The following is a 56,999-nucleotide window of genomic DNA, read 5'->3' as shown; positions in this document are numbered from 1 at the left end:
AAATAAATGTCCTATGAGGATTTGAACCCAGGACCTCCTACTTCATAGCACATAGCAGAGCAGGGTCACTGTCACTACTGACTAGCTAGGAGGCCGTAGAAATAATATACAATTTATATATATTTAAATTAAGTACAGTCAGCGTCATATAGTAGGTCGCATCCAAAGTATTCAAATAGTTCAGTACGCCATACAAATAATATGGTGTACCGAACTATTTGAATACTTTGGATGCTACCTACTATATGACGCTGACTGTACTTATATAACAATTAACAAATCAGACTGGTAGCCACAGTTTAATGGCTAATCTAGGATTAAAACTTTTTAGTGGCTTGCCATTATGTTCAAAACATTTAGCTTCATACCACATCAAATATTTAAGTTTACCGCCATTGCCCGCCAGCATTGAACAAATTGGTTGTTAGTGGGTAGACAAAATAAAGTCACTATCATGTTAAACATTGAATTTATTAATTGTATTTTATTATTTTTAAGAGAATCTTCATAGCATGTGTCTGTCCGTTGAAACAGGAATCAATCTCAACCATCTTCCACTCAAAATATTTTACTTGTGGTACAGTCGCCATCAGATATATCGGAGCGGCCAAGGCGCTCACAAATATCTGAACACGCCTCTATTGTCAGGGCGTTAGAGTGCGTGTTCAGATATTGTGAACACCTTGGCCGTTCCGATATATCTGATGGCGACTGTACAGAGATGCATTGACTATTTCATCTTCACTCTCTTGTTGCATACATTGTAACTTCTAGTGGCTAGAGGCTGGGTCCTGAAATCAGAAACATATTTTTTATATATAAAATGTAATAATATCACAATAAAGTTTAATACACATTACCTTCACATTGGAGTCTGTTTGCAAACACTAACCATTGTATAGATTTAGACCAAGAAAAGTATGCAGCGATATTGATCGCCTGCGCAGTACATGTGTTATTTTAAATGTCAAACATCTTTGAAATTATGACGTACCTTTCTTCTTTCTTGCTCTAACTCTAAATACTTTGGAATCTTTTGCTTGCTCGGGTATCAATATTAGCATGGGGGGTTAAAATAAAACTTGACAATAGTTATTAGTGGGCAAGGGGGCAAAGCAGTTGTTTAACCGCTCATGCTAATGTTGATTCCAGGGCAAGCAGAAGATTTGAACTATGAGCGTAGCGAGTGGTTCGAGAAGTGGAATCTTGAGCGTTGTGAGAATTCAAGGCACGAGGGTTAAACAAACATTGCCACCTAATGAAACACAGAATTTATCACCATGCCAATGCAGGGAAAATACCAACTATAAAATACCAAAAAAATCAAATCCACATGAACATTATAAAGAATTTATAATTCAAAATCATCATTTAAAAGTAAATTCTACCAGCTAACATAAGGAAACTCAAAATTTAGATCTGATTACTTTGCCCCACATGTGGGATAAATGCAATTTTCTCATTAGTATTTGAACAATCAAGGGGGCCTTTACCAGTTGGTGTGGTGATAAATTATTTAATTAACCTTTGTATTCAAAACAAACTTACCTGAAGTGTTAATTTTTTATCAATTTTATCATTTATTGGCAAACAGTAGACACTGTCAGATTAATATGTAGGTTTTACCATTAGTAGTGTTCCGTTACTACATCGGTAATTCACGTCATCATCACAGGTCTTTTCGTCTATTGCAGACGATTTATGCATTGCTGTTTAGACAACGGGTTTGGTGATTGTGGAGGCCGATGCGTGAGCGGCACGACCTCCCACATTTTGGGCACATGTCACGCTTAGCACAGTCTTTAAAGCGCCACATCGGTCTTCCAACTTTCCTTTTAGCATACCTACGCAACTGCACCAAGCAAGACACGTCTAGGTATTCTATTCACGTACTATCGTACTTGTACTATAGTTCAAATGAAGCTATAATATGAAATTAATAAGGCAACAAACGCGGTGCCGCTTTGTGGCGACTTGACTATTTGACAGTTTATTTTTAGTGTTGCCGTTGAAAGTTCTTTCTTGTCCCTAAATAGAGCTTTTATGATTTATTATTATACAATATTATTAGTTCAAATAAAATATGATATTCCAAAAGACTACAAATAATATTATATAGTACTTAAATTCCAAAATAATGATAATTATGCCTCAGTGTCCATTTCTGAGGGCCTACCGCGAACCACGTTCGACGTGTTGCCTCTCTGTCGCACTTGTAAATTCGTACGTAAGTGTGACAGGGAGGCAACACGTCGAACGTGGTTCGCGGTAGGCCCTCAGCTTTTTTAAGGAACAGGCGTATAACATTACCCTGAAGTAGGGGACTAATTTTAAAATAGCAATAATCATTACTTGATGCCGTTTTTGACGTTTCTGTGCACGCTGTTGTCTGTCTATACTTATAGGTCACATAATTAGTGATACAAACACCTGCCTGGTCAATATACGCAAAATTAGATATATTTATTCTAATTATAACAGAAAAAGTTTATTAAAACAAACATTAAATGCTTTTGTATAATAATTTCAGGTTTGATAGGTACGGGTTTTGCCATGGGAGAAGTTGAAAAGGAACGTTATGAAAACATATCTTTGTATGTATAGGTACTAAGATGGTACAAATCATGTACAAATCTGTTGCTTAAAAATAAAAGCACGACGCGACGTTGCCAAACTGCTATGAGTTACTGCGAAGCGAGTCCAGTGGGCTTAGCACGGTAGCAGTTATCACGCAATATGGTATAAAATATGTGAATAAAACGTTAGTTACCGACGATTTTATCATGCATACTATGGTAGCAGACGATATATGGAGTTATCCACATTTGACAGCGGTAGATGACAGAAGACAATTTGCATAACATGGGGGTTGGATAATTTGACATATTATCCCATTTTGACAGTTCAACTTAGTTAATTTTATCTAAGTGCTTCTTAGGTGACGATAAGCCTTGTCGTGAAAGCAAAACTAGTGAATAAACCTATTACAAATACAAATTACAGGTAAATATCCGTTTTTCTATGATTATATTGAGAGTTATTAGTTACAATGTTCCGCTTTATATAATATAGTCAATATTTTATTTGCAGGGAAGTCAAATTTTATTATTCCTACTCGCGGCTGCTGTTGAAGAAACAAAGCGTCGAAAAATCTCGTGCATAGCTTTAAGAAACGCTTGCAACCCGTTTGATATGCCAGACGAAGAGTTTCGGCATATTTACAGAGTGTAAGGAGTGTGCAGTGCATTTATGTGCCGAACTTAACGCAGAGTCTCAAAACGGTGATGGATTACCAAAACATCTTAAAGGTAAAGCTTAATAAAATTGTAGTGTTTCTTTAAAGTTAATATGTATTCCATGTAAGACAGGCGTCTCAATGACAATGCTACTAAACTCTTAAATACTATCTCATATTATAATTGTAAAAATTAGTATGTTAAGATATTCTGTTGCACAATCTTATACTTATGCTACTAACTTACTAACAGAGGTTACTTATTTAAGCCACTTTTTACCTCAACATTCATATCCTAACCTAAAGGGGAAAGTCTACTTACCTAGGTACTTGAAAATATTACATCTATGTTCTTATTTGTTTTAGGTTTTAACAGTATTAGCTGTAATACTGGTAGCTGATGGCAACTACCAACGCGGGACTAGTCAAGATGATGGCTTGTCCATAGGCCAGACTACTGTAAGTCAATACCTTTCTCGAGCAACTTGCACACAGAAGGTACTTAAGTTCTTTTGAGCACTGAATTAAGTACTTACTAGACATAAAAAACTGTGACGTTCCACTAGGCGTGTCTTAGTAACTTTTTTGAATAAGTATGAGTGTGGCTGTATTGTGCAATGAGATAGGTAACTATTGTTTGATAGTTATGTTAAGTAGTTACTGGGTCTAGGATACATACTGTTATTCTTCATATTCAATTATTCATTATGTGAAAAAAACTGACAATCACAATATAAATTCCTGAAAATCTACCATGTGTAATTTTAAGTGAAATTGTATATTGTGAGATAAATAAATCATATCATATCATAATCTGGGAATGCATTTAAGGTTTAACTAAGGCATCCAGTTCTAGTTCTAATGTGCTGCATTGTTGACAAACATACTTAGTCATATTTTTATTCAAAAAAAAAAATACAGGCCTATTGCTTGATGACTAGCGGAATGCGCAGCAAGCAGCAACCTCGAGTCTAGGACAAATCTTAACTTTCATATTTTTGGTGTGCATCAGTAAGCGTTCATATTGCTCTTCACGAGACTCCAATGGATAATACATATATATAAAAACTAGCGGATAATATATATAAAAACCAATGGATATTATTCCCCGAAATGGTCGTTCCCGTCGATTAGTTACTAGTAGCTATATTTTGGGTGCAAATAGCCTGCACTCATGTGAAAATATTTCATTCATAGCTGCCACATGAACCTGCTGTTACTTATTTCCTTATTTTTCTTCCAGAAAACTTCTCGTGGATACAGGGGGAAATTAAGGAAGGCGCTCCCCGAGGACTTCCTAAGCATCATGCACAAAACCGGCTGTTGTTAAGAGCCCATCAACCTGCACACTAGCGCCACTGCTAAGTAATCGTGATTATTTCAATTTAACGAAATATATTTAAAAAAGGGGGCCGCTACGCATTGTATCTTGTATTAAAGTACCTTTTGCATACTCGTACATCAAACTAGTTTCTATGTTGCTGGATTCGTCAATCTATGCGTCCAAGTTAAAACGGCCGTTTTTGTTTTAAGTTTATAGATTGACGAATTCAGCAACATAGAAACTAGTTTGATATATTCACAAGGTACTTTAATACAAGATACAGTACGTAGCGGCCCCCTTTTTTTAAATATCTTTCGTTAAATTGAAATAATCATGATTATTTAGCAGTGGCGCTAGTGTGCACGTTGATGGGCTCTTGAGAATGTGCGCGTGCGAGCCAGCTTAATAAATACTTATTTCGCCTATAACCAACTATGTTTTACTATCACACAAATACCTACCTAATCTATTTACCTATTTTTCTATGGTCAATCTTCATACAAAACAGCATTCCCCGCATGTAGGTGTCGCTTATTCTTATTTTTCATTTTAGCGTACAAAATCTGTCACTGTTACTACTTATAGCTTCTAAACGTATTTAATCCGACTTTCATATATATACACTATAGTATAATTAAAGCATTTTAAGCACGTTCTTATTTAAAGACGCATCTAGTTAGTCTGTGGCGGTCAAAAGGTTAAATAAGAATATTCCTAAATGCTCTATTATGCTATAAGTCTACCTACTTTAGTAACTATAACTACGGTCAGACAGAGTTTAATACTCTAATAATTAATGTTAAATTTTAAAAAACTATGTTAAATTCAATAACAACAATGTCAATATTCTCGCGGCGTTGGCACTGTTGTCAGTCTTCTATGTTTACTAGGTAAGTTAAGAGCCCGTCAACGTGCACACTAGCGCCACTGCTAAATAATCGTGATAATTTAAATTTAACGAAAGATTTTTTTAAAGGGGGCCGCTACGTATTGTATCTACATAGTATTAAAGTAACTTTTGAATACATCAAACTAGTTTTATGTTGCTGGATTCGCCGATCTATGAACTTAAAACAAAAACGGCCGTTTTAACTTTGGACGCATAGATTGAAGAATCCAGCAACTAGTTTGATGTATTCAAGAGGTACTTAAATGTGACGGAATCTATGAAAAGGGACCTTATTGTCGATGGCGCTTACGTCATTATTAAAGATGCTCCGATATAAATATAATGCCGCGCGATGTAAGCGCCATCGACAATAAGGTCCCTTTTCATAGATAATGCCCCAAATACAAAATACAGTACGTAGCGGCCCCCTTTTTTAAATACCTGACGTTAAATTTAAATAATCACGATTATTTAGCAGTGGCGCTAGTGTGCACGTTGATGGGCTCTTAACAATATCGGCTCTGTGCTGCTGGAGAGAATATTATAAATGGGTAAATAACACAACTATTGCCAAAAAGATAAACCAAGTTTATTTTCACATTAAATTATGGTATACAAACAAATCATTAATTGTCGTCCCCGGTGCGAAAGTGCCCATGATGCTAGCAACTTTTCAACGCTGGATTACTATGGGCAGCTTTTGCACCAGGAACGGCTCGGAGCGAGGGCTGTAATGTATAGGTATACATAGTAATGACCTGAAAAGGGAAAAAGTGTTTTGGTCTCAGACACACTCAGAGTACTCAGACAACGATATAACCGGAGAGTTAGCCACGGAAATAGGTACTTATGCAATTTATAGAGCAACGTAATCCCTCTAGTTAGTGTGCCATACTATCATTATTAATTAATCCGGTCGCCTGGCAGCAGTTCAGCGGTGGGTGTGAGAGTGGTTGGGCAACAACGGAGTTGTAAAATCAATTGAAGGTGTGCAATTTATAGAGCTCTGTGTTTGGTGTGATATTATAGCTAATTATGTATTTAATTCAAATATAACAATGCCAGGCGTTTTTGCTTTACGTATATAATCCACTCGTACTTTTCGCAATCGTACTTTTTGTACTCTGTCACAGAATAAATAATAGTACTACTCTGTTCGATTACGCCTAGGTATGTGTTAAGAAAAAGTAGAAGACATATACAACTATGCGTGAAGCAATTGTGAGTCAGGTGCAATTTGCTCATGGTCTTCCTGCAGGCGCTCAAGTGGTTTGTGTACTTTCATCACCTGACACTACTATTCCCCCAAATAAAACGCCTGGCATTGTTATATTTGAATTAAATATATAATTAGCTATGATATCATTTTACAACCCCTTTGTTGCCCATCCACTCACACACCCACCGCTGAACTGCTGCCATGCTGGATTAATTAATAATGATAGTATGGCCCACTAACTAGAGGGATTTCGTTGCTCTATAAATTGCATAAGTACCTATTTCCGTGGCTAGCTCTTAGACTAATATATATAATATACAAATACTTAAATACATAGAAAACATCCATGACTCGGGAACAAATATCTGTGCTCATCACACAAATTAATGCCCTTACCGGGATTCGAACCAGGACCGCGGCTTCACAGGCAGGGTGACTACCCATTAGACCAGACCGGTCGTCAAAACATATATATGTACTTACATAAGAGAATTTGGGACGTTAGCCGCGTACCCTGCCTCGTTTCCAGCCTTGGCCACCGGTGGACTTGATCACTTTATCTTTAGTGTATGACATCTATTTCAATTTATAAGAACTGAAACAAACTACTAATGATGTCGCGGGGTAAACTATAAAAATACTAACGCGTTGGCCACATTGCGCGACTGGCTCCGGCTAAGGCAGGGAAGGCTAGATGGGAACGAAAGGTCCGATCGCTGTGTCTCGCTACAACCTATGGTTGTCGCCTTAGCCGAAGCCAGTCGAGCAATGTCATGGCCAAGCCGTAAGGCTAAAGGCTTCGTCACACAGGCGCGTTTTCCGGGCGGTGCGTTAGCGGGGCGCGCCGCTTTTACATATAAAACGCTCACGCCCCGCCCGGGAAACGCGCCTGTGTGACGGAAACTTAAGCGTATGCTGAGACGCAGGCGACGTAGGTCACGCAGCGCAGCACAGAGCGATTTTTGTAAAGTATAGAACGTCCTTTAGGTACACACACTCCAGAGTAAGGACGTTCCATACTTTACAAAATCTGCTCTGTGCTGCGCTGCATGAACTGCGTCGCCTGCGTCTCATAATACGCTTAGCCTAGTGGCATTATTCATAAAAGTGTTACTGCCCTGAATTAGCTATGAATCGTTTGTCTTTATCTGTCATTTTGACTTAGATAAAGATAAGATAAAAGATAGTTTATTCAAGTAGGCATAATTACAATGCGCTTATGAACGTCAAATAAAGCTAGGTAGACCGGCTCCCTTATGTATTTGAAAGAAAGGGATAAAAAATTATTTAACTAAATCAGGTCCGTAAAGTTTTATGAATAAGGTGGTAAGTACATATCTTGTCAAATAAAAATGATATTTTTGATAAAAGTTTTTATTGCCGACTATAAAGGCCCCTGTACACAATGGGCCATCGCCGGCCAAACCAAGGGACGCAGCCATGCGGTAGAATGAGATAGCAATATCACTTGCTCCCTCTAACGCATAAATGCGTCCCCCAGAATGGCGCATTGTGTACTGGGGCCTTAACAGGCAATTAATACCTACTCATAAAAACAATTTCTAATAAACCCAAACACAAATTAGGTTGCTTTATATATATCAAAGAGTTTCTTTGACCACATCCTGCGTCCATCATCAGATATTCGGTGGTACCATAATATTGCGTTATCAGTTATCACCCAACTTAAATAATGTATATTAAGTTTTAGCTCAATCGAATAAAGAGACGTGGGGTCTAATTTATCTTGTAATATGTACTTGATACATTGCAACTTAAAGGTTTGTTAGAAAAAACCTTTTAAATACCACTGTAATAGTTTCACCTACATATGCTTAACAAATAAACACTTTTACTATTGACTTCGAAATGCATGGACGTGCCTGCTGAGAAGTGTGTTCCAGGCAGAAAGTCAGAACTTTTTTTTGCCGCACTCTCTCGTTCTATAGCTAAATATTATGACTATCCCTTTTCTAAATAAGTCATTAAATAATTGAGGCTGCAGATTTTAGTTAATTTCTATCGTGTCCTCGATAACTTGAGTGTCCTCCAATATGTTATGACTGAAACAGAAACAAATAGATTAGATGAGGTCATGATTCTATAGTGGCGCAGGCTAGTACAGAGGTTCATTTGCAAATTATAAGAAATTAAAGTCATTTTTAGAAAGCTGTCGTTTTTAAGTCAGGGGGATTTTATAGTTTCATTGGTCCGATTTCGTTTCGACTGAAAATAAATTAAATTTTGTTCCAGTAACTATTAATCCGTTATTTAAAGCATTTTTGTTATTATTATTTTATTAAAGAGTACCTATTATGTATTAAAGTGTAGTCTATGCCACCTGCGGCATAAAAACATACCAATGAACATCTTATTCAACAATATTTGTCTCAGTAGTTAAGCTTTTATGCTAGGGTAATACACGACACAAACATACCCACACACATACATACATACCTACATACATAGGCTGCTAAAATCATAATTCTTCCCATTGTCACGTATACAATCAAACCACTTAGGGTATTGCAAATGAAAACATTTAAAATAAGAGTACCTACTTAAATCTTTCAATTAAACTGCTGGCAATACACACTAGTCTATGCCTGCGCAGTTTAGCATGTACACTGTACAGTTCAACTGCACAGGTAAAGCCGGTTTGGAAACTGCAGTCGAATGCCTTTTTACCTGTGCAGTTAGACTGTACATAAAAATTAAATATTAATAATATTTTATCCTTATGTCTTAGATTCATGGCACAAAGTGTGGTGGTGTTTTTCTTTTGTCAATACACTTGAATTCTTACATACAAAACCAGCTTCTACAATATTCAGACAGGGTAAAAAAAAACAATTTTGAAAGTGAGGTCTACGGGTTCCAAAGTTTTTAATTGTTGTTACAATCATTATGACCTTTTTCTGCAGTGTGAAAAAAATGTCAATTGGTAGTTTAGTAGTGTATCTTTCAATGTTGTTAACTCTAGTTTACCAAAAACAAGTATAACAAACTAGAACTTTCTAGTTAGGTAATTAATCTACAGTTGGATCAACTTTTACAACATCCATTGTTGCCATGACAACTTCATGCAATTATAGTAGTCATAGAACAGTTTTTAACAAACTTTTGTCACTTAGTAAAACATAGTCATAGTAGAAGATCAGTGTCAATAGTTTTAAATGGCACAATAAACTCTTCATGATTTTAGTTTAAGAAAGGTGTACTTACATCTCCAATCCTTGATTCTTCTGGATCCATTTTAGACAAGCCAGTTCTCCCGGTAATTGGTTGAGTTACCGCTCACTGCTAGCGGAGCCTGGGTTGCTGCCACATTGATTTTTCTAACTTTGCAGCTCAATTAACGACAAGTCTGACAATAAAAATAGAATTTATAGATAATTGACACATTTAACAGCTAAATTGTATTCAGTGATGACTTGATGACCCTACCTGCAACGGTAGTTAGAAACTGGATTTGGGCTAATATCAACAAGATAAACAACAAACATTAACACATTAACTGCCAGCGACTCACTAGGGGAGTTCACTGTTCGTAGGCGCTTTTTGCTACATACGGTTTTTCCCGTGTTATCGGCTACACTCGTAGCGCGTAGCTCGCGCTGGCACTGAATGTTTTAAGTAATGCTAAGTTATGGATGTTTCTTGTGTCCATACTACAAACTTTGCTTAGTTTGAGATGAGGTTGATCTGTATTAATTATTAGCATAGTACTTACCGACTTCCATGCCTGCTGCCACTGATCTGTACGGATCGTGCTCTCATAGAACTTGTATGCAGCACTGCACTTATCTCTGGCTTCCGAGAGGCTCATGGTCCTCCCTGTACTCCCTGTAGGCGAACAGGGGATGCTGAGTTATATATTTTGCTAGCATTTTCTTCTGCGTTAATGCATCGACTGAAAAACATATTCATGACAAAATCAGTTATGATCAAACGAATTATAACTTTTTCTGTAAATAAATTATTGGTTTTTAGAGAAACTTACATTATGCGTGGCATTTTCTTTAGATTTCACAGCAAATCAGTATTTTTCTTCAACTTGGTTTGTATTCTGATATTTTCACTGATCACGCGCGTACGCGATGCTTGTCAATGTCAAATTATTGTCAATTGACTCAATTGTCAAACACGATTATCCGTGCATGTTATAATGTAGGTCAATTTGTATAAAGCTGTCACTCATTTAAACACTTTTCAATTTGGAAGTGTAGTAATAAAATTGACTATTCATGTTCAAACTATGTCCGACACACGTCCGACATATGAATAAGGGCAGCCATTGAATAGATTTTTCATAAGCTCTACGCATAGACAGTCGTGGTCACTATCGTATGATAGTCGATAACTTTATTCAATATCGACGTGGTAGGCTTATCGTAGCTCGGGGCCATGCTCAGCGATATGACAAATTTACCAATAACGTTAGAAGACAACGTATCATACCACGTGCAATATGATACGCCCGTGCTAAGCCCGCAGTTTAACTCGACAACGTCGCATCGTATTGTTACAATAGGGTATTTTCGTACTAGTCAAATCAGTTACTTTTTTATAGTTATTGCAATGCAACTTGTATCGTAAATTTTTAGAAGGCACGATAAGAGTGAATTGAGCATGAATTGAGGTATTTTATCTCATTAGGATCGAAAGAGCTCGTGAATTTGAGTACAAATAACACAAAAGTGGCAAAAAAGATCACAATATAAAAAATGGCAAAAAATAGTAGTTTTCGATATAAGTGCGAGAAGTATGTCATTTTGCACGAGTACCGAGCTTTCGATTTTTCCGGAAATATAGGGGGGCTACCGCCAAAACCGAAATTCGCAAATTGCGGGGATCTTTCTCTTTTACTCCAATGCAGGCGTAATTAGAGTGACAGAGAAAAATGCCCGCAATTTGCAAAATTCGATTTTCGCGGTTATAGCCCTGTCACTTACAACGGATGCCTTTGCTTTGATATCTGGTGGCGTTAAATTAACTCCAAAATCGTCTGAATCACTCATTTTTATTTAATAACTTATGCTTTCTTGGCAATTACTTACAAACATAAATCACTTTAAATGTTGAATAAAAAAGGCGGGAAGGGAATAAAAAAAGTTTTACTTTTAATTGCCATTTTTTTCAATGTGGATTCTGTTGTCACTGTTGTCAGCATTATGCCAATTGAAGAGAAATTGTATTATTCAAATTAATAAAATTAATTTTCAGAACATATAATTATACATGGTCAACCAGATCTTGACAGTAGAAAAAGGCGGCAAATTTGAAAAATGTAGGCGCGAAAGGATATCGTCCCATAGAAAATTTGAATTTCGCGCCTTTATTTTACTGACAAGATTTGGTTGACCAGCTATATGTAAAAAAACATGAATCTTTTGTTATTTCATTATATTGATATATATCTAATTAATTACATTTATATTAAGTGTATAAAGTGTATTGTACGAACGTCAGCTTCATTCTGTCGCGCGTTGTTCAAGTAATACTATTGGGTCTCGAATAATACTCCTTTATGCCCAATCGCGCGTTGTTCAGGTGGGTCATTTATAAGCGGGTCTCGCATAATACTCATTTATTTAAAATGTATCAATCAGATTACTTTTTAGCACTAGTGTAAAAAAATCAAACTTTACGCACGATTTGCAGCTACAAAAACTAAACTTTTTGAGCAATTGGATTAAAAAAATATAAAGAAACGCTCAAGTACCAGTGGCATGGTGGCATATAGACGGACTTACGCCAGTAGTAATGTCTAATCCTTTTGCCATGCACCAATGGTAGCATGCGCAAAATTATTATGACAGGTATTTATTTTCAGCCGGTTTAAATAGTTTCGGCAAGACTTATGTAGCATTCTTATAATATATAAATATTATCATCACCACAGTATCGTTTTCCGAAATTACTTTATGGTTATACCGTTTGGCTACGCTATTTCTCTGTACCCTGCCTCTCCCTTCCCTCCCTGTACTCCTTAAGTGCCCGAACTCTCTTTACTCATACTGAAAGATACATAAGACTATCCTGTTCGGTCATTTCCTTCCACCCCTCATGCTTGATCCAGTTTTAAACTAGATTCATGATTTATTCAATACGCTATAAAGCGACATCTGTTGATTACTTCTAATCGTTGGCAACGACATATGTCTACTAACTTTCAATGAAGACGTATAGATGTCGTTAGGAATTCTATGATTTGGATGTGACACAGCGCCATCTTGTATCCATGATAGGCAACAGTGCTTTTTCAGTGACGCCATCTGGTAATGGTGCGCTTTTAGGCGGTCACATTTGAATGTATGGGATAGCAGCGTCTGTATATATGTAGTCTGTGGTTTGAATTACACTTTTCATCAGCAAGAGTTTGTGTTTTGCCTTATATTTTCTGTTCCAATAGTTTCTAACCATTTTTTTCTCGTACATTCAGTTCAGATTTCGGTAACCTGAAAAAACAAAAATATTATATAATATATGATTACTTACTTTCCCTCAGTACAACCGCTTTCAGGATACAGGTTTTAATTATATACATATATACTTGGTCAACCAGATCTTTTCAGTAGAAAAAGGCGGCAAATTTGAAAAAAGTAGGCGCGAAGGGATACCGTCCGTCGTAAAATGAGATTGGTCCAATTTTTGCTAATTAATTGAAAATATAAATTTACATACAAAATCTTTCAAATACATGTTAAGATTCTTCCCCAAACTTTTCTTAAATTCGATATAAAAGCACATCACTAACTGTCAAATGTACTAATTTCTATAGTACGAAAATATCGAAAATAAATCCTTAATTTATTCCAATATATCGCAAATAATATTTATTGGCTAGTTATTAACTAAATACACACCATAACAAGGCAGTCATCTATGAAATAACAAATATTTCAGTTAAAATGTAAACATACCGGTGCAACGACAAACTTTTCCGGTTTTCCTTTTTTCTTGAGCCACATCCAACAAAACTGCACTTAGGGATTATGTCCTTTCTTGTCTTTCGCCACTACACCACATTATTAAACAGAAATATTCGCAAAATTTCCGAATATCCAATATTTTATTTTAATAACAGAACACTTTGACGCTTCATGTACCTTGGAAAACGTGAACTGAATATGGCGGACCGGCCACAGTAGGTATGTCACGTGACCATCAAATGAAAAATGTTGCCATACCAGAACGCACTGAAGTATTGTTATCCTTTTCCACATAAGGGAAAATTTATTGGTTAGAAAGTGACAACATAATTTTTACTTATTCTGCATCGAAATGCTTGGTATTTGTATAACTGATTGCATGTATAGAACAATATGCCGAGTCCACTCTTTTATACGTCATTGGTTCGGAGACAAGCCCGCGACGCAACTGTCTCCTTCCCTATTGGTTTAAATGCTAGTGCGCGCACGGGCGACAAATAAGTCGCCGGCCGGCCAGATCTACATATTAATAATCTGTGGGCCAGATGCCACTCGACCGCCGCGGCGAGAGCTTGTATGTGTACGTGTATGGATACGCGCCCGCATTCAATACTAAGTAAAATGCCGGTCGTAGAAGATGATAATCGACAATAGTAGGCTAATTGAAGAAGTGGAATGGAGACATCTATATATTTTGTAATAATTATTTATTAAGTAGAATCCTTTATTTAACTTAAACAACATAGTCATAATGGATGCACCCAATATTGATTTTTTCGACGTTTTCATCGGTTTTTTTTAATACGAGTGCAACAACCACAGCCGTCTCTTCGAAATCCATGTTGATGACTGCGTAGAAAAAAGTCGTGTTGCTGTGTGTTGTCGTAAGAGACATAAGTCGCCTGGCGACTAAGTTGCCCGTGCGCGCATACCCTAAAGCAAAGAGTAGTATAATATATATATATATATGTCACCGTAAAATTGTAAACACTCGTCAGATTATAATCTCGCTAGTTACATTATAAACTGACTGTAGGGAGATTATAATCTAACCTAACCTACGTTAGATTATAAACTAACGGGTTCACAATCTTACGGTGACATATATAAAGCCTGAAAACTGTCGCGTCAATCATGTGCTTGATGTGCTAGCCCGGCGGAGTTCATTAGGAGTAAGGCTGAGTAGTCTGACGTGCACTTGAAAATAAAATGGAATCGCATGTAGGATTCTAAAGTAGGCTGCTAAGTAAACTATTGCCCATTTCTAAATAAAGTTACTTATATTCAGGATACTAAATTTAGGAAAAAGTAACACTTCCTTTTGATTACTCCCACGGCCGAGATATTGCGTCCGAAATAACAGCTAAATTCCATTCTAAATGGAACACCTCAAGTATATTTTAGAATCTAAAGTAAAACAAAATAAGATCATTATTAAAATGGTTTTATTTTATCTATTTTTAACGCAAGATTTATTAACAAGGTTGTAAAAATAGATCTTGGGCCCCCTAACTTGTCAAATGAGATTTAGAATACTCGTTGAACTCCATATTTAGCATTAAAATAATGCTGTCGAGTTTGACAGAAATTAATATTCTGATTAGTGTCATATAATACAAGCATGTGTACAGTCAGCAGCAGTAGTTGCTAAGCAGCAGAGGTGTTCAAAATTACCTTTACACGTTCTTATCTTATAACAATCGCGTCAAGATCATTTTGAACACCTGGCCCGCTTGGCAACTTCTGCTGCTGACTGTATCAACATGGTCAGAGTGAAGGCTGTAAATTATTTTTTCTATTGACACATACAGTATCCCATACTAGTTTAAGTTTGTGTATTGTACTGGGGTAACATCTATCACTCTCACAATGATTGCCGTGAACGATTTACTATACAAGTTATTACATCGTAAGTATGATATTTTTATAGTTAGAGGACCACTAATAATTAGTTACATGAACGTTTAGGCTTTACAAGCTCAAGAATATTATTACTATTATATTATGTAAGAGATCTTAGAGGTAATAACAATCATATTCTTAAACTAGCAACCTAAGGTTGAACACAAAATACAATTAATTTCGAGATATTTTTTGTAGCAAATTTTAAACGATAATAATCGCCGTTATTGTTAGAATTTAGTTTTCCTATTGCGTTTTATTAAGGAATTTAAATTTATTTCCATAAAAAAACATGTCATAGATATTAAAAGCATTAGGCACATGCATGCGGTGGTCGCGGGAAGTTCCTGTTGTGTTTATGTACAAAACAACCATTTTTTTGGTCATACAGGCTATAAAGGTATTCACAATCTTCTATAAAAAAAACTCAAAACACAATTCTAGATTTTAGTTGAGCTAAATTATGAATAAATGCCAAATATATAATTCATACTTATCAAAATAACGTTTAGATTTATTTATTTTTCAATATAAATCTATAAAAAGTACACAATGTACACATAAATTAGTTATGGCATATAATTATTTCTTAACAATAAACAAATCTCGAATTTAACCTAAATAAGTACAAAGATCACTGCTCTAAAACAATAAAGTAACAGATTTATCCCAAGATGTTTCGTTTTTGAAAGAAACTGATGCGTACTCGCCAATATATGTTTCAAATTAATAATAAGAAGCACGCATCGGTTTTTGTTAAATTGATTGCATTTTGTATATGTCTAAATGTGACGTTTTTTACAAAGTTGGAGGCAAGCCGCTCGCTATGGCTAGGCGGTCACTGGATGTACAAAACCTGCAGATCTATACTGTGGTCATAGAACTCGTTTTTAAAATGTTTTGTACACTTCTATTTCATTACAGTTTGTGCTATGTAAAACTATGGGTTTATATTGAAAAAATAGTGTATCTTTTTAAAGGTTAAAATGCCAAATTTATTATACACTTTTTTAGGTTAGAGCCTATAAATTATATTAATTTCAAATCGGAATGTTTTCCTCTTGATAATTGATTCCTACATTTCACTGACACTTATTATTAAACAATTTCGATATGCCACTATAAAATGTTATACTTGTTTTATTAATACTGAAACATTCCTAATGTTGCTCCGATAGCTTACACGTCTATGAGTTAATAAGGCATAAGGTCATTCACTCTTCATTTATTTTTGCAATTAAATAACGATTTAAAACAGTAACGGAATATTTCTGTGGGGTTCCGAGGGCCCTAACTTACTAACAGTAGTGGATAATTTCATTATATTTCGCCCTCTATGTGTCAATTCCGTATACCCAAATTATCACACATTTTGTCGGTTGATTTTACATATTTCTGTTTTAGTCAAATCGGTTTCAGTACCAGAAGTTACTAATTTGTTGTAAGTTTTGATTGAAATATACACTATACACGCATTACATGCACGCGACCAGAACAGTAATTTCTTGCACTAAAACATGTACAATAAAATTTGGTGATTAAAATACTCAGAACTGACTACAAATGGAACTGTCGACGCATGGTGCCCATATGATTCAAACTAGCTGTTTTTGCGACACTGATACAAATATCAAGCTCTAAAAAAATATCATGATAAATCTAATTTTCAGATTTTTTATGTGTTGTCCTAAATTTATTTATTCAATTTTCGAGATGGTATACATGGCAGCGTGATAATTACAGGTCGATTATTGAAAGATGGCACGAACGGAATGAATGAGTGAATGGAAATATGTATGTGTGTATCAGATTAAACCTTTGGTTTCCTCCGAAAGCGGTGCCGTCATATAGCGGCCGTCTCCATACAAATACTACGACATCCATATCTAGCCGTATTATTTAGTATGGAGACGGCCGCTATATGACGGCACCGCTATCCTAGGAAAACCGATCTTAACCAATAAAATTGTGACACTGGCTGTATATCGACACGTGTGTCAGTCACACAATGACAGATATATAATTAGGTTCGTTCATTCCATTCGTGCCAGCTTTCGTGAATAGACCTGTACAGTATGTCTCTGTATCTTTCAATGGTGTTAAAAAGTGAAGATTATTTTATCGCGTGGATAATGCCAGTCATCATATGCCTGCAGCTGTCGAACTTTTTTAGAGTTTAGAACTTTTGCATTTTTACACACTTTTCCAGCTTCACTACATAAATACACACCTATGTTTGTACATATTTGAACCACTTCGCGGTATCTGATTCAGTTTAAATTTAGAATACTATCGTAAATCCGATGACATTGCAATAATATGTAAATGAGAAGCACAGTCACCAATAAGTGTCAATTTTTTTTGCGATTTAGTATCTAGTTTTATCAGTGTCGCAACAGCAACCCCACACGCTCACATACGAGCAACGTCCGTGTTCAGACCAACGATCAAGAGGAGCCGAACTCGGCCATCCACGACAAGTACTTCTGTATGTCCCCCTTGGAGACGGACTTGTTGCACTTGCGCAGCGCGTCCACGAAGTCCGCCTTGGTGACGGGCAGGTCGAGCTCCTCCTTGGCGAGCTGCTTGATCTGCTCCGGCTTCAGCCCGGCGATCTTGCGCCGCATCGACATCATAGACGCGTCTCTGTAATTAAAACACACTCGGTTTATGTTGTTTTTAACAAAAAGGACCGTCTTCACAGACAGTCTAACATGACATCATTGAATAGTTTTCATTAGTATTTTGACTTTATCAGATAGTGTTTTTCGAGAATGCACAAGTTAGTATAAAAATCCGTCTGTATTAATTAGATTAAAGAGAGAACTGTATTAAAAAGCTTATCTCGCGCACGAGATGATGTTGCATTGCATCGCTCCAGAAGATAAGGTAAGCTCACCGTGCCTTCATTTGAAGAGTTCTCTCAGAATATCATCATGAAATTGAATTGTGATCAGAATGGCACCAAATGTTACGGTCAAATTGAGAAGAATGGTATTGTGTCCAGTATGTGACCATTTTATACAACTTATTCGACAACTAAATAACTAGCTAGCTACAGACCTGCACACATTAGTGATGTCCGCCCCGGAGTACCCCTCCAGCTTCTTGGCGATGCCGGCGAGGTCTACGCCGGGGTCGAGCTTGACCTCCTTGAGGTTGATGGCGAGCAGCGCCTCGCGGCCTTCCTGCGTGGGCAGCGGGATGTAGATGCGCTTCTCGAGCCGCCGCCGCAGCGCCTCGTCGATGTCCCAGGGGAAATTGGTGGCTGCCAGGACCATCACCACCTGGAAAAGGTGAAAATATTTCAAGTGAGGTTTTTGATTTGACCCCTGTTTTCAAATTTTGCGTCCCCGACGCATCTCGATATTTCATGCTCGCCGCCCGAGCCTTTAAATGAGAATAGTTAGTGAAACTTTTCTAAGAGAATCTCATTCTGATGTTTATGTTCAAGTCTGTCCGTCTGAAAAGTGGTTTACCTTATCCGTGTCGGAACCCAGCCAATCCTGTCCATCTGCACTCCGACTTAACGCGTCACGATGCTTGTTGATGTTCATTTTCCGAGCATTATAGCGAGCATTGTGGATCGAACTCTTTTGTTCTAATGTTTATACCTATTCAGTTATTGGCAAGGTGCGCAGTCGGTGGAGGGGGAAGTGGCGCTGATCGTCACAAACACAGGTAATCTTATGGAATGTCTGACATTAGTACTAGCGGCAGCCGCTTGAACTAATTTTACTCCATAAGATTTAACGTAGAAAGTCTGCCAAAATGAGGGCAGCACCAGTCGTGCACCTAGCGAATACTCGGTAGTTTACCTTCTGAGTCACCAGCAACTCTGACTCTGACGCGACGCCTCGTGCTCGCTGTCGGAAACTCACCACGAGCATAGTGAGCCTCTCACCATTCGACCCTTGGTTTACCTTGTGTGGTTCGTCCGTGGCGGAGCCGAGCCCGTCCATCTGCACGAGTAGCTCCGACTTGACGCGACGCGACGCCTCGTGCTCGCTGTCCGAAACTCCCCACGAGCATACTGAGCCTTAACTAGAAGATCTCACCATTCGACCGTTGGTTTACCATGCGGGGTTCATTCAGAGCCAGCTGAACCAGTAACTCTGATTTCACGCGATGCTTCTACCTCGCATACTGAGTCCAATTCATCTATTAAGATTGAACCATTCGACTGTTGCTCTGTTAGTTTACCTTGTGTGGTTCGTCCGTGGCGGAGCCGAGCCCGTCCATCTGCACGAGCAGCTCCGACTTGACGCGACGCGACGCCTCGTGCTCGCTGTCGGAAACTCACCACGAGCATAGTGAGCCTCTCACCATTCGACCGTTGGTTTACCTTGTGTGGTTCGTCCGTGGCGGAGCCGAGCCCGTCCATCTGCACGAGCAGCTCCGACTTGACGCGACGCGACGCCTCGTGCTCGCTGTCGGAAACTCACCACGAGCATAGTGAGCCTCTCACCATTCGACCGTTGGTTTACCTTGTGTGGTTCGTCCGTGGCGGAGCCGAGCCCGTCCATCTGCACGAGCAGCTCCGACTTGACGCGACGCGACGCCTCGTGCTCGCTGTCGGAAACTCACCACGAGCATAGTGAGCCTCTCACCATTCGACCGTTGGTTTACCTTGTGTGGTTCGTCCGTGGCGGAGCCGAGCCCGTCCATCTGCACGAGCAGCTCCGACTTGACGCGACGCGACGCCTCGTGCTCGCTGTCGGAAACTCACCACGAGCATAGTGAGCCTCTCACCATTCGACCGTTGGTTTACCTTGTGTGGTTCGTCCGTGGCGGAGCCGAGCCCGTCCATCTGCACGAGCAGCTCCGACTTGACGCGACGCGACGCCTCGTGCTCGCTGTCGGAAACTCACCACGAGCATAGTGAGCCTCTCACCATTCGACCGTTGGTTTACCTTGTGTGGTTCGTCCGTGGCGGAGCCGAGCCCGTCCATCTGCACGAGCAGCTCCGACTTGACGCGACGCGACGCCTCGTGCTCGCTGTCGGAAACTCACCACGAGCATAGTGAGCCTCTCACCATTCGACCGTTGGTTTACCTTGTGTGGTTCGTCCGTGGCGGAGCCGAGCCCGTCCATCTGCACGAGCAGCTCCGACTTGACGCGACGCGACGCCTCGTGCTCGCTGTCGGAGCCGCGCCGCGAGCAGAGGGAGTCGATCTCGTCTATGAAGATAGTGCTCGGCGCGTAGAACCGCGCCTACAATATAATAGGTAAGGTCAACCGAGAGGTAAATGCGTCTCTTGTGGTAAATGCGTCATTTGAAGATGGGCTTTTTCTAAAATAAATATCGAAAACCCGATTCTTTCAAATCAGAATCGTTAAAAAAAGATGTCCCAAAATGTCCATTCCATTACGTCACGTTTTTAGTATGAGAAAAATTTTCACTTGTATGTGTAACGTGACGTAGTGGAATGTACAATTTTCATATAAAATTTTGGGACATCTTTTTTTAATGGTAGGATGGAGAGTGCTGTCGATTCTGAGTAGAATGAGCCCAAGAACGTCCAGATTTGAAAGAATCGGGTTTTCGATATTTATTTTAGAAAAAGCCCAGATATCTTCGAAACGCAACATATTATAACTATTATAGCTGTCTGCATTAACAGTTCAGTGACCACACTTTAAACAGAGAGGGTTGCAATAGTTCTAAAATGTTCCCTTTAGAATAAATCTTTAAATGACGCATTTACCTCGGTTGACCTTAGTTAACAATTTGTTTATAATAAGACTTTGATAATAATGTTGCGTTAAGAATTATTAAGTAAATTTCTTGTGGTGGAACTACTATGTCCATTCGAAGACAGGAAGGACATAGGACATCTAAACCCTAGTATGAAACGAAAAACACACTAACTGACATTAGTTGTGTGAGTGGTTCTGGTTTTTAACGTAAGCTACGTTGCAACGCACGCAACAGCACAAGTAATCAATGTGAGCTCCAAACTGAATGGTTTTATTGAAGAAATCGAAAAGAAAGATGAAGTAATTACCGAGAGAGTGTTTAACTCGTTACTAGTACACACAAACAAGACATCTTCTAGACTGAGCATAGTACCGCTACCCCCTCTGCCACTATATACGGTAGTTATACTCCATCTTCGAGTCAATCCCGTGCCGTGCTTGGTCCGTGTCTTTGAACTGACCAATCACGGCACGGGATTCGCTCACCTCGTCCCCCCGCACCCCCGTATTTTTGGCAGCATCGGTTTCATGAAATAATTGCTCTAAACTCCGTCTAGAGGATTCCTAGTCTATGCTAGTACATACACATGGTAAACTATTTTCTAAGATGTCACTGTGGACGAGGACACGTTGAAGAACGTTCTCCAGCACTCCGTGACCGCGTTGGCCAGCATGGTCTTGTCTCTTTCCTTCGTGCACAAGTCATAAGCGTGTCCCTTACGGTTACATATAGTTACCATTTCAAAGAGCAGCCGCACGAGCTTCTCGGACTCGCCGCGGTACTTGGAGGTGAGCGTGGAGGATGAAACGTCTCTTTCCTTCGTGCATGGGAGCCATAAGCGTGTCTCTCACGGTCTGTTACAAGTAGTTACCATTTCAAAGAGCAGCCGCACGAGCTTCTCGGACTCGCCGCGGTACTTGGAGGTGAGCGTGGAGGATGAAACGTCTCTTTCCTTCGTGCATGGGAGCCATAAGCGTGTCTCTCACGGTCTGTTATAAGTAGTTACCATTTCAAAGAGCAGCCGCACGAGCTTCTCGGACTCGCCGCGGTACTTGGAGGTGAGCGTGGAGGATGAAACGTCTCTTTCCTTCGTGCATGGGAGCCATAAGCGTGTCTCTCACGGTCTGTTACAAGTAGTTACCATTTCAAAGAGCAGCCGCACAAGCTTCTCGGACTCGCCGCGGTACTTGGAGGTGAGCGTGGAGGATGAAACGTTGAAGAATGTGGTCCCGCACTCGGTGGCCACGGCCTTAGCGAGCATGGTCTTGCCCGTGCCCGGCGGACCCACCATCAGCACGCCTTTCCAAGGCCGTCGGATGCCCTGGAAACAGTTATGTTTAACACTAGGACCGGGACCGGGACCTGGGATTGGGCGATTGTTGTCTTTGCTTACTCAAGCTGTTGATCCCTAAAAGAGTTTAGGTACAAGATTTTTTAAGGCGCTTCTTGTAACAAACATTCTAGAAGAAACCGGTAAAAGTCAACAGAACTGGGTGCCAATGAGAAAATGGCTTTTGTTTGTTTAATGTGTAAATTGATCCCGGGCCAGGTATAGTTAAATAAAAGTTGTATCTCTAAGCCCCATGAACGTCAGATGCCGGTACCATTGGTGGATTAAGGAGCAGTAACGTAGAAAAAAATGGTCTGCTCTTTAATCCACCGACGGAGGCACCGTTTACGATTTTGAGACTCCATAAAAGACTGAAGCACTTTACGAGTTATCATAGCCTAAGAAAAACTTGATATTAAACACTTCATTAACACATAATAAATAACTTCAGACGACACTTTTAAACGTACCTTGAAGAAGTCGGGCATCCACATTGGCAAGACTACGGCCTCCTCCAACAACCGCTTGGCCTCTGATAAATCCGCGATGTCGTCCCACCGGATGTTGGGGTTCTTTTGTACTATATCCCGCTCTGGAAATTACAACGACTGTGTTAGACACAAAGATGACTTAGATAAAGCTTTGTACGGTCACGGTTTATAATTGTTAAACCACTTAGGGTTCAAGCTGATTTGGCTCTACGCTAGAAAATAAAAACCTACACATCCACATTTAAAATCCGTGATTGACAACAGTGAAAACAATACTGTTTTGGATGTTTTCCCAGATTTGCATACTGACTTGGCAAAGGATTGTAACAATTGGCGCCTAGTCTAATGAAAAAGGCCAATCTTTTAACTACCGACGATGAACATGTTCTGGGTCTTGGTCTTGAAGAATATCTTGAAAATTTACACACAGAATTCAGTCACGCAATTTAATACACAAAAAACATCTAAAAGGCCTCAGTTCCTGGAACCGCCTTGTGTGGTCCAATGTTAACTGCTTCCAGATGCAATCGTGAGAGGACTCAAAGGCTTAGTCTAAGCCCACTTGAACCAGCGCACTTGAATATACGTTATTCAAGAGGTATTAAGTACATGTGGAGGGTCTGCGTTATTTATATCGGAGCAAAAACCAGTTAACACAAAGTTCGATCGTAGACTGTATTGCAAAGAAATAGTGTATAACAAATGCCAATTGAGTAAGTATATTTTTGATTGAAAATTATCAGAATAAATGAGTAGGTGGAATGCCGTATTCTTCGCTGTATTTTTATTCCGATTGTCCTCGATATTTTCCATTTGATTAGTGTCAGGATTTCAAACAGACTTCATCCAGAAATTTGGTTTTTAAATAAGTGCCCCCATAGGAGATCTGTAAGTCTAGTTTAGTTGGTAATGTAAAGCCAGGAATGTTGTTACGGATAAATAGGCACGACATAAACTCTTGAAGACTGACTGCCTCTTGTTCCAGCAAAGTGTCCTGTTAACTAGTGATAATCAGTGATATGCCATATATTGGTGGACCTAATCTCGTCGCAATAAGGTTTAGGATTGGCCGATTAAGAGGTAAGTATATCTGCTCACCCAGCATGTCCACGAGGTCGCCGTCGCAGGCCGCGGCCGGCTCGAACCGCCGCTCGTCCTCCTTGTTGTGTTTCTCGTCGTCTGTGTCGCCGTTGTTGTTGTCGCGGTCCTGCTTGTGTGTGTGTGTGTGTGTGTGTGTGTGTGTGTGTGTGTGTGTGTGTGTTGTATATGGAGACTCACCGAGCATGTCCACGAGGTCCCCGTCGCAGGCCGCGGCCGGCTCGAACCGCCGCTCGTCCTCCTTGTTGTGTTTCTCGTCGTCTGTGTCGCCGTTGTTGTTGTCGCGGTCCTGCTTGTGTGTGTGTGTGTGTGTGTGTGTGTGTGTGTGTGTGTGTTGTATATGGAGACTCACCGAGCATGTCCACGAGGTCGCCGTCGCAGGCCGCGGCCGGCTCGAACCGCCGCTCGTCCTCCTTGTTGTGTTTCTCGTCGTCTGTGTCGCCGTTGTTGTTGTCGCGGTCCTGCTTGTGTGTGTGTGTGTGTGTGTGTGTGTGTGTGTTGTATATGGAGACTCACCGAGCATGTCCACGAGGTCCCCGTCGCAGGCCGCGGCCGGCTCGAACCGCCGCTCGTCCTCCTTGTTGTGTTTCTCGTCGTCTGTGTCGCCGTTGTTGTTGTCGCGGTCCTGCTTGTGTGTGTGTGTGTGTGTGTGTGTGTGTGTGTGTGTGTGTTGTATATGGAGACTCACCGAGCATGTCCACGAGGTCCCCGTCGCAGGCCGCGGCCGGCTCGAACCGCCGCTCGTCCTCCTTGTTGTGTTTCTCGTCGTCTGTGTCGCCGTTGTTGTTGTCGCGGTCCTGCTTGTGTGTGTGTGTGTGTGTGTGTGTGTGTGTGTGTGTTGTATATGGAGACTCACCGAGCATGTCCACGAGGTCGCCGTCGCAGGCCGCGGCCGGCTCGAACCGCCGCTCGTCCTCCTTGTTGTGTTTCTCGTCGTCTGTGTCGCCGTTGTTGTTGTCGCGGTCCTGCTTGTGTGTGTGTGTGTGTGTGTGTGTGTGTGTGTGTTGTATATGGAGACTCACCGAGCATGTCCACGAGGTCCCCGTCGCAGGCCGCGGCCGGCTCGAACCGCCGCTCGTCCTCCTTGTTGTGTTTCTCGTCGTCTGTGTCGCCGTTGTTGTTGTCGCGGTCCTGCTTGTGTGTGTGTGTGTGTGTGTGTGTGTGTGTGTGTGTTGTATATGGAGACTCACCGAGCATGTCCACGAGGTCCCCGTCGCAGGCCGCGGCCGGCTCGAACCGCCGCTCGTCCTCCTTGTTGTGTTTCTCGTCGTCTGTGTCGCCGTTGTTGTTGTCGCGGTCCTGCTTGTGTGTGTGTGTGTGTGTGTGTGTGTGTGTGTGTGTTGTATATGGAGACTCACCGAGCATGTCCACGAGGTCCCCGTCGCAGGCCGCGGCCGGCTCGAACCGCCGCTCGTCCTCCTTGTTGTGTTTCTCGTCGTCTGTGTCGCCGTTGTTGTTGTCGCGGTCCTGCTTGTGTGTGTGTGTGTGTGTGTGTGTGTGTGTGTGTGTGTTGTATATGGAGACTCACCGAGCATGTCCACGAGGTCCCCGTCGCAGGCCGCGGCCGGCTCGAACCGCCGCTCGTCCTCCTTGTTGTGTTTCTCGTCGTCTGTGTCGCCGTTGTTGTTGTCGCGGTCCTGCTTGTCTTTGCCGCCCGCGGCCTCTTTGCTATTCGACTCTTTTGATCTTGCTGTGTATAGAAGATATTTTGTATCGTTAACTGTAGTTTAAATTAAAGTTTGAATAGTCCAACATTATGTTGTAACACTTGTAACAATAGACGATCAATAAAGCTGTTATGGATTTTTTACGTCATCGCGGTGCAACAATAGGCAACCGTGTGTATAAGTAAAGTTTCTACCTATTTATATGACCTTTAAAAACTGACAGTGCTACTGGAGTACTGGAATCAATGATTCCTCTTCTGCTATGGAGAGTAATCATTGACTCCTATCAGCGGCGGTCCATCGTATCAATCTTTGTATGGTTTAGTTTAGAAGGACCATGTTTAAACAAAGTAGCAGTTTATTGATCTTAGACTGCAATGCTAGCTAAACGCCGACTTCTGGAGTGTAATGCAACATTACATAAAGTATATCATTTTAGAAACGGTCAGCAACTCAGCAATTTGAGTGCTGTTTGCGGTATTGTAATATTTCAAGAATTTTATTGGCCGCGAGCTTAGGGTTCAGCACGACTGAGGTCTTGCGTGGTGACGTGGTGGCCTCCAACTAATGGTATCTTGGCTTGTATAAAGGGATTAAAGAGACATCAGCATAACTGTCATGACTTACCACTGTGACTGTGATTCTTGTTGGCCGCTAGCTTAGGATTCCGTACATCTGAAGTTTTGCGTTGCGACGTGGTTGCTTGCTTGCCGGTTGTTTTCTTGGTGGGAGCGGTGCGGGGGTTGTTTCGCGCCGAGCGCAGGGGGGGAGGACCTCTGGAACAGACGAGCTTTGAAGTTAGTACAGTCACCACACGGGATCGTTACGCCATTTAGGGTCCTGGCTAAATTGGTTGTTCCATACTTATGCTATGGAATGTCCAATTCAGCTAGAACCTTAAATGGCGTAACAATCACGGAGCGTGACTGTACATAGATAATTTATGGTGATGAGGTCGAAATGAGAAGAAGTTTAACTTGTCAAACATATTGATTATGGCAAAAATAATCGCATTACTTGGTTTTATTATAAGATTTTGATATCGCCACACTTGAACGTCCTATTATAACAAAGCGTATCCAAAAAGGGCGAATAAGTGACCGAAGCATCAAGCCCAAGAGGTAGATGAAAACTTTGGTAGTTTTTATGGTAGTCATGAACACGCCAAAATCCCTAGAAAATCTGCAAGTTGGGAATAATTTCGTTTAGGAGATAGGAGTCATGATTTATGAACTCCTCTCGATATCTCGATAATTATTAGGGTGTACAGATACTGACTTGTGTTCGACGCTGGTGGGCGGGGGCCAGGCGTTGGGGTCCCGGTCCGGCGGCGGCGGCCATATGTCAGGGTCGAGCTCGTGCGGCGCCGGGCCCCACATCTGGTCCCGCGTCGGGAAGTCATCGTAATCTGCGACAATGGCAAACGTGAGGGTCTGGGTAACTTATAAGTGGAGACTTATCGCCTGTAGAAACGCCTTGACAATCAATATAAAATAGCTTTCAAACCGCCTTTGTTACATATTTTTTAAGCACCTCTTATTTCGAACGATTCTGGATGTTACACAGGACTTCACTTGTTACAATGATTTCAGTTTTTACTTCAAACACTACATGTTAAATTTCACTTCATGCAGAATGCAGATAGATAAAAATAAGAAGTACATATTCGCGTGAATCCCTATCTCTACCATAGTTATACTTTTCCCAAAAAATATACGCATATTGATGTACCAAACAACAACAGAACTACTAGAAATAAGACATGTGGCCTGACATTTTATTTATTCATCATTTATGTATAAGAAATAGATCGTTCAACTTTAGCATTTATTATGTGTCCATGTAAAATCCATTAGATATATTTGTTTATGTATTATTTCATAACACAGCTTCTGTTATGCTGTAATCAGGTGCTCTGATGCGTAATGCGTAGGCGTCGCGTCGTTATCAGTAACGTAATTAAGTTATCATTTATCGATGCGCTACAACAAGGGCCCTATATTTCATGTGAACATCGTGGTTTGTGCTAGAACAATCACTATATCTGTTTCATCATTATCTTATCGTAATTTGAGATAGTTTACGTCCGTATAGATGAGCTAGCAACAGTAAGGTAGAATTACATGTCGATATTGATACGGGCGGAGTAATAAACTAACACAGAAAATGACACACAACTTTGAGTTGGAAAGAAAATCCGCTTTTGAACTCTACTTAATCCAGGTAATTAACTATCTGTGTGCATATTTTCCTTCTAACATCAAAAGCAAATAAATCTTCATGTTTATTGCATTTTGTTCTTATGCTCATGTTTATTGCATTCATTGCTAAGCTAAGAAGTTAAGCACTAAAGATAGAGACAAAACCCTGGAAGGACAAGGATTTATTATATTCAAATCAAAAATCAATAAAGTAAATTGTTTTTTAATCTATAGCTAAGCTGTTAGAACCAGATCGATCCCGGCACAAGTACAGTTAAACGGCCCCCCGCGGACCGATTCGTTCTGCGTCGAACTTACGGTAAACACTAATAGCCAAAACAAAAGAACTATGCCGGTACAGTTCTTCTCGATCTAATAACTGTGCACGAATTCGGATACATACCTACACGACCTTGTGTTTAGGGGTATTACCGGCCGTTTGGATTCTAATGGAGCTTTTCTCGTAATGTTTCACGGGTGACTTGTAGATTTTTGGATGTTACGCTTAATTAGAATTCATTGTTGTAGTTTTTGCAAGTCATGTTGCAGGTAGCCCAAAATTAGGTAGTTAATTAATTAAAATATTAATATGTTTTAATTTTGGAAGTGGGAATTTCCGCTGTTCCGTTGGTGAGAGTTACAAGGGTTTCTCAGAATTTTGTGAGTCACGAAACTCACGAAGATACAGGAACTTTCGCGGTTTATTCCACGTCGAAGCGTAAATTAGCTACTTTTTATTTATAACATGTTTTTATTAAGAATGAATTTAATTATTATACTCTATACACTTACATTTACGATTATAATAGTCTACAAGGTACCTAGATATTCTGCGGGTTGGACGATATTGTTAAAATTTCCCAATTAGTTTAAAGATATATTGGTATATTTCATCAGTTGAGGTTTAGAACATCAGCCCGCCATCGCCAGTCCGTCCAATTTAAACGTATTTATTGTCAAAACACTTTCTTGACCGTGTTCCAAATCAAGTAAATGTCATTTCCCCGTAATGACGCTGACCTGACATTTCCTCCCGCCACTCACGCACAAACATCGAAGCTAATAACCGCTACGGAGACAAGCGTGAGACAGTTCCAATTCCAAATTATTTGCTTAAACTTTTTCTCACAATATGACAAAAGGACCGCGAAGTTTGTATGGATGATATTAATGCACCGTGATTTTTGGTGTTTAGAAAAAATGACACGGTATTATTTGTGTAAGTATATCAAGTGCTCTACCGTTCGCCGACCTCTCGCCATTTGACTATCTATCTTCTTCTTCTTTAGTAAATTGGCACTTGTGTTATTATATCTATCATTAGACCGTAATATTTCATATTGAAGTCTGTAATTTGATTGATTTCTTAATTGTGATTGTCGAAACTACGAAGTGAAAGTACGAAATTATTGGTTTGTAAATAATTTTCATCAAGACCGAGTGAAGTTATGTTGTATCTCAGTAAAAAAGCGTAGGTTCACCTTTTCCGTGCTCTTGCGTGTGTCTACGGCAAACACGTGTACACTCAAGTGTGAAAACGTGTAGTTAACCTTCTCCAAAACACGTAAATACACAAACCATTCATCAAAATTACGTGGGCGGGTACGTTTCCCGAGTCTTCGTATCTAGGCTAGTGAAAGGCAGCCTGGCTAAAAGCTGTGACAAATATGCCTTTAATAACTGATCCGATTGTTCTGATAATGCAGTTCGACTGGAGAAGGGTTGCTAGTTGCTACATTCTAAATTCTGTCCCTTTCACTCTGCTGTTGTTAAGCGATGTATAGAAAGAGATGATTGTGAGTTTGCGGAGAGCAAGCCCGGGCGCAAGATATGTAACACCGAGCGTATTGCATTGTTCAGGTTGCGGCGAAGCAATTGTGCTTCCATTAAAGGAAATGTTTTGTTTATGTTGAAATTGCAAGTCTGAATGCAGGCTAAGGCCAAAAGTTGGTTATCCATACATCCATGTGGCATAAAGGCAATTTTTAAAGGTCATGTCACGGTGTTGTTCACATTTGTTTTACAAGAGTTAGCACCGAATGTATACAAAAATATCGACAGCTAAGTACAGAATGTCGTTAATAAACCTGTGCTTCTGTAACTACGCTCTTCTGTTAAATAGTATAACACCAAATTTCTAGTAAAGCTTCAAAATGGGAATGTGGTCAAGCGAAGAGCCGCTATCGTTCTCCAATAGCAGTATTGAACGTACAACATGGATCATTTAATAACGATTATAATGCAAATGGGAAAGTCGATTTCATCTGTCCGTCACGGCCGATTACCCCGCCTCGTTTGAGAGCCTGTGCCAACAAAATTGAAAGTGACATAAAACTATTGCATAACTGTTTTTATTAACATCAGGTTTTTGGCTTCATAAGCGTTTTAATTATGAAGTCAACGTCTTGGTCCCTTTACCTCGATTTTTATCTTAACCAGTCTTCGGGCTTATTAACTTTGACGTAGCATACAATGACAGTTTTTAGGGTTCCGTACTCAAAGGGTAAAAACGGGACCCTATTACTAAGACTTCGCTCTTCGTCTGTCTGCCACCAGGCTGTATCTCATGAACCCTAATAGCTAGGCAGTTGAAATTTTCACAGATGATGTATTTCTGTTGTGAAAACAGAATAAAATAAATATTTAAGTGCGGCTCCCATACAACAAACGTGATTTTTTGGCGTTTTTTGCGTAATGGTACCCTTCGTGCGCGAGTCCGACTCGCACTTGGCCGGTTTTTGTAGTTCCGATTGTGTTTGGAACTTTGTAGTTAAGCTTAAATTACACGTTGACATAACTTCTTTCATACATTACCTGCTTCTAAGGCAGGAATTGCAAATTATACAAATTTTTGTAGTATTTGTTTTTCAGTGCTACAAATACGTATAGAGAACATTAAGTTTTTTACCGCGACAGTACCGGCGCGTCATTGACCTTGCATCGCAATCAATTTAACGTCTACTTGTTAAAAATAATTAAATGCGTCCATGAACTTTTTATACGTTACAGTGACTACAGACAGACATGTACAGCGTGTACGATTTCAGCAAACACTTTAACCCTTTACCAGGCTGACATTTCAAAAATGACAATCGAATGTCAGACTTACTCATCGAAAGTAGAACACATGTTTGAAGTGCCGTTTGTAGGGAAATATCCCTTAGCCTGGTAAAAAGTTAAAGTAAAATTTCACTTCCAAATGTAATCAAAAAGCTTTATGGCGAGCGAAGTATTGCAAAAAGAAGTCTTAAGCCTACCTATACAGGGTGTCCCAGAACTATCACGTCACAACTCAAGAGGAACCTAATAACCAGCCTAACATGACCAGTAAAAGTTGCACGGTTTTCGAGTTATTACTTATTAGGCTTCTGGTAGACCGCTTACGGAAAATGGAAGGCGAACCAATCACAAAACATTCTCAGAATTCCCTCAACAACCCAGTTCGTGTTCCGAAATGATACTGAAGAATACCAAGGTCCGTCGTGAGGTGAGGTACAAAAAACGGAGTAAAACCAAAAATGTATACGGGTAAGATAACAGTGCGGGTCAACAAACTATCGGCAAGTTCCCGAAATTCAAGGCTGCTTCACAAAGCCCTTTTGTATCATATCGCTTTTGTTACTTTGTGTTTAGTAGAACGGGTAGGGCAGGGTTGTGATTTGTACGTATTCAAATAATAGTCGCTTGTTACTAATGGTTAATGGAAAACAGATTGATTGGACAGATCGCCTATTGTCATAGCATTAGTAGCTATTTTCGTTGATTGCTATATGACCGAACAATTTAATACATAGTATACAACTATACATATACTTAGAGTCTGTTCGGAATGAGAAAAGTCGTGAAATGTATTGGGCCCCATACATTCCACGACTCTTCTCTTTCCGCACAGACTCTAGGCAATTAGTGTTAAATAATCAATATTAAGCGTGCGTGAAGCAGATCTAAGACTGGCTTGGAATCAGTACATAATTTAACACTTTATTGTAGGGGGCTTAATGGAAAATTTAAAAACTACCTACATATATAGCCCGAGCGGAATTTTAACCCTAAATGATGATTGCTGTACTCTCTCCTAGAAAACGATTCTTTTTGTAGTATGCCCTGGAACTAGGTGTCTTTGTACACAGGAAAGGCAGCCCTGCTCACCTTAAATAGACAGACGACAAACCTTTCCCTTCCTGTCCGTCCATTGTTACCGCGGTTGACATAATGCGCCCATTACGCGCGCCCAATCGAAGGTCAAAGTCGATTAACATTTCAACCTAGGGCCTGGGCTAATCTTCCACGCTATTGTGTTTTTATTGAGATGGTGATGATGAACAATGAACATAATGTGATAGGAAGTTTGTTATATATTGGGAAAGGTGGGGAGTATCATGTAAAGGGGCCCACTGATTACCAGTCCGCCGGACGATATCGGTCTGTCAGTTAGAACAAAAAGTTGACAGCTCCGAACAACTGACAGGCCGATACCGTCAGGCGGACTGGTAATCAGTGGGCCCCTTATGAGATGGCACATTTACCTCTTCAATCGTCGCTAACGAGGGTGTTTATTGAAAGGCACCTTACAGTAATTTACTAAACATGGCCGTTACAAATCATAGCAATCCTTGCTCACAAAGCAAACCAAAAGGTAGATTACACTTCTTTCTCCTCTTAATTGTTCTCGGAGCGGTGATATCTTTCTTCTGTGGCACAGAACAGAAGATGCCGATTGGCTAGTGTCCTCGGATTACTTGTGTAGTATATAAGGAGGTATCCAAGCCTCCTGTAGGGGGATTAGATACAATGTGCTGTCTTTTCTAATATTATGCCTACTCCTACTTTTATCTACCATATTTTCATACGACCCCCCCAGTCTTCGGTACCGGCAGTCGTTCGGCTCAGTTCGGTTCGGTTTCAGAATGATAGAATGAACTTGTTTTTTGTCAAATTTCGAAGAACAATGCCGTGTTGTTTAAACGATAGAATGGCCCACCTGAATGACGTGCGTACGATCTTTAAAGGCGAAGACTTAATTGGTTTTGTCTATATTCGTTCCATTCGATAGCTTCAATCGGATTTCAGAGCTTTAGTGGAAAAACGACGTCAGTATTTTGAAAGAAAATGTAAACCTTATGTAATCTAAGTTTTAAAGTTTATTTTAACTTGAAATAATGAAAAGGACATCATCTTACAATATTTTCATGTTAGAGTCGTCTTATACATTAGTAAGTCAAAGTCGCTAGCGCTACGACCATTCGACTGCGTGCACAATTCTCCAGTAAATTATAGTTATTCTATTTTGTCGTCTGTTTATTCTTGTGGAAGCATTCATATAGGTTGATTCACGAAAGCTAGCGGATTTTATAAGAGATTATTGACAGTTCAGTACAAATTTTGCGCCAGCTCATATGACTACTAGATTTGTAGAGCTTAAATACTTGGTATTACCTAGTTGTAGATTGAAGGTAAGTTTCATCAATGCAATTTAAATTTGTACAAGTGGTTTTTTATTTTAAATATTTGAGTTTAGTACTAATTTTCACAATTTAGCTTATATGTATACCTAGCTACTTAGCTAGGCCTCTTTGCGTTATTATTCTAAGCACTAAGGTATTATGTACTTCAAACAGCCCATGATGCACATGTCAACTGCGGTGGTCGCGCACAATCCATATGCATTTCAGTCAGCTCACGAGCGCGATCGAAGCACGATCGGCATTTAGTTTTAAATACATCATGTCACGTTGCACGATATCGTGTCGATAAGTTTCCGTCGCCGTTAAGTACCTTCGCATTAGAGATGAGACTTATTCTGACGTGTTGAAACTTAAAAGCAATGCCGAATATAAAAAAATAATATTCGAAAACCTAGCCGAATACCTACTAATAGCAACCGGATATTTCTTGATTCGCCAATTCTGAAACCAGAAAGTACAGAATTCCGACGTTTGCAAGAAAATTGCGATACTATGTAATTGTATAAATAATGTAGTCCTTGATAAGCACATCCAGAGAACTTAGTGTACCTAATATAAGGTCTTCACACACTAGAAAAGTAACTACGTCGCTATTTGTAAGTATATAACTAGCATGACGTGGTTTCTTCGTTGACTTGTCAGCCCAGCCTGGCAGCCTGGCACTGTGTGATTGTGAACAAAAAACACTCATCAGCTTCCTTTGCACAAGGTAATCCACCTTTTTGTCCTGCCAATTACTGGTCAGTCTTGAAAACATTATCCTTAGGTCGATAGGAGTAATTACAGGTAATTATTTACCATATTTATTTTATACTATGGTACATGCTGTAGTAGGTTTTTGCTATGTGACAAGACTTAAGCCTAGGCAGCCTATTCCCATTCCCATCACGAACGGATTGATTTAACGACAGTAAAGTGATCGTGACGCCAACGTGCGCTAAACATATCAAACGGCGCAGTTTCGGACACTGCATAATTTGTGTCGTAATCTTGCTCAAGTTAGGCGTGGGACGAACTTAATTATGAGCAGATAACTAATGAGACTTGCCCAGGTAACCGAGCTACGGACAACAGCTTCACATTTTGTTGCTGTAGTAAGGTGAGCACATTCGTCGTTTATAGAACTGCAATGTATTTCAATTGGCTTCACAATTTTAAAACAACTTATCTTAAGAGACTGAATACCTACCTATATAGTATCGCCTTATTGACCGAGTACAGTAGGTACCTAATCTTTTTGAAACTTAACAATTTTTATTTTATTTTAAAGGAAACTTGGACAGTTCTTGGGGCAAGGGTAAATCTTGCCTATGGCTTTTTGGCGACACACCACTGATTATCTTAAGGTAAGCATGAGCTAAGAGCCACAAACGAAGCTATCGCAATTCGCATTGATACTATTTTTCTATAACCAAAAAATCAGTTCATAAGTACTCAGAAATAAGTAGCAGTAAGTAGACTGACTACACATTATGTAGGTTTTAGGATACAAATGTAAAAAATATCCACTTTTATTGCTTGCATCTGTTACTTGTTTGCATTCGTAACCTGTGCTAGAACTTATGCAGCCGTTTATAACTCCAATGCATAAATAAGACACTATTACCATAACGTTGCAAGTCCTTATGCACAGAATGCAAACGGAACTATTAGCCTGTCGGAATCGTGCATGGATAATTAGCTATGGTTGATTCAATCTCCATAAGAACCGCAGCCAGCCGAGCGGGCGGTGAATGGCAAAAGCCGGAAATTCATTTTCATTGAGGTTTTCAGTCATGCGGATGGGATGGCAGGCATTTCATGGGATTACTTGGATATTTTAGTTGCGTTTGTGACTGCAGAGCTGCTTAGTCATGTTTTTAAACAGTGGACGGAGGGAGATTCGGGTGTATAAGTAACATAAGTAGGTATGGTACGGTCGGCGTCCGAGTGCTCGCCACTGTCTCATTATGTACTTACAGTATGTCATATATTTTTCCATTATGGCGAGCACTGAAACGTCTACCTTATTTGGTTTTTCTCTAACATGCTCGAAAATATCCGCATAAACAAGAACCTTTTTTAGGGTTCCGTACCGAAAGGGTAAAAACGGGACCCTATTACTAAGACTCCGCTGTCCGTCCGTCCGTCCGTCCGTCTGTCACCAGGCTGTATCTCACGAACTGTGACTGCTAGACAGTTGAAATTTTCACAGATTTCTGTTGCCGCTATAACAACAACGTCAACAACAAATACTAAAAACAGAATAAAATAAAGATTTAAGTGGGGCTCCCATACAACAAACGTGATTTTTGACCGAAGTTAAGCAACGTCGGGCGGGTGGGTGGATGGATGGGTGACCGTTTTTTTGCTTGTTTTGCTCTATTTTTTGTTGATGGTGCGGAACCCTCCGTGCGCGAGTCCGACTCGCACTTGGCCGGTTTTTTAGACTATACGTTTAGAATTCCGTTCCTCGCCAATTTTATCCGAGTACATACTACATTTTGCACGAAACCTAAAGTGTCGTCAGATTCATCTTAGCAGTTGCCTATATCCGTCTGATTTCATAACATTATTTTAAATATACTGGTTTCTTTTTCTTTCTTTACTAAATCTTATATTTTATTTTTAACACCGGACGCAAGAAGCGGTTTAATAAATTTAACATAAGTGTCCGTAAATCTTCTAATACAAACGGAAAAACCGATTTAGATTTGTATTTTTGTTTAGTGGCTTTTGATTGAGAATGTTTTCAGTTTCTTACACATCCTGGATTTTGTTTACAACAATAAGAGGAGTGGAGTGACAAAAATGTAGATTAATGTTTTATTTACTTACGATTCAATTTAATATGTATCCTGATGCGCTAGTATATTAGCAATGAAAACATACTTAGATCAAAGTTTCTAATTAATGGAATAGGCGTGAAGCCTATAATCAAGCCACCTACGTAAACTCAATGACGTATTTCCTTATAAAGTAGGGCGAATGTAGCAGGGGAGGAAATATGGAATATTAGAGCAGCAAAACCGCGTGCTCAAGTTCGAAACTATTTGGGACAAATACATGCACGTTTATTATAATACATGATTGTTCAGTGGCAAATATTCGTAATGAGTGGAACTACATTTGCATAAGTGGAGTGACTTTTGCGCGTCACGTCCGGTACTGATGGCTGAAAATTGATTCTTTTATTGTGTTCGTGCTTTGAACAGTTCAGTTTTCATACAAAATGAAACTTTTGTAAGCTAATGACACCTAAAATGGCTCCAAGATATTCAAGATGGCTTAATAATGGTCTAGACAGGCTGGGTAGAATAACAAGGCAACTATCCTGAATTCCAGGCAGGTTTATCTTATTTTCTTTCAACTCAGGTTACTAAATAAGTAAATACTTATACGGACACGTCTGACACAGCATAATATGTATATGTATAACGCAGGGTTCTTCTATATGCTCGTATTACTGAAATTCATATTTCATTACCGCAAACTGTTAATGCAGTTTATGTTAATTAAGATCAAAGTTTCGGTTTTTCCACCGTTATGCCCTTGCCCAGTGATTCGTATGTTTGTTTGCCACCAAGATGTGGTTTACAATACGGATTGTGTTACGAGATTAAATGAAATTGCGCAAATGGATTTCAAAACGGACGGAGATAAGGTTGCGTTTGTTCTGTGCTAGATCATTCACATTACTCTCTTGCATTTTAATGTGATTCAAATTCTGAATAAAAAAGTAAGTAAATATATACATATTGTTTTATTACTTGGAGTAAGTAAAAAGGTTCACTGACCGCCTAATGAGCGGGAAGTTGGTTCCGAGTTCCATCGACATGCAAAGGTGCAAAGGAGTACTGGGTGCCTATAACTTTAACTTTTCGTGTGATTATGCGTAGGTTCAAATCAAATCTCAGTCGTGACGTATTTAGAAAATAAATCGTTTTGCCTCAAGGCCCTATTTTAGATTTAAGCTAGTTATTAATTTAGTTTAGTAGTACCACTGTATATATATCTTTTATGTAAATAAATGCATTATTCTATGAAAAAGAAAATAAATCTTAACACTTCCATAATTGTGGTTACCGTAACTACAGTTATCTCATTTATATGGGAGCACTTGAAACGTGACTTCGTTCTGGTAGTTTCTGTACCTGGCGCACAAAAGATTCTAGTGGGTCGAAGTGCACCCAAAAAAGGGCTCCCTTTTACAAGATAAGATAAAATTGATGTTGTTATATTTGAAAAGGTAGTGAAGGTACATTTAACCCATATTTGTACTCATAGGAGGGTTCATTCACCCAAAAAAAAGGAAAAAGCACGTGCGTTCTTTAAGTGAAGCAATCTTGTTTTTAAGGCCGTGCATCGAAAAATAACAGGATCTTAGAAACGTGGCAGTGGCTAGCCCCGGAAACAAACAGTAGTGATTTTCGGATATATGTTTCTTGACTATATGATAAGTGATTTCGTAGTAGTCGAAACACGAATGCTTAAAATTTTCTCGATAGAAAATAAATCCAAACTTACGTGTTCATTTTTCGGTTTTAGCTTCGTGCAACTAGAAAACACATCCATATCCAGCACAATCCACCTTACAGCAAAGGTTTTAATCTCGTCTTAACTTTCAAAGAACTAAATATTAACTTATTATCCTTTACCGATGGATTTATTATCGATTTTTGATTTTATGAATTCAACAGCAAACGCCCATTTTACGCAGTTCGGTTTCTCTTTCTGTCATGCGTCAAAGTCATAAATGCATCCTTTATGCCAGTAATGTTAGATGGCCGTCGTGCCTCAAAGAGGTAAGACCTATGTCACTTCGCGCAACGCTCCGAATTACGTAAAATTTTAATATCCAATAAACGTTGAGTCGTAACTCCATTGAGTAGTAACGGAATCGGAGGTAAACCTATGATGGTGCCTTCTTACAGGCCTTGTGTGCGTGTTTGCTTAGCTACGTCATGCTACGTCGAAACGAAATCTATACTCTTTGTCAGTTACAACGGGTTAGGAAATTTCGACAGATATTGAAATGTATCGGTAGCTGTTTGGTATTTAGCCATCAGAATCTAACCGTAACTTTTTGCTTTATTTTTGTTTGAAAATAAAATATCTATAAGAATATATTTTTTGCTTTTTTTCTATTGTAATGATAAAAATAAATCTAGTATGTTTCATGCTCAAATAATTTAAAATAATTGAATAAATATTAAAAACTAATTGATATTATTCGTTTTAATTATTATATTATTAAGTTTGTTTGAATAAAATATTTTATTTCAATAATACGAAAAGTTATTATATTTAAGTATCACTAAAAAAGGTCTACTTACAAAAACTCACTTGCACGGGCCGGGGTTCGAACCCGTGACCTCCGGTTTGAAAGTCGCACGCCACTACAATTTCACATAAGTAATTTACAATGACATGATACCGTGGAAAAAGTGAATTATTACAATGTACTGTGTTACTATCATTTTATAGTTTATTTTGGCTTGACAAGGAGGAATGAGAAAAACGTGCAGAGCGAGAGGATTAAATCTCTCTGTCCCTTTCTTAAAGTAGCCAATCCTAATTATGACATCTGTTTTGATATTAATTCTTTGAACATAATTTGTCGATGTTCTTTTCATCGAGAAAGATTTTTATTAAAAAAATGTGTTGAATTTATATGTTTTATTTATGTTTTTTGGCATAAATTTCATTATTTTGACAAATTTTTATTGTGATGACAAACGATTTGATGTGATGTGTGAAACGAACGATGTGATCAACGATTTATCTAATAAAACTTCATTTAGTCGAAAAAAATTGTTGTCTACTATACCGGGTGGAAAAAAATTATGGGCCCTGGAGGGAAAGTGCCTTAAAACCTTAAGTTTGCTCATTTTACTTAAATGAAACATTATTGTTTTTTAAAGAAACAACTGCATTCAAAGATTTTTGAAGTGAAAACTTCTTTAGCGGCGCTGGGCACTTTTTGAGGTGGGGAAAAAATGATAAACCCGAGACAGCGTAAGGCCATCACGTGACCGTAAGGTTTAGATGGCCACTCATTTAGATGGCATTTAAATCAATAAAGAAAAACTCAATGACATTACATGAAAAAGGTTATAATCTTGTACGGGCTGAAATACGAGGATCTCACAGTTACATTATAACTTTATATCACTCAAATATAAATAATATAATTCAATAAAGCTACATCTTGATGAAATCGCTAATAAAAGTGAACTCTAGTACTGGTGAATAAAACTCAAAATATCATGACCAAATATTAGATGCGAGGTCTGCAAGGTAACTTTACAATTTATATTCGAATTTTAAAAAATTTACGCTACAAATTTGAATTTAGAATTTTAAACAAGCTCACTGACCAGCAATTTCGGAACTAAAGTTTTTCAATAGAAAGGAGGATGGGTCGATTAGTTATTTTAGATTACAAAATTAGCGCATCAAAAAAATCAAAGTGCATAGAAAAAAGTCTCCTGAGTCATAATAAAATTGATGTCTCTTGGGTCACCAGAAAAGTCACCAGGGATAACGATGACCCAAAACACATTTAAAAGAAAATTTAAATTTTGTGTACTACCTACGAACATTTTTCAATAAACTATGTTTTTATAACATATTAGACCCAGGATAGATCTAATACCTCTTTTCGTACCCCGGATAAAATGGTCGGCGACTAAAAAAGTAACTGAAACGTTACGTTATTAGGTTCACGATGCCGCGTTGTACCCTTGCCTTCGTTGCGATATGTTTGGTAAGTCAGGAGACTTAAAAATGAGCCATGATTTTGGGACATACTAACAAATATGTTTTTGAATATATGTATATAAATTTTAGCGGACTTCAATAATTTACCAGTTAAATTAGATGCAAATACCTTTTTAGTTAATCGTTAATATGATATATTAGTAGCAGTAAAACACTTTATTGTACAAAAAGACACATAAAACATGAAAAAACACACATCCTTCGTATATGGTAGAATATATTTTTCACACTTATAAGTAAAAACCAAAACCGATACGCGATTGGGATACATTCTTTTTGTATGGGATACAAAAAAAATTCTCCTGGGTCACCAAGAAAAATCGACATATTAAAATAATTCTGTTCGTTTTTAAGTTCTAGTCAGATTGGTTTTTTGGTTATTTGAGATAAATTACAATAACGCTTAGATTTGAAAAATATGATTTTCTATTTTGTTGCGACACGACCCGGGTAATAAAAATACTGCGAATTTGAACTTTTGTTTGTTGTCGTTGTAAAATGTATTAAAAAATTATGTAGGCACCCCTGACAATTGAAATTCAAAATTATCCAGAAAATGGGTGTTTCAAAAAGACATCCTGTATTCCTTACATAAAATAATCTCTTATTCAATAAAACATAATTACTAAACACTGATTTATTTCAAATAAATGCAAATCGATCGGATAAAAGATATTAATACCTACCTATACAATGAATACGAGTACAGTCAGCTGCAATAATATGTTACACACCGAAGGCCGTTTTGCGGTAGATCGTGTTAGATCTTATTTGTAGAGCCATAAGAGCGTGTCACATATTTTTGCGGCCGTCGAAGAGTAACTTATTATTGCAGGTGACTGTACCTATGAAAAATTCGAGGGTTAAAAAGCATTTCAACCAAAGCATTTATAATAATAACGACTATGGACGCCTGCAACCCCAGGGGTATTGTAACCTCATAACAATAAGGTTGAAATTTGCATTTAGTGACCGCAAAGTCAGGTGAGCGTAACTTAAATCTGTTTTCATCATATTTTATCAAAAATAATCTCTTTTCTGTTCTTGTGCTATTTTCTTATTATCAATACTCTTAACTTATATGCTATCTACGCTGCTGCTTCTATGCTGTTAACATCTTCCAAAAACAACAATAAATATTTAGGTTTATTAATTAATTATTTTATTGTTTGCTATTATGAACAAGTAACAACGCCATCTGTTTCTATTTTTTCCGAATATAAGTTTCTGGCCGACCGCAGCGACCGCGTATAATGGTAGTTAACTTCTGTAACGTTAGATGGTGCTAAAAGGTCACACCAACTTCACGTGCGGCGCGAAGCGTTTCCATGTGTGCGTGTTAGCGGGGAGGGAAGAACTAGCGGGCGTGGTTTACAAAGCGCCAGACGCGGCTGCAGTAGGCCCTTAACGGCGTAAGAGCAAGAATAAAATCAACGGATGGACGACGAAACATCGAACGTCTATAACATACCATCGTCCACATTGTTAAGGGACAATTCCTAAATCTTATTGCAATGACACAAGGTTTACCGATGGTCAGTAAAGAGTGTGGCTGTTTGTACCCTGCGCATATCTGTTTTAAATTCTATCTATTAGATTGGTGTGTTCATTAGTGTGGTCTAATCTAAACACTCTCAACTGTTTGTACCAGTACATTTTCGGTATAATTTAAACTAAGAGTGAACTTACTGCCAGTCATAGGCGTGATGGCCTTCTCCCCCTCATGCTGGAACATCTGCAGCGTGGCCACCGTCGCCTTCAGCTGTTCGTACTCGCGCGCCATCTGTTTTTGTACCTGGACAACAGAAAAAATAAATAAATAAACAACCCAAAAGATATTTCAACAGCAGGCAATAGTGTACTAAGCAATCGTGAGGAGTAGTGGAGTAAAAGGGAGGCCTTTGCCTTTGGAGCAATGGGGACACAAATTACTGGTTGTTAAAAAAAGTTTCAAAAATAATGTTGCTGCCTATACGGTGACCTGGCGAGTAAGTTTGGAGCTTGGGAGTAGTTAAAAGTCAATTCCGATTGGCATCGCTGTAAAAAACGACGAGTATGCGGTGAGACATTTGTTTGTTTAACACTGATCTAATCAAACATGTATCGGATACATCGCCACAGTCAATACCTATCATTACTTAGCGATCACATTTTGTACTTATACTTACAGTGTTAAAAGTGCATATTGTATTACAAATTACAGACTAAAACGAGATTGTAATAAACATGACAAGGATATTTAATCCCTTAAACCATAGTTAATTTACATTTGTACACTTGTCTGTACAGTACAGAGTGTTTGTTTCCATTCTAGTAGGGTTGCCAACAATTTTTTGGTGGAATATAGTATTTTTCATAATAAGGCATCAAAAATATAGTACATTTAAAAAAAACATAGTACTTTTAGATAAAATACTAAACATAAGTGTAATATACGTTTCATCGGAAATATAGTATTTTAGCGTACTATATATTTTTCCAAAAGTATATAATACTTGGTCAACCAGATCTTGACAGTAGAAAACGGCTGCAAATTTGAAAAATGTAGGCGCGAAGGGATAGTGTCCCATAGAAAATTTGAATTTCGCGCCTTTTTTTACTGACAAGATTTGTTTTTTTTTTTTAATTTATTTATCACAAAGTACACAACAATTTTTAACAATTTATATTCCTCGCCAAACTGCGATTGCAGTTTGTTGGCGAGATCGCGCTCATTTTTAAGTTTTAAACATAATGCACTAAATACTAAACATAACTTAAATACATACTATCCAAAAAGCGAACATGCATGGCGATTATGATGACAAATCAAAAAAGACAAGTAGGTCATAACATTTGAAATTATTTTAACAAAAAAATTCAGGTTGACCAGCTATAGTACAGAGAGCCAAAATATAGTACAATACAATATAATATAATATAGTACGGTTGGCAACCCTAATTCTAGGTGCTATAAAAGGCTATTCGGAGAAAGTTTCCCGCGCTCGTATAAATAAAACGTCCTTGTTAGGCAAACTCAAAGTGAAACCTAATCGAAAGTCGATAGCAAAGGTTGAAAAGAATTACTTAAAATTATCCGGTTCAGTAAAACTACAGTTACTAACAACAATGTCACAAAATTCGGAATGAACTGTAAATCATTTTACGACCACTGTGCGTACATAATTTAATAAGCGTGCGACAGCCGCGTTTTCATTCATAACTAACCTACTTTACTCGCGAGGCTAGAAACAATTCAGCGTTAGTACAATAGGTAATAAAACTTGACGATATTTAACTTAGAAACGGTCTCTCGTCATTAATATTTAGCAATGCACAAAGAAACTTTTCGATTACCAGACGGTGAATAGGTTCGTCAATTTCTTCCTTCACCAAGCACGCACAAAAGTGAAATTCGATCTCCCACAACTATTAACACACAATGATCTCGAAGGCGAACAATAAAAATGTTCCCACACGAATCTTACATTCGTTGTGTAATATGAATATCGAAGTAGGATCTAAGATCTCGCAACTTTTCACTTAATCCTTAGCTAGCTATGATTTCTCCAAGCTAGTGTCCAACTTTAAAAATGTTGCACATGTGAGTTCACCACCGCTTCAGCCACCCCGAATGCGTCACAGTGACGATAAAATTTATCGGCAGTTCAACGACCGCGACATCAACACTTGAGAACCGAACGGTAACACGCATGACAATACAAAACGACTGTGACGGACGCACGACAAAAGAACAAATGCTTGGCGACCATCCAGCCACTGAATTAGACTAGGTGACCTAAACCGACTCAAAGCCTACCGCCGCATAATCAACTGCGACGTGCGAATTAAGGCTGAAGTGAGGCCAATTTAGCAGCATAAGTAAAGGATTTTATGGTGCGTGTCATATAAATGTGTGTAATTTAGTGGTAATATCGCACGGATGAGGACGAGCCGCGAGCGGAACATGTCTCGTCTCACCGACTCGCCGGCTAAATGCTAATAAGCTGACTAATGAGCAATCCCCTGAGCTTGTTAACTGATGAGCGGATATGATTTTGGAAGATACATATGTATTTGTATACATGAGACACCTAAACGACATATTTACATTACCTACGGATACATTTATCCATTATCGTTTAAACCTTTTAAGTCTTGTTTGCATTATTGGGAATCTCCATAGGTAATACTGGCCAAGCTAATGCGGGATAATTTTCTGAAATCCCATTCCCATAGGTACTATTCTGCGCTAATACTGAGTTATCGCGTTGTTACAATCTAGCCACCGCATTGGAATTCTGAAAATTGCCGCGAAATTGCATGCAAATGTTGTTATGGTGTCCTCGTGCAAACTAATATTGAACAATAGGTATTAATACTCGTACAAATTAATTATCATGTCACGATTAAAAATACAGCTTAAGTTCGCTCAAATTTACATGTGACATATACGATACTTTAACTACATATGAAGGACATTTTCTATATGTTTCAGGTTATCTTTTGGAAAAGGTAAATAACAATATTGTTCCCCTAGTTTAGGACCATCTTTTAAATCTTTAAAAAGTTAATAAAATGTTTGTTTGTCCGTCAAGGTCAATGTCACATCGTTTGCCAAACTTATGTTAATATTATGAAAATTTTGTTCCATCAAGTTTCGAGTGACACACAGACGCTTGCCAAGAACAAGAACCCGCAAGAGAATTTATACGATTTCCGATGCCCATTGCAAGCAAATTCCATCCGGTCTCCGCTTGAAATCGTTATTTACTGCATGTTTGACATTTATCGCTACGTTGAATCAACTTAAAAGTTGATTTCCGGAGAGTAAACGGTGAGACGCATGTGGATAACTTGACAATGTTCTGGACTTAACCTTTTGGACGCCAATGACCGATATATCCGCACCGTAGGTTCAACGCCAAAGACCGATTAATCGGTCACATATCACAGAGCAACATAGACCTACGTGCATATGCATAAAGTTCAATTTCAGTTTTGACACTTCGGTGACGTGGCGTGGCGTGGTGTGACAGCTTTTGTGTTTGACACGGCGTCGAAAAGGTTAAGTGTGACATCTTGAATCTCTGTGTTCGTTTAGCTATACATTGCTTAACTTACGTTTTATTTTACTCAAACCAGCGGAAGTAGGGTTTGCACGACGGATCCGAAATGTATGGGAAGATCCGCGGATCCGGATCCAGATCCGGATAATTGCATACATTTCGGATCCGGATTGCAAACCCTAAGCGGAAGACATGGCTATTGCCTCCTTTCGCGTTAAAAAGAATCAACGACATTGCAAATTAACATACAATTCAGTCTGCTTTACCAACAACCCATGACCCAAATCTTTGGAAGTCAGTTAAATCATAGATCACCACTCCCTTCTATCTTCAAATGGAATCACATTAAATGGAACACCCATGCCGGAGCCGGGTAATTGGCCACGTTTTTACAGACATTCCTTCTATCATCTAATTGTTCCGTGTTCGGCGTGTTCCACATGATTAGCCAGTGATGAAACTGGATGATTAAATCGGCTGCGCGTGATCATGATTATGATAATATGCAAATGGCGAAGAACTCGTGCAACGTTTAAAAACGCCGGCAAGTAAAAGTGTAACGATTTAATTGCACGTTTCTGGGGTTTAGTGGCGGGCCGCTTCATTATGGCGGGCGTGGATGATGGAGATTTCACGATGGAATGATAGCGCCGATAGCGGCTCGTGAAAACTTTATAGTTTAGTTTCTGTTCTTGGAAATGTGAAAGAATTAATCAAGAGCCAACCACTAACTTGCTTGAAATTTCATCTAAATTTTATCACTATGTACGAAATTGAAGTGAAAACCTTATCTAATAATACTACGCTGGCCTGTTATTTAACTGAGATATGAATAATGACGCGGCATTAGAAGTTCAATACCCTAATGCTATAAGCGGAAACAAAATTATACTCCAATAAATATCAAGGCAAAGGTTTAGCGGAAACGGAAAAGAAACCGGTGTTTTAAGAGCAGCCCTGTAATTTCTCTGCGCTCTACGTTATAGTTTAGTTCTCTGGGCATTCTATTCTATTTTATTAAATGACGTTCATAATTTGGTACCTACGAGTATTGTTACATTCTAAATGTTATCTAAATAATAGCCTTGACATTGATTAATCCATTTTTGCTTATATTTATATTATTTTATGCTTTTGTAAATATTGCCTGTTTTTTTACAATATTTGCACGCCTGCATGCACGGAAATCTTTTATTTTGTAACACCTTCTCATAATTGTGTTCTATGCAAATAAATTCTTTGAATCTTGAATCTTTGTAAACTTGGTCACTTTTTCTTTTTTAAATAATATGACATTATATTTCAGTTAATAATACTTTAATTGGAAAAATATTTCACAAAGCAAGCAAAAAACGTTTCATGTATTTTCATGGCAAATTGTGGAGAAATATGGGACACCCGGCGTAAACTAGTTCCGTGCTTACGTAGGGTTGTTGAAAAACTAAAATATGCCGTGATAGACGTATTTAGGTCAAATATTTCTAGGTACAATCGTTAGAGCTGATTATCAACACGCAATTGGCGCTGTCGTGGATTCATTTGGTACTCATTCATGTTTTCGCATTGAAATTAACTGATGTTCTTAATAAATTATTAAAATTGCTCCCATTTCGAATTTATCCACGAATTTTTATTTTTAAAGCATAAGAAAATACTTGGTTTATCTATTTTACTTTTCCAGTCTAGCCATGTGAAAGTCTACTAAGCTTTCTTGTATGAAGCAGGTTATTATAATAGCCATCGTTAGACATAACCATAAAGATAGCAGGTTTACAAGTCGGTTTATGGAAGTCATTACGGTAAGAGACAAGCCGCCAATACAATCTAGACTTTATGCTGATGATGACGTATGACCAAATAGATAAATTATCTTTTTCATTATGACGTACGCTATCTCGTTTATTAAATCTAGTTGAGGAGATAAGGTGGAAAATGTGATTGGGTAATTTGTTTATCTGTTAACGTAGATCTTTGTATACTTTTTAGTTTAGGATAACAGGCGACCATTTCAATGAGTAAGACCACAATTGCACTCACGTTGCCCATCTGATGGTGAGTAACGATAACTTTGAGGAGGTCATACACTTATTATACCCAAGAAGTCTACCTACGTTCAATACCTACCTAATCTACCTATCGATTTCCAAGGTCCCTCTAAGTATTAGACAAAAGATGAGCTGGGAGCTGAGCTGCTCACACTAGTTTAGTGTTAGCGTATATTCAAAAAGGCGTGGGAAAAATGAAATTAGCAGCATTCTAGGAAAACGCGTTACATCTCCGACAAGCATGATTTAATAGACTCCTCTTTTGTCTTCTGTTGCCTCTTTCGGAAGTCCGTAACCTTACGTTTTACGAGTCGTCACCTCAATAAGATTGCGGCACAAACCGGTGACCTCCCACACATTTAATTATGTCACTATTACGGTCTGCTTTCGCGAAGGCTTTAATGTCACAGCTGCTACATTCGCAAGACGAGTAAACAAGTGGAGCACTTATTTAAATACGTTGTGGTTATTGTAAATCGTTTAAGTATAGCGGTTAGGCTTTTCAACCAGAGATGTAAGCAGAGTACCTACGATACTAAAAGGCGTTCAATATAGGTGAGAACGCTCGACGGAAACGGTTGGTAAGAAGTTGTAATGTCGACTGCGGTGTAGGTGAAGGTTTTTGTGTTTCATATCGTGCCCTATAAAGGATTAAATTATAATTTATAAGTAAAAATATTTTAACTAGATTTTTTCCCGAAAAGAGTTACCATTTACTAGAAAACCACCACGCAACTTACCTCACCAACCGTCTGAGTTAAATGGTAGGGATGAGGAAGTAGAAATAGTAGAATATACATAGTAATTAAGAATTGCTATTTTCTTAGCTTATCCAAGCATGAAATGGTAACGATTTTAACGAAATCTGGTTTTAATGGAGGGATTCTTCCAATTAGTATAAACAGTCGTAGGTAGGTATATGAACTGTAAGTCTTATAATATGAATTGTAGTTAGCTACATCGCACATTTCTGGTAGATAAATAGCTTTTTATGCGACTGTTTATGTACAAGGTCCGTTATAGGCAGAAAAAGGTCTGCACTTACTCCCTTCGTCCGTCAAGTACAGATGTCATCCAGTTATAGGAACTGACCCGACTGCTACTTAACTCCCGTTATCTTTCCAGAAAAAGTTTCTCGTAAATCCGCTAGCCGTCTATAATGACTAAGAGTTAATACTGTCTATCTCTGTAATGAAACGTAGATATTTCTGCTATTTGCGTTCCTATTAGACACTAGTTAATCCGTATGGATTAGCTAGGAATTTGGCGATTAGGAAAATATGATAGTAACGCTTGAAAAACAAAATGGTAACTTGATACCGCTAAACAACGCACAGAACAACCGATCTGACACACAATCATAATAATAGCTAAAACTACAGACGCGCAAATTGAGGAAGGTTTTGAAAAATGTTATTTATGGAGGAGATTCCGTTAGGAAACTGTTAATATTCCAAGATTTCTCCATGAAAAAACTAAACCTGTCGAATCCCACGATATGACGTCACCCATAAGCGTTCTGGCTCAAATATGAGCCGCTGGGAGCTGACAGATTAAAAGTCGTCGGCAATTCAGTAGCTAAAGTACAACAGATTTGAATAGGTAAATAATATGTATAATAATTTGGCAATAAGTTAGACGCTGGGACACCCGATAGAGTTAGTATCGATTGTAAAGTAGATTTTCGGACTTCTTCACAGAGTGAATGTAGTTGTCGTAGGACAAATCCTGTTACTCCAGAAATGTTTGACTTCTTCTCTGTTCTGCTGCTAGCCTCCTGTTACAGGACTTTACCTAACCAACTTTATTTGGTAAGACATCCCCATTTTCTGTAGAATTTATTTTATAGGTACTATCGGCAATATACTAAAACAACAGTATAACTATAACGTGTCGAAGCCTCCTATAGTACGAGTATAATACTATTGTAATCCCCTACTAGGAAACCTTCATAAAATCGCGAGAATCCCGGAAAGGTTTCACAACTCCGTAGATTAGACGTTACACCCGATCGAGTGTGAAACTGTTGTCGGGTTTCACGTTAATGAAAACGGCTTTATTAAATACTTTAACGAGCCGAACGCAAGGACGAGAGTGCTTATAAGAATTTGCCCCGCAACCGGTCATCGTACGCTAAACCAAATGCTTAATGTGTTTTACGATATAGCACTCCCTGAAATAGCTAGTTTATTAAAGTACCAATGGTCAGTCAAGGCAGTTTAAGAGTGTTGCTGCTCTTAACAATCTTAACCGGCCATCGGTATACCTTACATCTTTGCAATAAGGTTTAAAAACTGTCAATAACTGTATGGGTACAATCAGCAAAACTATATGTACTTGTAATGTCTTGTATACAGGGATGCTAAGCTAATAGTTTTGCTAACTGTACCTAGTTACAGTAGTTACCTACCCCGTTGCTGTATTTTCTTAAGACCTTGGCAGCATGGCAGCAGCTTGGGCTTGGCCGCGCAGTCATATTGAGAGAATAGGTGCGGTAGTGCCCTCCAGGGGAAATATATTTGGTAAAACCATTAGCTTCTTACTATTTAGCACACTATGTTAGGTTTTATGATAATGGCGGGATCATTCAGCAAGATTAGTTGGGTTACTTTGCTAAGAAAAAGTACTACCTTATCTATTTCTTCGGTGGTATCCAATATCCGTAAAAAAGTGACTCAAGCATTTTCTGGTGCTAAAAATATGAGGCGTAGTAGGTCGAAACATGCCGACAAATGTAATACACATATAATTCTAAATCCAACTACTTACTAAAAATGTACGTACACCCAGCCTACACACATCACCCAGCTGAAAAAGTGCATGACTATGAATGAATTCCAATCATAATGTGTTCATGCAATTTTGCAGCTCACTTACATATTACTGTAGGCTACATAGTACAAGTGCATATGCCTATTGACTCCTACAGCTAGATGATGCTGATGAGATAAAGTATGTTGTATGTTACATTTTGTAAATTAATATCTTGGCATCAGATTACGGAGCACAATTTTAGCTACGGCTGTATCGTATGATTAACCTTGGCTGAACTTTGGAAACTTCGATTCTTTGCCTGCCTTATTAATTTAAGAACGACATTCTAAAATAACATGAAATTTGACATGAACATTCAAGTAACATTTAGAGACTAGGGACCATAGACTAGGAATCCTCTAGACGGAGTTTAGAGCAATTATTTCATGAAACCGATGCTGCCAAAAATACGGGGGTGCGGGGGGACGAGGTGAGCGGATGTGTGTCTTTGAACGGACCAATCACGGCACGGGATTCTGACACTTTGACTCGAAGATGGAGTAAAACTACCGTATATAGTGGCAGAGGGGGTAGCGTTACTTTACTATGCTCAGTCTAGAGGATGTCTTGTCTGTGCTAGGGACCCACGAAAGCTAGTACAGTCGCCATCAGATACAGTAGGGCCTTGATAATCCGTACATAGGCTAATCCGAACTGCCGAGTGAACCCTTTCTCTGAACTGACGATGAGATCATAGCCCAACTTTCGCAAGAGACTGACGAATCTGGATGTGACGAGTCTTTTGTCTTAGTCAAAAAAATCCCCACTCGCAAGCTACGAGTATATCGGCATTGACCACTTGTTTGGACTGGGCTGACGAATGATGCTACGTAATTTGAGGGACAAAGCCTTTGCTCTGTCAATAAATAGAACCCGGCAGACTACATTAGATGAGTTCTTAAAATGATTTGTTCGCGATTATTTTGTGTTAAGGTACTTTGTTGATTAATTTCTTTGTTTTTGTTACTTTGGAGTCTCAATAAATATGTTTTTTAAGAATATACCATTATTTTCTTTATAACATACTATAATACGAACGCTTCGCCAGTCCGTACAGGGGGTATTTTTTTGAAGTTCGGATTATCGAGGCATTACTGTATATCGGAGCGGCAAAGGTGTTCACAATACCTGGACACGCACTCTAACAGCCTTGACAATAGATGCGTGTTCAGATATTTGTGAGCGTCTTGGTCGCTCCGATATATCTGATGGCGACTGTACCAGATATAGATATTTGTTACGTAGATGGTCATTCCAGGTTTCATGTAATTTAAGCATGTCGTTGCGCGTTGTAGGTGAGCCACAGAACAAGTAGAATGGCGATGCGAGCAAGGTACGTGTCGCCGCGGGGTTTTGAGCAAACGCTCGCATGCTTCTCGCCCGCGCTGACCGAAAATGAAGTAAACATGCCTTTTTGCGCCACAATAACGTTCAGATTAAGAAGCCAGACGTCAAATCTGTTTAAAGGAGGCGTATCCCTTCACCACGCACACAAGGCACTATTAGCTAGTTTTTACTACCGATGCGCGAGTGTTAGTAAATGTGGAGAGGAACCAGCGGCGACACCGGTTCCGATACTAACTGTGCGCGATAGCCATTCTAACCTCTTTAACATGTACTGTGTATCTGAGCATGAGGAGCTTACAATGATTAACAAAAGACCATCGCCCAGAAGATTCAATATAAGCAGATCAAATTTAAAACTCGTCGTCCGTATTTTTATTGCAGACTGTACCGTACCTATAACGGCTCGGGCACGACTTCACGCGACTGGCGACGGCGGCAGCGACAACCATAGGTGGGAGCGAAAGGTCCAATCGCTGTGTCTCGCTACAACCTATGGTTATCGCTGCCGCCGTCGCAAGTCGCTCAATGTCGAGGCCGAGCCGTAACTTATCAGTTTACTAGGACGGAAATATGCCTGTGAGTCAAGGGCTCTGACTAATTAAGCATCAATGGATTGCTCAAATATACACACATTATAAAATCTTACTTTGGCCAAAAAAGATTTTCTACTACATTTTCAGGTTTCCACGTTCAGGCCTGTATTTAGTTTGCGCGGAACGGATTTTATGGAATTTGGCTATTTTCGCAGGCCATGTTTGCTATCGCGTTGGCCGAACCCGGCACGCGAGCCGGAAAGATCTCTGAGGGCCTACCGCCAACATCAAATAATGGAAAAACATCCTGTCTCTCTGTCGTTCGAATTTGCAAGAGCGGTAAAGAGGCAGATAACGATTTTCGTTTTTTCTATGTTAGTATGGTATGGTAGGCCCTGTGACATCTGTGTTAACTATTTGTGCCATTTTCAAGTAATAAGTGCAAAAAGCATGAAAAAGAAATCGCCCTTATTATGGATAACCATGTGGCAGGTATTGTTTGAAGTGAAGCGTCAAATTTTTTAACACCCTCACAAAAATCATGGTATGTCCTAAGCCTTAAAATAGCTAAGCCCATGGGCTTAGGCATGCCGACACCTACTTACTATAATAACTAATAAGTACTACTAAGACTTCTTGTATGATTGTCCCACCCCTTTCCGTTTTATTCCACCAGTTTATTCGAATAAAGTCGAGTATTAATAAACTATGAGCTGTTAAGGCGAGTGTTTAAGTAGGTATCGAGTAAATTTCACTAAGGTTCACTTAACTAATCTTTGTGCATTGAAATCTTAGTCATACAATCTTGATTCGCTAGTCTCAAGCTGTGACTCATTAAAGTGAAAGAATGGAGCCAGATTAAATAGCTATACCTATTTATAGACTTCCAGTTTTGCCATTACCTAAATAAAAATGTATTTTTTATTTACATGATTGGTGATGATAAGAGGATAACGTTTTTTGAGAGTATAGTATGTCCATTTTGTTGGCCCAAAGCCCAAATCGCTTGACAGATTTTAAAACAATTATTCGTCGTCAGATCCGTTTTAGCAGTGGGAGCAACGTGGCCACATCGTTACTACTTATATGTAATACAAATGCAAAAGTCTCTACAAATTTTACGTGACAGCTACACGAGAGGTATAGGTACTTGTTCAACAAGTTTGCAAAAGAGTATTTACTTAATCAAAATATGTTGTAATTAACCTAAAGATTTTAAATCGAATCGTGGTTGTAGTCAATGTCGACACGTACCGAGAATGTCATGTGTGGGCTGACAGATGAGTGATTCAGTAGTAGCATTGACCTCAGGCAACTGCCACTCATTATGTCCATTGCTAAGTATTAAATTTCAACTGCCTTAAATAATATAAGTTTTAAATGGCTGCTTTTTTATACGTCCACTGTTGAATACAGTTGTTTAAAGAGTTTATTGTTTACTTTTGTACTATTTAACAGTCACATTCTTAATTAACCATCTCTGGACCATAAGACTGCAATAAATTTCACAATTTGTCAGTTAAAAACAACGAACTAGAATACTCAATATATTCAGTCACCGGTTAAAAATGTGAGTTACGGCATATAATATACCATATAAACGTTCAATAAAATTAGGAAAAAAGAAATTTTAATTAATTCCCAACACCCTATCATGTCGACAAAGTTACCTTTCCTCTGACAGTTGCAATATTACCCATGTAAATTCATCGAAAAATGTATTAAAAAAAACAATACAACTGAAAGGATTTTGAAAAATTAGAGTGCTGGGCCTAAAGGCGTCAAGTAACCATTAAATGTATATTTTTGTAATTAGTGACTTTGGTTGTCATTTGACAAAATATTCTCCACCTAAAGATTGCCATGTGTTAGTAAATTATGATTTGAAAAGATGGTTGCCACGTAATGGGATCTCAATAGCATAGAAACAAGACAAAAGCAACTCAATTGATTGAATAAATCCTTCAATGCACAATGCAATGTAACAGAAATAAAGTTATTTAATTGTTTATCATTATTCCAAGTTAAAAATGTTATAATGGAGCATTCCAGTAGTGTTGTTTATAAATAGTTCTGGTTTGTTTTTTCTAGGAACGCTAGGAAGACAAATTTGTGAATTTTGACTACAATTAAACTGAATACTATCAGACCAGAACTTGGCTTTCTAAGATATCCAGCGTTAAAAGGGTAGTGTTTGTATATAAGTAAATCTCACGGAATAAATAATGTTGATGACTCTAATAAAAATATGGAGAGAGCTTAACTCCAATGTCTCACACATCTAGTTTTTTTTTTTATAAGATAGGTGGCAAACAAGCAGAGAAATCGCTTCATGGTAAGCAATTGCCGTCACCCATGAACACCTGCAACACCAAAGGGGTTGCAAGTGTGTTGCCGGAATTTAAGATAGGAGTACATTCTTTTCTTGAGGGCTTTAGACAGTTTAGCTGTCTGAGGCAGGAAGTTACTGGTAAAATGAGTTGAGAACTGCTAACCATCTAAGCGTGAAAACGGAAATATTGTTTCTTCAGTTTTTTAGAGAGTGAACAATACCTATTTCATTCAGGTAAGACAAACAGTGTTGGGATCAGATTACTTTCAGCATAAAAGTGACACACAGGATGTTTTGAAGTTTATCAAACATGCAACAAGACACAGTTTGTAAATATTGGTTATGGACATTCACTCAGTGTTCCGATTTGAGAAAATTTTTAACTGCATGCATCATAAATGCATATATTAGTCATCATAAGTAACATTAATTATATGTGACTCTTTTACCTAAATAATAGTATTCTGTGTGTTGACAAATGCCCCAGCATACATCAAAATATGAATTTGTCCTTATTAGGCAGGACCACACAAAATAAGCCACCTTACGAAGAAATTGATGCGCAAAGCCGCTGTCTGTGTAGATGTGCTTCGGCCACATTGCCTCAAGCAAGACACATTTCCACCATTTTTAAAAGACTTAAAGAGACCTAAAACATTAAATAATTGAGTTTTATGAATTATAAATAAGGGGGTTCAATTTCCAATCAACCTCCTTGTAATTGAAGTTGTATAATTATGGTATTTGTATTGAATATAGTTTACTTTATTTGTGAAATTGTGACTCACTATAAATCCGCCCTGCTTATCGCAAACGCAGTACTTTGTATGAGGGTGTTATTGCAAGTACTGCACCCGCGATAAGCAGGGCAGAAATGTATGTAATTAGTTCAGACGACTACTACTCACTATAAATGTATGTAATTAGTCTAGAGAACAATTATATGCATTTATTAGTTAACATCAGATCTATAACTTAAAGATATAGCTGTTAATTTTGTTCCCAACTTTCAAAAGTATACAGTAGTTGGGAGGATGTTGTATCTCCTATAATATTATACTCATTTATTTATTTATATTTATTATTTATTAAAACATATTCTGGGAACAATTACACAGTACAACCTAGCCCAAACTAATATGGGGGTTTTCAGTTTGTGTCCCGTTTTTCATACAAATTTTGGGTGTCAGTTTTGTAAGGGTCCATACAAAATGTATGTGATAATGTGTTACAAAACTGACATTTGAATTACTACTGATTCTGAGTAGAAATAACTCAACAGTTGATGGGTTTTCGAAAAAAAAAGTAAATGGTACCTACACTTTTAAGTGAAAATGCCCATATACAGTCAATTTATTTCTGTAAACCTGTCCCATCCCATTATTCCAAATTTTTGGTGATACCTTCCTATTTTATCTCTTTGTTTACTGTATTTACATTAAAAATCTGTGTTTTAAAACAAGTCCATGAAATAACATTTATTTACATTGGTGAATAAGATAATAGATACTAAATCATGCTTGACCACTTGTTATTTGTATGCACCTCTATAAGGATCCTGAGCTTGCCACCTGTTATGCTTGGTTGCCATAAAAATGACCATACAAACAAACAACCACTTGTCGGCCTTCCGCCTTCCTCGAGTTTAATTAGCACTACTTATCTTATAAGGTAATGTCACCTACTTCAAGGCAAACCACAATACCACAAACGGCTACGTCGAAAAAAGATCATCTAAATGTAGAACGGAGCTCAAACTCACCAACTGCCACTTGGACTTGCGTGTGGGGTCCGCGATGGTCACCAGCAGTCTATGTATCATTTGAACTGTCCCTTCGTAGTACACCAGCGCCGAGTCGTAATTACCCGTGAGGGCCATCTCCCGAGCCAACTTGGTGTTCTCGCAAATTTCGCCAACAGAAACTGCCATTATTGTCATTCCCGCTGCGTACATGTAACGATTCCTCCTCGAAAATTTACTCAATTCCTGAGACCTCCTCGAAGTGAGATCGCGTGTGACATCCACCGAGACTCCCAGCAATGCACTTCATTTTACCACCGAAACTTTTTTCAAAACGTGGTGTACATTTGTGTTTAATTTAAACTATTGAACTGTTTATCATTTTTGTTTGTCACTTGTCACATGGTTTGAGGTCCGTTGAATTTATAAATTGGTATTATTCTCTTGACAAAACAAACTTATCAATTTGGTTCGTCGACAGCTACTCACGCACACAATCGAACGTATACTTTGTTACCAATGTTGCCAACATTATACATATAGCTAACAACAACCAATCATAGAATAGTAAAATTTGTTCGATGATGTTGGTGCTCCGTAATAAGTCTGTTCTCATTTAGCACAATGTAAGAATACTTATTACTATCGATACAATATAACAATAATCGATAGTGGCTCAATTGTCTATGGAAATACTAAACGATCCAATATGTCAGAGTGGAGTAGCTAGAGTCGGACCAAAAAAAGTCTGCAGCGGATTTGATAGCCCACGCAGTGCAAGTGTCATTTATACGTCATAATTTCATAGAAGTTTGACGTTTAAAATAACACTTGCACTGCGTGGGCTATCAAATCCGCTGCAGACTATTCTTGGTCTGACTCTAATGACGGACAGTGAATGAGACGCTTCTATGTTACTG

The 56,999-nt window shown here is 38.7% G+C and overlaps 1 protein-coding gene across 1 annotated transcript; it reads right to left on the bottom strand.

Annotated features, from left to right (window-relative positions):
* Window positions 1-17,940: 17,940 nt before the first annotated feature.
* LOC134662164 (katanin p60 ATPase-containing subunit A-like 1) lies at window positions 17,941-56,621 on the bottom strand. The gene is made up of 10 exons (XM_063518434.1): window positions 56,101-56,621; window positions 41,909-42,014; window positions 27,070-27,199; window positions 26,419-26,567; window positions 25,653-25,814; window positions 23,006-23,127; window positions 22,347-22,526; window positions 20,560-20,718; window positions 18,568-18,791; window positions 17,941-18,150 (listed from the first exon to the last, which is right to left on the bottom strand). Exons 1-10 carry the CDS (start codon window positions 56,290-56,292, stop codon window positions 17,952-17,954), a joined length of 1,623 nt encoding a protein of 540 aa, XP_063374504.1. The 5' UTR covers window positions 56,293-56,621; the 3' UTR covers window positions 17,941-17,951.
* Window positions 56,622-56,999: the final 378 nt, after the last annotated feature.

The sequence above is a fragment of the Cydia amplana genome, chromosome 1 (genome assembly GCF_948474715.1).
Source record: "Cydia amplana chromosome 1, ilCydAmpl1.1, whole genome shotgun sequence".
Taxonomy (NCBI): domain Eukaryota; kingdom Metazoa; phylum Arthropoda; class Insecta; order Lepidoptera; family Tortricidae; genus Cydia; species Cydia amplana.
The sequence above is the reverse complement of the archived record's forward strand: the minus strand, read 5'-3'. Positions and strand labels throughout refer to the sequence as shown.

What these genes read in the sequence shown, in the direction of transcription:
- LOC134662164 (XM_063518434.1), bottom strand. Translation starts at nt 56,292, where the DNA reads ATGTACGCAGCGGGAATGACAATAATGGCAGTTTCTGTTGGCGAAATT. An exon ending in TGCGGCTGCTCTTTGAAATG is followed by an intron (nt 20,719 to 22,346) that starts GTAACTACTTGT and finishes ATTATATTGTAG; the next exon opens with GCGCGGTTCTACGCGCCGAG. An exon ending in GACATCACTAATGTGTGCAG is followed by an intron (nt 18,151 to 18,567) that starts GTCTGTAGCTAG and finishes TTTTAATTACAG; the next exon opens with AGACGCGTCTATGATGTCGA.